The sequence below is a fragment of the Oncorhynchus kisutch genome, linkage group LG1 (assembly GCF_002021735.2).
Source record: "Oncorhynchus kisutch isolate 150728-3 linkage group LG1, Okis_V2, whole genome shotgun sequence".
NCBI classification, from domain to species: Eukaryota; Metazoa; Chordata; class Actinopteri; order Salmoniformes; family Salmonidae; genus Oncorhynchus; species Oncorhynchus kisutch.
The window spans coordinates 72,988,848-73,060,085 of NC_034174.2; the positions used below are offsets into that span (position 1 = coordinate 72,988,848).

General features: G+C 43.1%; 3 protein-coding genes across 10 annotated transcripts; all 3 read left to right on the forward strand.

Moving 5' to 3' along the window:
• The first annotated feature begins 2,071 nt into the window (after positions 1-2,071).
• On the forward strand, positions 2,072-24,536 carry slc44a2 (solute carrier family 44 member 2 (CTL2 blood group)). 4 transcript variants are annotated; one of them, XM_031832454.1, is made up of 20 exons: positions 2,072-2,289; positions 10,719-10,767; positions 10,909-10,982; positions 11,370-11,454; positions 12,221-12,422; positions 12,514-12,574; positions 12,701-12,827; positions 14,510-14,593; positions 15,446-15,558; positions 15,961-16,092; positions 16,670-16,862; positions 17,210-17,294; positions 17,501-17,763; positions 18,083-18,177; positions 18,373-18,476; positions 18,972-19,045; positions 19,244-19,314; positions 19,439-19,527; positions 19,773-19,857; positions 22,433-24,535. In XM_031832454.1, exons 1-20 carry the CDS (start codon positions 2,247-2,249, stop codon positions 22,543-22,545), a joined length of 2,142 nt encoding a protein of 713 aa, XP_031688314.1. In that variant the 5' UTR covers positions 2,072-2,246; the 3' UTR covers positions 22,546-24,535. The 4 variants fall into 4 exon arrangements, with proteins under 4 accessions (XP_031688314.1, XP_031688308.1, XP_031688315.1 ...); XM_031832448.1 differs by having other exon boundaries at positions 2,094-2,289; positions 20,107-24,535; XM_031832455.1 differs by lacking the exon at positions 2,072-2,289 and adding an exon at positions 9,107-9,297 and having other exon boundaries at positions 22,433-24,536.
• Positions 24,537-24,673: 137 nt separating this feature from the next.
• odad3 (outer dynein arm docking complex subunit 3) lies at positions 24,674-32,839 on the forward strand. Of its 2 annotated transcripts, none has more exons than XM_031832460.1 (14): positions 24,674-24,910; positions 25,449-25,570; positions 25,793-25,870; positions 25,998-26,177; positions 26,370-26,405; positions 26,548-26,649; positions 26,936-27,061; positions 27,675-27,797; positions 28,552-28,698; positions 29,084-29,244; positions 29,506-29,662; positions 29,810-29,959; positions 30,911-30,995; positions 31,093-32,839. In XM_031832460.1, the coding sequence occupies exons 1-14, from the start codon at positions 24,832-24,834 to the stop codon at positions 31,218-31,220; spliced, it is 1,674 nt and encodes a 557-aa protein (XP_031688320.1). In that variant the 5' UTR covers positions 24,674-24,831; the 3' UTR covers positions 31,221-32,839. The 2 variants fall into 2 exon arrangements, with proteins under 2 accessions (XP_031688320.1, XP_031688319.1); XM_031832459.1 differs by having other exon boundaries at positions 24,677-24,910; positions 31,090-32,839.
• A 7,192-nt stretch (positions 32,840-40,031) lies between these two features.
• On the forward strand, positions 40,032-58,841 carry rgl3a (ral guanine nucleotide dissociation stimulator-like 3a). Of its 4 annotated transcripts, none has more exons than XM_031832480.1 (19): positions 40,032-40,251; positions 40,698-40,844; positions 42,517-42,733; positions 47,720-47,890; positions 48,072-48,220; positions 49,478-49,522; positions 49,615-49,784; positions 49,997-50,166; positions 50,260-50,547; positions 50,712-50,815; positions 51,016-51,100; positions 52,490-52,558; positions 53,497-53,583; positions 53,785-53,817; positions 53,923-54,140; positions 54,763-54,868; positions 55,150-55,425; positions 55,619-55,733; positions 55,964-58,841. In XM_031832480.1, the coding sequence occupies exons 3-19, from the start codon at positions 42,548-42,550 to the stop codon at positions 56,116-56,118; spliced, it is 2,427 nt and encodes an 808-aa protein (XP_031688340.1). In that variant the 5' UTR covers positions 40,032-40,251; positions 40,698-40,844; positions 42,517-42,547; the 3' UTR covers positions 56,119-58,841. The 4 variants fall into 4 exon arrangements, with proteins under 4 accessions (XP_031688340.1, XP_031688323.1, XP_031688329.1 ...); XM_031832463.1 differs by having other exon boundaries at positions 40,075-40,251; positions 54,760-54,868; XM_031832469.1 differs by having other exon boundaries at positions 40,075-40,251; positions 40,755-40,844; positions 54,760-54,868.
• The last annotated feature ends 12,397 nt before the right edge of the window (positions 58,842-71,238 follow it).

Sequence of the window (71,238 nt, forward strand, 5' to 3'; positions counted from 1 at the left end):
CTCCCTGTACACCAAGTCAGAACCATAGAATAAATAAAGGGGCATATAAACACACAAAGAAAGCTCTTACAATATTCTCTAAAATCTTTCTCTAAAACAGGCTATAGGCTACATGTGCACCACCAAGTCAGAACAGTAGGCGAAATAAAGAGGGGTAAATAGACCAAATTATTAGGGTGAGGCACATGGGCCACTAACAGCAGCATACAATACATTTTTGGACTCACCTTGTTGTGCTGTGCTCACTTGAACAGGAAGGTGGTGTGACGGTCCTTCGTGGGCAAATTTTGCTATCAAAATTTGGCATTCTCTGGATTTATGGTGCTTTCAAAACATCTGGAAACTCTGAAAAAAACACAGTCTAAATATGATGACGTCATTGATCTTCAGGTCGTAGCTCTAGAAAGAGGCCAGATTTACAATTCCGAGTTGGATGACCATTCAAAACTTATTTTCCCAGTTGGAGCTTGCTTATTCCCGACTTCCCAGTTGTCTTGAACTCACTGAAGTCAAGTTTTCGCAGTTACGAGTTAACAGTTGTTTTGAGCATGGCACAAATCACACTTCATTGACAGCATTGACCATGTTGAACGTTTATCATTTTAAATTTGGAAAATCCCAGATTTGGGACCCCACAGCCAATGTCACTGATTCCTTCCAAACCACTCATTGTTCAATTTACGAATTCCAACTTGTTGTGTAATGTTTATGTCCAATGGCCGATGAGCACCGATACGTTTTATCTATACTTTTTCTTCATTATATATCTTTGTATGACAAGGACTAAAAGGGATTTGCTAGTAGATTGTCGACTTCATTCATGATGATGACTGCTAGCTAAGATTTTGAAAGTATGAAGTTGACATGAACAGTCCGATCAATGCTACTGTAGATATAACATGATTTGATGCCATTTTATCTGTGGCCAATGACCTTGAGCCTTCTTGGATGGGAACTTCTAATTTAACTCTATGGCAGCATCCAAAGTGCTAGAATTTTCGAGGTCTACCCTTAGACTTGGAGGTGAAGTGAGTGAGTGACAGAACACTGAGCCAATTGCGGCGTAAAGTTCTGTATGTCCTGTTGGCTTGATCCACCACCACAGAAAGCACTTAGCTAGGCTGAAACACTGTCATTATGGAGCTGCCTTACTCAAGAAAACAAAAATAGACCATGTTTGTATGTGGCTCTATTAACTCCATTATATATATGTATATATATATTTTACATTGTCTGCAAACTGATATGTGACACACATTAATTAAAAATTACATGCAAAACAGGCAAGACCCCCAAAAATGTGGGGATTAGCATACCCCCTGAGTCTCTTCCCTGTGTAACACCTAGAGGGCAACCAGTCGGTCCATCTCCTTTATACCATGTTTCTGGCAGGATGACAATGTCTATATTCCTGATTTCCTTGGTGAAGTCTGGGTTTCTGCTCTTTAGGTGAAAAGCCTCTCTCTCTGTCTCTCTCTGTCTCTCTCTGTCTCTCTCTCTCTCTCTCTCTCTCTCTCTCTCTCTCTCTCTCTCTCTCTCTCTCTCTCTGTCTGTCTGTCTCTCTCTCTCTCTCTCTCTCTCTCTCTCTCTCTCTCTCTCTCTCTCTCTGTCTCTCTCTCTCTCTCTCTCTCTCTCTCTCTCTCTCTCCCTCTCCCTCTCCCTCTCCCTCTCTCTCTCTCTCTCTCTCTCTCTCTCTCTGTTATTTTAACACAAGTGCTCTCTTTCTTCCTCTCTTCACTGCATGCACCTTTTTACTGTTTGCATTCTTTTCGATTTAGTTTGCTATCAAGTGAATTTTTCCACTCAAAGCTGTGAGAGATTTCCTTTAAGTTTTAACAACTTACAGTCTCTATATTTTATTTGCATGTTGTAAAGAATAATTTTGCCTAATGATTTTTACATTAAAATAGGCTATTCACAGTGTCTGACAGCACAACCCTTCTTCACATTCCTTTGAAGTGGCAGCAAGAAATAAATAGTTTTGGTCCGGCCTTCAAGGTTATTTAATTGGCCGAGCAAGCTGTCAGTTGTTAGTTTTTATAGCTGATTGGCCAATGTCTCTCTCTCTCGTGGTATGGAATGTATCATGATTTGGGATGGGTCTTGCCACACACAGTACGTTAGGTTTTGACGGCGAATAGGGAATCGCTCACTGTGTTATTGATGGTTTTTTTTTTCGACATTTCCATGGTAACTGTCCAAAATTTGATCAGCAGGCAGCAGCGAGAACACCCAAGTATTCAACCATGGAGCTAAACGAGAAGAACCCGACTCCGGACTCGAAATATGGTAAGAAATGTTCCCTTTCTTCGCATTCTCTTCGCACCGTTATTTTTTTTTAAAGGGGTGTGGGTGGAAAAAAATGGAAACAATGACTCGTGAATGATGGGTGGGGACCGGCCGCGTGTGTCCCACTCCCATACAGATTTACATCGCAACATCATCATAATCAGCGTGCAGAATAATAGTTTACGTTTCCCATTAAAAATACCCTTTACAAATAATCAATCCTGCATTTATCAAAGGCTTGCAGCTGTGCTGTTTCAGCCTACATCTATCAAGAGATGCACTGTTTATGTTCAATTTAAGGACTAAGTGATATTCATTGTTGCCCTATTATGTACACTGATCATATGGAAATGAATAACCCCCTATGGCCTAGGCCAATATGTCTCCCACATGGTCCATTGTTCCCACTAAATGGAATCAGAAGAATCAGAAAGCAAAGTCGGATAGTCTATTCTACAGCCTTTGTCCATTTGACTTGAACCAGTATATAGGACAAAGCTATTAGTCAAATGTTGCTTTGCGGGCAATGATTAATTAATTGCCAATTCATTTCTAGAACAGAATAATCAATAGAGTGAATGTGTATTGACAGCTTATAACGGTGAGGTTTGCTCAGTCTGCTCTCTCACAGAAGCAGAAGTTGTTTGTGTGACAACACCCATGTGGTGATATCTAGAATGCCATATGGTTATTACTCACACACACACACACACACACACACACACACACACACACACACACACACACACACACACACACACACACACACACACACACACACACACACACACACACACACACACACCACCGCAGCGGAAACAATTGGCCCTCAGCTGTAGTGCATCATTAACAGTGATTTATTTAAGTTTTGCCATAACGACTTTCTAAAATGTCACTCATTGCGTGGCATGTCACTCATTGCGTGGCATGTCACTCATTGCGTGGCATGTCACATATCTCTCAAGAGGTAGACAGATAGTCAGCCTGTCATTCGCTGCAGTTGCACTTCCAAATGGTGGTTGGACTTTGGGTTGAGTTGTTGTTCAGAAGATCTGTTGAGTCATCGAGGTCCTCCATCCTGTTTAGCCTTAATCCCTCCAGTCAATGTCATCACATGTTGGAATAGACCTGCACTTCAAACCTCAACTGATTACCAACATAGCAGGCTTACAATACGTTGTCGGTAATTCAGCATTTAGGCCCCGCCCTAGTCATATTATGATGAAGATAGAGGCCTAGGTTTGTAATAATATATATAATATATATATGCCATTTAACAGACACTTTTATCCAAAGCGACTTACAGTCATTAATTCCAATGTAATCTAAGTCATGTTAAATTGGATTCACTGATATCCATTCAGTATGACTAGTTTGTAAGAAAGGGAGTGAGAGACGGACAATAGTTGCCTTATAGGCACATTCTCTATGGCAGGGTTCCCCAACTGGCAGGTGATTTTATTTGGCCACCCAAGTTATCTGAGCCAAACAAAAATGTATTTGAATAATCATCATTTTTTGTTGGAATTTTCATTGGTGGACATAAGACTGTAAAAACACCAGAAAATCAGCTCCAAGTGATTTTAATTTTGGAAATCTGTTACAAAGTATTCCCACGCATAATAGAGAGACATGATCGTATACAAATGTAAGCAAGGTTTAAAATTATTATGTTATTATCTGTTTGGGCCTCTTGCAGTCAATTTGTAGTCTACAAAGGATTTGTAACTATGTTCCGGCCCACCGACCATCCGCTCAAGAAAACATTGTCTTGAATCTAGTTGATGATCCCTGCTCTATGGTTTATCTAAGGACCCACTGATGTCAGTACAGTATCCTTGTGACTTTCCTGTTGCCATGTAAACAGGCCTTGTCCTCAGTCAGCTCCCTGCCCCCACATCACACATCAGCCAGAAAGGTCATAAACTGAACAGAAGGCCTTTAAACCAATGTTTCAGGTACCTATAGAGAGTCAAAGCCTGGATCCCAGTTTTCTGCTAGCCATGGCCTGTATCCATAAAGTGTCTCAGAGTAGAAGTGCTGATCTAGGAGGTAGGAGTGCTGATCTAGGAGGTAGGAGTGCTGATCTAGGAGGTAGGAGTGCTGATCTAGGAGGAGGAGTGCTGATCTATAAGGTAGGAGTGCTGATCTAGGAGGAGGAGTGCTATATAGGAGGAGGAGTGCTGATCTAGGAGGTAGGAGTGCTGATCTTGGAGGAGGAGTGCTGATCTAGAAGGTAGGAGTGCTGATCTTGGAGGTAGGAGTGCTGATCTAGGAGGTAGGAATGCTGATCTAGGAGGAGGAGTGCTGATCTTGGAGGAGGAGTGCTGATCTAGGAGGAGGAGTGCTGATATAGGAGGAGGAGTGCTGATCTAGGAGGTAGGAGTGCTGATCTAGGAGGAGGGGTGCTGATCTAGGAGGTAGGAGTGCTGATCTATAAGGTAGGAGTGCTGATCTTGGAGGAGGAGTGCTGATCTATGAGGTAGGAGTGCTGATCTAGGAGGAGGGGTGCTGATCTAGGAGGTAGGAGTGCTGATCTAGGAGGTAGGAGTGCTGATCTAGGAGGTAGGAGTGCTGATCTAGGAGGTAGGAGTGCTGATCTAGGAGGTAGGAGTGCTGATCTAGGAGGAGAAGTGCTGATCTAGGAGGAGGAGTGCTGATCTAGGAGGTAGGAGTGCTGATCTAGGAGGTAGGAGTACTGATCTAGAAGGTAGGAGTGCTGATCTAGGAGGAGGAGCGCTGATCTAGAAGGTAGGAGTGCTGATCTATGAGGTAGCAGTGCTGATCCATGAGGTAGGAGTGCTGATCCAGGAGGTAGGAGTGCTGATCTAGGAGGTAGGAGTGCTGATCTAGGAAGTAGGAGTGCTGATCTAGGAGGTAGGAGTGCTGATCTAGGAGGTAGGAGTGCTGATCTAGGAGGTAGGAGTGCTGATCTAGGAGGTAGGAGTGCTGATCTATGAGGTAGCAGTGCTGATCCATGAGGTAGGAGTGCTGATCCAGGAGGTAGGAGTGCTGATCTAGGAGGTAGGAGTGCTGATCTAGGAAGTAGGAGTGCTGATCTAGGAGGTAGGAGTGCTGATCTAGGAGGTAGGAGTGCTGATCTAGGAGGTAGGAGTTTTGATCTAGGAGGTAGGATTGCTGATCTAGGAGGTAGAGTGCTGATCTAGGAGGTAGGAGTGCTGATCTAGGAGGTAGGAGTGCTGATCTAGGAGGTAGGAGTGCTGATCTAGGAGGTAGGAGTGCTGATCTATGAGGTAGCAGTGCTGATCCATGAGGTAGGAGTGCTGATCCAGGAGGTAGGAGTGCTGATCTAGGAGGTAGGAGTGCTGATCTAGGAGGTAGGAGTGCTGATCTAGGCGAAGGAGTGCTGATCTAGGAGGTAGGAGTGCTGATCTAGGAGGTAGGAGTGCTATCTAGGAGATAGGAGTGCTGATCTAGGAGGTAGGAGTGCTGATCTAAGAGGTAAGTGCTGATCTAGGAGGTAGGAGTGCTGATCTAGGGAAGGAGTGCTGATCTAGGGGAAGGAGTGCTGATCTATGAGGTAGGAGTGCTGATCTAGGCGAAGGAGTGCTGATCTAGGAGGTAGGAGTGCTGATCTAGGAGGTAGGAGTGCTGATCTAGGAGGTAGGAGTGCTGATCTAGGAGGTAGGAGTGCTGATCTAAGAGGTAAGTGCTGATCTAGGAGGTAGGAGTGCTGATCTAGGAGGTAGGAGTGCTGATCTAGGCGAAGGAGTGCTGATCTAGGAGGTAGGAGTGCTGATCTAGGAGGTAGGAGTGCTATCTAGGAGATAGGAGTGCTGATCTAGGAGGTAGGAGTGCTGATCTAAGAGGTAAGTGCTGATCTAGGAGGTAGGAGTGCTGATCTAGGGAAGGAGTGCTGATCTAGGGGAAGGAGTGCTGATCTATGAGGTAGGAGTGCTGATCTAGGCGAAGGAGTGCTGATCTAGGAGGTAGGAGTGCTGATCTAGGAGGTAGGAGTGCTGATCTAGGAGGTAGGAGTGCTGATCTAGGAGGTAGGAGTGCTGATCTAAGAGGTAAGTGCTGATCTAGGAGGTAGGAGTGCTGATCTAGGAGGTAGGAGTGCTGATCTAGGGGAAGGAGTGTTTATCTTGGAGTAGGAGTATTGAAACTGATCCTAGATCAGCATTACTCTGAGACACATACAGGCCCTGGTATCATGTCTCATTGTGCTGTTTTGCCACCAACCTGGAGACAGCAAAACAGACCAAACAGCCCAGGGACCAGGCTAGTTTCCTGCCATGTTGTCTGTCTATATGAATATCCTCTGACTGTGTATGAGTGGGCCAGTGTGCCGGCTGGATGTCTTGTCTAGTGTCTAGTCTAAAGCACCCGCCGGTAGCAGCATGCACAGGCCTGTTGCTGAGTGTCTGATGTACCCACTCATCACACTGAGTCTAGGGGCACTGAGTCAACTCATGAACTCAAGTGGCACACACACACACACACAGCATATGAGTGAGTGTGTTGTTTCACAATGATCCTTTGTCGTGCTGTCTCTGGCTGTCAGGTCACAGCAAAACTGTTAGACAGATTTGCTTAGTGTGATCGTAGTGAGCCATGTAGGGGAATGAGAGGGGAGCGGCAGGCAGGATTTGTGCTGGATTTATTTGGCAACCAGCGGCAAGTATAGACACTTCAGAAAAGGGAACTGGAACCCCCCCTTCAGTCTCAGGAATATCTGACATCTTCTCTCAGGCTACTGCCAAAGAAGAGTTTACTCTGGAAGCAGTTGAGTTGTGCAGTATAAACTACACCATGACCTATTCCATATACAAATCAATATGATGTACTGTTGTTGAATTGTCACCTACACCAGATAGGTGCAATGAAATGGGTTGTTTTACAGGGTCAGCCATAGTAGTACAGCACCCCTGGAGCAAGTTAGGTGTAAGTGCATTGCTCAAGGGCACATCAACATATTTTTCATCTTGTCTGCACAGGTATTAGAACCAGTGACCTTTTGATCCTGACCCAACAATTTAACCACTAGGCTACCTGCCACTATAGTAGCCTGTGTTATTAGCGAAGTCCTTCCAACCTATTCCTGTACAGACACATGGAATTAGTAATAACTCATCAATATACAAGATTCATATCGACACTCAAATGCCATGTTTTTGAGTAACATTGGAACGAGAGGCTTCTTTCTCCACCACCTATCTGCAGCTACTGTTATGTTGGCCATCCAGCCATGGCAGTAATGCCCTGTCTCTGTGTGCTAGACCACAATAGACCAGCAGACACTAAACCATTAGATCACTAGACCACAACAGACCAGCAGACACTAAACCATTAGATCACTAGACCACAACAGACCAGCAGACATTAGATCACTAGACCACAACAGACCAGCAGATACTAAACAATTAGATCACTAAGACCACAACCCCATTAAGAGTGTCTAGGTAGTGGACATTCAATAGTCCCACTGGGTCTGGAAGTGGAACATGTCCATCATGACGGCACTGTGTGGCTCAGCTGGTAAGGGCATTATGCCAGCAACGTCAGGGTCGTTGCGGTCACATAGTGAAAGGACTCACTGAACTGAGCGTTTTGGATAAAAGCTTCTTCTAGGCTGGCCCCAGATCTGTTTGAACTTTGATTGCTTATGTCATGTGACAATTGACAAGACAGCACAGATCTGCTTCCAGGCTACTCCCACTCTAGGTCCCATTGTCAGACTGAAGTCTGTCAATACACACTAGTCAGTATTGTCTACGCTGTGTGTCTATCATATGGCCTTGGAGGTTGGAAGGTGGGAAGGTGTCATGGCCAGACCAGGGAGAGCATGTAGGAGGGCATATGTCCTTCCAGAACAGACACAGATATGTATGGTGGTCTATGCAGGCTGCATTTTCATTTTTGATTGAACCTTTATATCGACTGGGAAGACATATTGAGAGCTCTCTTTTCCAAATGCGCCCTGTCTAATGCAATATAAAATACACATTCAAATACAAGACAGTACAAAAGAAAATGCTGGGTAGACTACAAACATTGCCAGTGTTTTGTTGAAAACTCATTTATAGACTATAGACTTATAGATCATATATTTGATAGTTAATCAATTGTTTGTAAATAATATGTAGTCTAGTTATAGATACTTTCAGCACGGTTGTGAAGGCAATCAGGAGTGAAACGTTTAAAAAATAAGTCTTAACTTTGAAACAAGAAGTTAGAAAGTTCAGAGAAGTCCCATCCTCGCTGGTTAGCGAGAGAACTGCCGACTCATATGAAGGATCCTCTTCCTGTAGGCTTTTTACAGATATATGGTTGCATGTGTTATTTGAAGGAACATTCTGGATGAACCACTAGACCTAACTAAGTCATGCACAGTGCACCACACACTGTGTGTTTGCAGTCGACCCAGTTAGGTGCATAGCCTGTTGCTATCCCCTGAATAGGAAGGGAACTGCAGTTGAGTTTTACGAATGATCATATTATATCAGTGTCTACATACTTGACCTACATGAGAGTGATAGATGTTTAGCTCCGTTTCTAGTCGCCCTGACTTTTGCATCCACACCCATCTATTTTAGGATAGATGCAAGTCCTGTAAAGCTTTTAAAATCCCCTCTATTAGGGTGAACTCACCAAAGTCATTATAGGAGTGAAAAAGGTTAAGTTATGCCGGTCGAGGGAAAAGAAAAACACTGTCACCTCTCTCTCTCTCTCCTCTCCAACCCTCCTGTGTGCCACCCTTTCCCATGACAACAGCCCAGTAAAATAGGCAAAGAGAGGGAGAAATGAAGAGAGCGTAATGGTAAAGGAAGGCAGAACAAGATTTGACTCGTTCTTTATTTTGCAATACACAGGAAGAAGGAAGTGAGGTCTGAGGTGGTGGTCTGGAGTCGAGACACACTTAACGCATTAAAAGTGTACTGAAAGAAATATAGGCAACACAGCACAACACATGAATACAGCCAACCTGTTGATGAAAAAGACAGAAAGGGAGTGACTGAGGAGTGAGAATGGCAAAGAATAAAGGTATTGTAAATATTCAGGACGGCGGTGTAACGGTTTTCGTTGTGCCTGTTGTTTCTTTCACTTCTCACTGATTGAGGGCATGATGGGAGTAGCCTTTGCAGTTGTTGTCTGTGACGTTGTTTATGTTTTGAACTGAACATTATGGACTGTAATTAAAGACAGTAAATGAATGAGATTGAGGCAACTCACTTTAGTTTATAAACCAATATGGTTTATTCTATGGGACACTGGGTGTTCGATGGTTGCAATGTGTGTGATCTGATGACACAGTGAAATAGTGTACACTCTTACAACCAAAAAGGGTTCTACCTGGAACCAAAAAGGGTTCTCCTATGGGGACAGCCGAATAACTATTTTGGAACCCTTTTTTCTAGGAGTGTAAGCTACAGTGTGTCATCACATTGCAGCCGTTGTGTACAATGGGATTTCCAACACTCATAATGTTCTTAAATACTGTACAGTCAAACTAATTGTTCTGCCATCTGAAGAAAAGGGGTGTTTCCTATTTGTTTGTTGAGCAGGATGGAAAGCCTGACTCACTGTTATATCTCACGTTGACAGAGCAGTATATCATGTCCACAAGAAGCTGCAACAATGTTCTCAGTCACACTGTGCTCTATGTTCAGAAAATAATGTGACACGTTCGTTGACAAGACACATGGCCATCTGTCATAACAGGATAAGGGTCAAGATCTTAGATGCAAAACAGGAAATACAATGTTGCCCCACATCATTTGCGTATTGTAGAACTGTGTAGCTCAGTTAGTGGAGCATGGCGTTGGCAGTGCCAGGGTTGTGGGTTTGATTCCCACGGGGGGGAACGACAATGTATGCACTCAGTACTGTAAGTCACTCTGGGTAAGAACTAAAAATGTTCTTGGGTGATTGAGCTTTTTGTGTTGGTTTCTAGATGTTATGTAGAATACATTGTATCAGGACCATTCAGACTGTATTACAACATTATAATTGTCTTGCTCTGCTACCAGACTATGGTGAATTGAGTAGATGCGCTGTCTGATGTGGTGCCTGCCGAGTCTCTGAGGTGTTACCATAGCGTTACTATGGCACCTAAGAATGTCCGCCGGGAGCTCTGAGTCACCAGGGAGCCATTTTGTGGGTTGCTAGGCATGTCGGTCTTGCGGGAGAATCCTTTTGTTATGGAAAATACGTCTCAGCGTTGTTAATGTGTACACACACTTACAGATATACTGATACACAGATATAAACACATACACCACACACACACACACACACACACACACACACACACACACACACACACACACACACACACACACACACACACACACACACACACACACACACACACACACACACACACACACACACACACACACACACACACACACATCTGTGTATAAATGTAAAGAAAAAAACTCTCTCTCTTTGCTTGTTCACAGGTGAAGCACGGAAGTTTGACCCTACCTTCAAAGGACCCATCCACAACAGGTAATCATCTCATTATCAGCTTTGACAGCCAAACCTCACTCTATCAATTACCCACATAGCAAAGCTTAATAAAGCTCAACGTCAAAAAATAGCAGTCGAACCATCTCTCTCTCCCTCCTTCTCTGCTCCTGTGGTTGCCAGGGGCTGCACAGATGTGTTCTGCTGTATTCTCTTCATCTTGGCCATACTGGGATACTTTGCTGTGGGGATCCTGGGTCAGTGTCTCCATAACTACACTAAGCCATTACATCAGTTCTAGGGCCCTGTGTTTTTGTTAATCATGTCACATGACCTGGATTTGAACTTTTATTGTAAGCCTTTTCCAGAAATGATAATTGGACCAAAAATGTAAGAAATGGTCTGAGGATGGTGCTGGGCCGTCGGACATAAAAAGAAAAGGGAGCAGTTTGATGAAAGAGCTTTAAATAAAGTTTAAATTCCAGGTCATGTGACATGATTAACCAAAACACAAGGCCCAAACAAGACACAGTAAAGTGATATTTTATTCTATTTGAAATGATTCTATTCGATTCCATCATGTGTCCTTATGATAACTGGACAGTATCTGAACTACAGTGTTGTTATACTTCCTCCTACTCCAGCCTGGTCTCAGGGGGACCCCAGGAAGGTTATCTACCCGACTGACAGCAGAGGACAGTTCTGTGGCCAGGCCGGGACCCCCCTGGAGTAAGCACCTTCCATTACCCCCCTATTTATTCTGCCTTTGAACATCTCTCTTCAATACTGATCCTTTAGAATTCCTCTTGTCCATTCACATGTCAAGATATTATCTGTCTCTTTGTGTTAATATGGCTTTTGTGGTATCATCCTGATGCTCTGTGGTGAGCCTGTAACCTGTTGTGTGAAGATAAAAAAGAACATCCTGAAGGATGTGTTATAACCGCTGTATATGTACTTCCTGTGAATATGAACTACTATATAACTGTCTCTACATATTCACTACTATATAACTGTCTCTACATATTCACTACTATATAACTGTCTCTACATATTCACTACTACTATTCACACATAGCCCTGACCTCAATCCCATAGAAAATGTGTGGGCAAAACTGAAAAAGCATGTGTGAGCAAGGAGGCCTGGAGGAATGGGCCACAATTCACCCAACTTATTGTGGGAAGCTTGTGGAAGGCTACCCGAAACGTTTGACCCAAGTTAAACAATTTAAAGGCAATTCTACCAAATACTAATTGAATGTATGTTCTTCTGTTCCACTGGGAATGTGATGAAAGAAATAAAAGCTGAAATTAATAATTCTTTCTACTACTATTCTGACATTTCACTTTCTTAGAATAAAGTGGTGATCCTAACTGACCTAAGACAGGGAATATTTACTAGGATAACATGTCAGGAATTGTGAAAACTGTGTTGAAATGTATTTGGCTAAGGTGTATGTAAACTTCCAACTGCAACCGTAACTGTCTCTAACAGGAAGAAACCTCTCCTGTTCTACTTCAACATCCTGAAGTGTGCCAGTCCCCTGACCCTGCTGGAGTTCCAGTGCCCCACCACTCAGTTATGTGTGGAAAGCTGTCCTACCAAACACATGACGTTGCTGAAAGCCTACCTGAACAAAGGAGAGCAGGAGTACTACAAGCAGTTCTGCAAGGAAGGAGTGGACTTCTCCAAAATGGTGGGTGACAGAGGAGATACATTTGCAGTGGCAAAGTATGTAGTTAGGGAAATAATGTGTAACTAAGGGTGACTTTAGTTTTGTTTCGCAGAGTGCTCCCGAGATCCTGAGGGATGGCCTGTGTCCTTCCATGCTCATGTCCAGCAAACCATGTAAGTCTTCTCAGGAGCCATAGCGTGCACTGTATGTGTGTGTGTGTTTTTATAAAGACTTAGTAAATGTATAGTGGCCACACAGTTAGTGATTCTTGATCTCTACTCTCTCTCCTCTCCCTCCAGTCACTCGTCGGTGCCTTCCAGCTCTCAGTACCATGAAAGGTGGTGTGGTTGTCGTTGGCAACGAGACTATTTTTGACAACGGGGAGGGAGAGAAGGTGAACGCCACTGATTTTCTGGACGCTTCAAAGTGAGTCCTCATGCCTCAACCTGAAACACCGTCAATATACAGTACCAGTCAAAAGTTTGGACACACCTACTCATTCAAGGGTTTTTCTTTATTTGGACTATTTTCTACATTGTAGAGTAGTAGTGAAGACATCAAAACTATGAAATATCACATATGGAATCATGTAGTAAACAAAAAATGTTGAAACAAATTAAATTCTTCAAAGTAGCCACCCTTTGCCTCGAGGGCAGCTTTGCGCATTCTTGGCATTCTCTTAACCAGCTTCACCTGCAATGCTTTTCCAACAGTCTTGAAGAAGTTCCCACATATGCTGAGCATTTGTTGGCTGCTTTTCCTTCACTCTGCGGTCCAACTCATCCCAAACCGTCTCAATTGGGTTGAGGTCGGGGGATTGTGGAGGCCAGGTCATCTAATGTATCACTCCATCACTCTCCTTGGTCAAATAGCCCTTACGCAGCCTGGAGGTGTATTGGGTCATTGTCCTATTGAAAAACAAACAATAGTCCCACTAAGCCCAAACCAGATGGGATGGTGAATCGCTGCAGAATCCTATGGTAGCCATGCTGGATAAGTGTGCCTTGAATTCTAAATAAATCACTGACAATGTCACCAGCAAAGCAACCCCACAACATCACACCTCCTCCTCCATGCTTCACGGTGGGAACCACACATGCAGAGATCATTCGTTCACCTACCCTGCGTCTCACAAAGACACGGAGGTTGGAACCAAAAACCTAAAAATTGGACTCATCAGACCAAAGGAGAGATTTCCACTGGTCTAATGTCCATTGCTTGTGTTTCCTGGCCTAAGCAAGTTTTTTCTTATTATTGGTGTATTTTAGTAGTGGTTTCTTTGCAGCAATTTGACCATGAAGGCCTGATTCACGCAGTCTCCTCTGAACAGTTGATGTTGAGACGTGTCTGTTACTTGAACTCTATGAAGCATTTATTTGGGCTGCATTCTGAGGTGCAGTTAACTCGAATGAATTTTTTCTCTGCAGCAGAGGTAACTCTGAGTCTTCCTTTCCTGTGGCGGTCTTCATGAGAGCCAGTTTCATCATAGCGCTTGATGGTTTTTGCAACTGCACTTGAAGAAAATTTCAAAGTTCTTGAAATGTTCCTGATTGACTGACCTTCATGTCTTAAAGTAATGATGGACTGTCGTTTCACTTTGCTTATTTAAGCTGTTCTTGCAATAATATGGATTTGGTCTTCAGTTTACCACCCCTATCTTGTCACAACACAACTGATTGGTTCAAATGCATTAAGAAGGAAAGAAATTCCACAAATGAACTTTTAACTAGGCACACCTGTTCATTGAAATACATTCCAGGTGACTACCTCATGAAGCTGGTTGAGAGAATGCCAAGAGTGTGCAATGCTGTCATCAAGGCAAAGTGTGGTTACTTTGAAAACACTTATTTGGGTACTACATGATTCCATATGTGTTATTTCATAGTTTTGATGTCTTCACTATTATTCTACAATATTCGAAAATAGTCAAAACAAAGAAAAACCCTTGAATGAGTAGGTGTGTCCAAACTTTTGACTGGTACTGTATGAATTAATCAATCAATCAACCTACCTACCAACCAACCTATCATCTGTCTGTCTGTCTGTCCGCCCGCTTGTCTGTCTGTCAATTGTTAGCGAAGTGTTAAGTGGACTTGTTGTTCTTACAGGAAGTCCAATGTGGTTGTTGAGGCTCGCCAGGTAGCCATGAGGATCTTTGAGGACTACACTGTGTCCTGGTACTGGATACTGATGTGAGTGTCTCTCTGTGGTAAACACACTCATGACACAAGACAATAAAGAAAGTTGCACACTCTATAGTTACCTGTATTATCCCAATAATGTATTGCTGAGCCAACATTTCCCCATAGAGATAAATGTTCCCTCACAGGAATAACAAAGTTCTGTGAATTTGAATATTATCTGTATTCCTCCAGTGGTCTGGTGACAGTGTGTGGGAGGGGGGTCAGTCTCATCTTAATAAGGTTCTGTGAATGTGATTTCCTGTCTCTCCTCCAGTGGTCTGGTGACAGTGTGTGGGAGGGGGGTCAGTCTCATCTTAATAAGGTTCTGTGAATGTGATTTCCTGTCTCTCCTCCAGCGGTCTGGTGACAGTGTGTGGGAGGGGGGTCAGTCTCATCTTAATAAGGTTCTGTGAATGTGATTTCCTGTCTCTCCTCCAGTGGTCTGGTGACAGTGTGTGGGAGGGGGGTCAGTCTCATCTTAATAAGGTTCTGTGAATGTGATTTCCTGTCTCTCCTCCAGTGGTCTGGTGACAGTGTGTGGGAGGGGGGTCAGTCTCATCTTAATAAGGTTCTGTGAATGTGATTTCCTGTCTCTCCTCCAGTGGTCTGGTGACAGTGTGTGGGAGGGGGGTCAGTCTCATCTTAATAAGGTTATGTGAATGTGAATGTGATTTCCTGTCTCTCCTCCAGCGGTCTGGTGACAGTGTGTGGGAGGGGGGGTCAGTCTCATCTTAATAAGGTTCTGTGAATGTGAATGTGATTTCCTGTCTCTCCTCCAGCGGTCTGGTGACAGTGTGTGGGAGGGGGGTCAGTCTCATCTTAATATGGTTCTGTGAATGTGATTTCCTGTCTCTCCTCCAGTGGTCTGGTGATAGCCATGGTGGTCAGTCTCATCTTCATCGTCCTCCTGCGCTACCTGGCCGGGATCATGATCTGGGTCATGATCGTCATGGTGATACTGGTCATCGGATATGGTATTATATTCCCCTTTCCCAAAACCTATCTAACTGAAAACATACTGTGGTTTTACCTATTTAAAGTACCATTAAAAATAATGAAATCAACATTGTGCTTTATCAAGTTAACCATTAAGAAATGTTAGAGGTAGGCTCAGTGATATGACGTAGGTGCACTAAGTAAACATCAGAGTGGGTCAATTTCCGCAACAACTAAGAGCGTTGAAGTGTAAGGCTAAACTTCTCAGCTGATTTGGTCCCATGGCTACCAGGCTGTAACGGTGTGAAGAAAACACCGTACACGTGTACAGATACTGTGTCACTGTGTGAGAGCCAAGTATTACATCTTGCTCATCGCAATATCTGCGGTGCTGCTCGTGCAACGTCATTTCGCTGACTCTTACAATTTAAAATGTTTAGGGATCTTCCATTGTGCCATGGAGTACCGCAGCCTGAAGGGAGAGCCGGGTTCTGACGTCACTATCCGTGATCTGGGACTGCAGACAGACTTCTCTGTTTACCTGCAGATCAGACAGACCTGGCTGGCTTTCAGTGAGTACATGCATTCATTCTCCCTCTTTCATCTCTCTCCCTCTCTATTTATTTTTCTCTCTCTTCTGCTCTCTCACTTTCTCTTTCTCTCTCAATTCATTTGAATTTGCTTCATTGGCATGATGTGACAATGTACATATTGCCAAAGCTTACTTTGGAGATTTACAATATTAACATAATTAAAATAATAATAATCAATATAGTCAACAGGACAACAGTAACAACAATAATCAAGAGTCAAAATAACTATACATTGAACAATAACAGTAAGCATAGAGGACATGTGCAGGTTGGTTGGTCTGTGAGACACTGTCCCTCATGTTATGGCAGGCAGCAATGTAGTGCACTGCCAACCCACAGCTCTCTGCGTCCTCCCCCAACAGGACAGGTAGCCTACTCTCATCAGAGAGGTCTTTGAAACCTTGAATAAGGATGTCAAATTTGGGGAAATGACACTCTCTCTCCCTATCTCTCCCTTTCTATACTCTTTCTCCCTCGCTCTCTCACATCAACTCATTCAACTCAAGTTGAGACACACACACACCAACACTCTAACTGCACTCCGCTCCTTCGTCAGTGATCATCCTGTCCATCGTGGAGGTGGTTGTCATCCTGCTGCTCATCTTCCTCAGGAAGAGAGTCCTCATCGCCATCGCCCTCATCAAGGAGGCCAGCAGGGCTGTTGGCCATGTGATGTCATCACTGTTCTACCCTCTGTTGACCTTTGCCCTGCTGGCCCTGGTCATAGCCTACTGGGCCATCACCGCTGTGTATCCTTCAGCTGTCAATCATGTTATTCATGTTTACATGTCTGTCAAGGGAAAGAAGTGTTCCTGTATCGGTCCTTGTAATGGTGTGAAATGTGCTAGATTACTTTTAGTTATAGGTTTTGTTGTAGCGCTAGCCTAGATAGCTGTAGATGGTGAAGGGAACCGTGCAGATTGAAATGTGGACAGACTGAGACCGTCAAGGAAAATAACTGGGACGACTCCTCCACAAGTCCTCGCTGCGGAAACTAAATGTATCCATAAAGTTTCCATGCAGATGGTCACGTCTGTATGACATGTCTCAGTATCTACTTCCTTAGTGATGGAACCTCCTTGACCACCTTTCCCAGCTTCCTGTCCACCTCCAATGAGCAGGTGTACAAAGTGTTCAACACCACTGAGTGTAATTACTCCAGAGACACCTGCAATCCCGAGGTGAGCCACAAGATGTCTCTGTTCTTCCATATCTGCCTGTTTACACATCAGACTTATTTTTTGTAAACTTTTATATGTTCCTTCTATTCTATTTGTATATAGTGTCAAAAACTGCCTTTTTTCTCATGTATTGAATATAAGTGGACTACTCCTTTAATACCAGCAGAAGTGCTAATATCACAGAGATTTCCCCTCTCTTTTCTCAGACGTTCAACACCACCAACATCACAGCCCGGTGCCCGGACGCCGAGTGCCTGTTTGCCTTCTACGGAGGCGAGACCTACTACCATAAATACCTCATCCTGTTCCAGTTCTACAACGTGTTCCTCTTCTTCTGGTGTGCTAACTTTGTGACGGCGCTGGGTCAGGTGACCCTGGCTGGGGCCTTCGCATCCTACTACTGGGCTTTCAAGAAGCCCGACGACATCCCAGCCAACCCCATCTGCTCCTCACTTGGTCGAGCCCTCAGGTAGGAGGGGTAGCGTGTGGGATGGGGGGTGGGGGTTTGGATGCATGTGTGTGTGTGTGTAAGCAGTGCACGTGGGTGGGTGGGTGGGGGGCGTGAGTGAGTGACTGAGTGAGTGTGTGAGTGAGTGAGTGATAGGGTGAAAGAAAGAAAGAAGAAAGAAAGAAAGAAAGAAAGAAAGAAAGAAAGAAAGAAAGAAAGAAAGAAAGAAAGAAAGAAAGAAAGAAAGAAAGAAAGAAAGAAAGAAAGAAAGAAGGAAGGGTTGCATGGAGAGTTAGTGAGAGACCAATCATTTGGACACAACCTTCTTCCCCCTGTCTAGATACCATACAGGCTCCCTTGCCTTCGGTTCCCTCATCCTGTCTCTGGTTCAGGTCATCAGGGTTCTACTGGAGTACCTGGACCAGAAGCTGAAAGGTGAGGTGGTGTTCTCACATATCCTGTTCCATTCTCAGACGTGAATGACTGGGATACTTCCTCATTGACATCATACAGTGGGAAATGGACCAAAAAAATGTCACTACTAATTATTACATTGTAATAGATGGTTGTTATCTAAATGAACAGGAACAGATGTCATTATCTCCTGTTTGTTGTTATGTACCCCACTAGCTGCCCAGAATCGCTTTGCCAAGTTCCTGCTCAGCTGCCTGAAGTGCTGCTTCTGGTGCCTGGAGAAATTCATCAAGTTCCTCAACAGAAATGCCTACATTATGGTGAGTTCATCAACCTAACTGTGTGAATGTACGTTATTTGTGTGTTAAAGACTGTGTGAACTGTGTGAATTGAAGACGGTGTGAACTGTGTGAATTGAAGACAGTGTGAACTGTGTGAATTGAAGACAGTGTGAACTGTGTGAATTGAAGGCAGTGTGAACTGTGTGAATTGAAGACAGTGTGAACTGTGTGAATTGAAGACAGTGTGAACTGTGTGAATTGAAGGCAGTGTGAACTGTGTGAATTGAAGACAGTGTGAACTGTGTGAATTGAAGACAGTGTGAACTGTGTGAATTGAAGACAGTGTGAACTGTGTGAATTGAAGACAGTGTGAACTGTGTGAATTGAAGACAGTGTGAACTGTGTGAATTGAAGACTGTGTGAACTGAGTGAATTGAAGGCAATGTGAACTGTGTGAATTGAAGACAGTGTGAACTGTATGAATTGAAGACTGTGTGAATTGACACTGTATGTAACACCACATGTTTCCCCTAGGTGGCAATATATGGTAAAAGCTTCTGTACCTCAGCCAGAGATGCCTTCTTCCTCCTCATGAGAAATATAATCAGGTGAGTGTTGTTGACTACTGAGACGCGCCCTTCATAAACCCTCCATGAACCCTTCACATCTCCTTCTCAAACCCAAGTCTCTGGGACCTTTTCTGAAGAGCAATAGCATCTTTAACAACTCCACATCTCCATTCATATAGACAGTATTCATGTATCTCTTTGGGTTTCTTTTGATTAATTTCTCTGTTGGCTTCTCAGGGTGGCTGTCTTGGACAAGGTGACTGACTTCCTATTGTTTTTGGGGAAGCTCCTCATCGTTGGAATTGTGGGTAAGTGATCCTCCGAAACACAAGCAGAGACTTGATTGACACCTTATACAGTTTCCCACCATCTGTGATACCTTTCAGTGAGCCCTCATATCCTAATAATATGCATCTCTTCTTCTCTTGCTAGGAATCTGTTCTTTCTTCTTCTTCTCTGGGAGGATTAAGGCTGTGGAGCAGACTGCCCCCTCTCTCAACTACTACTGGGTTCCCATTCTGGTGAGAGACAGGCCTGAATGAACTCTTAAACTGTTACTTCAATCCATGTTTCTCAATGTTTTTTGTGCTAGGGATTGGTAAGCTAAAGGTCATACTTATTTATAGGATCCTTACATTAAAACTGGTCAACATTATCCCAGGGCCGCTCTACTGACTCAAGGCTGAGAAATACTGCCTTCGAGTGTCTGTAAGTGTTGTTTGTATTGATTCCAACACTGTGTGTGTGCCTGTCTCTCTCTTCCTAGACGGTGGTGGTGGGATCCTACCTGATTGCCCATGGATTCTTCAGTGTGTACGCTATGTGTGTGGACACACTCTTCCTCTGCTTCTGTAAGTAATATCCTCTTTTATTGGTATACTCTTTAGTCACTCACACAACTTTCCAAATCTGAAATGCTCTTTTTACCTGAGATTCCTCTTTTGCCTGCCATGTTTCTGACTTTTCCTTCTCTTTGTCTCTTCCCTCCTTATTCCACACTTCACTATTTCTTATTCCACACGTTTTGCTTCTGTTCTTTTTTTCCACTAACCCGAACAAACATAACCCCATAATACTCATCAAACACACACACAACGAAGGCGAAGACCTGGAGAGAAACGACGGCTCTCCAGAAAGGCCGTACTTCATGTCTCCGGAGCTTCACGAGATTCTCTCCAAAACCAAAATGGCGGAGGAAGAGGACAACAAAGATGGTACGGAACAGCCAGACGCTGACCCAAGTGAACCTACACTGATGGACGAAGTTCGCCTGGAGGAGGAAGTACCGCTGAAAGAACAAGATGGAGAGATACAACTGAAACGCCAAGATGTGTTCATGCAGGCCAACGAAGAGGAGCAACCTCTGAAGGAGAAGAGCGAAGAGGCGGAAGTGGAAGAAACACAAGAGGAGAAATCTGAAGTGAAGGAGGAGGAGGAAGAGAAGGGACCAGAAAAGAAGAGACCAGAAGAGGAGGAAGATGTGGAAGACAAGGGATCAAAGGAGGACAAGCCTGGAGAGAAGGATCACCAGCCGACAGAACCTAAAAAGGAAGAAATAGAGGAAAAGAAACCTCAAGAGGCGGAGCCTAAAGACCATCCTTCTACACCCCAGGAGTAGTGGTTTACGTTGTCATGGAGACGTGAAGCTTGGTAAACCTCATAACTAGGTCAGGAAATGCTCCTGGCCCTCCTCATATAACATGTGCCGTATGGAGCCAGTATACACTACCTGTTACTAATGACGTAATATGTAATTCTATGCTAATATGTAATTCTATGCTAACGACTGTGTGATTTGAACCAGTTAAATGTATGACCAGCTTTTAAATGCAAGACTTTTCACAGTGCTAATGTATTGTATTCACACATAGGGTTGTTTTAACATAAAGATAGATGGTTTTAACAAGGTCCTGTGGTTGTAAAAGGCTGATCAAAAACCCAGTGCATCTCTGTAGCTTGAAAATATTATGTTTATTTATTGATTATTCATTTATTGTGTTGGTTTGGTTTTAGACAGTGATGTTTTTTTTATCGTGAGGATCTTTAGATCTGTGAGTGCTGAACCTGTGCCTGACTACTACAATTGTTATTATGAATATTTAATTGTCTTAATATCATGAAGTAATGAGTAATGAATGCACTATGAATTCACTATTACAATGTTTACAGTCAATCAAAACAAAACTTCAACTAACGGTGAAAACGAACAATGTTTACATTGATACCAGCTGACACCAAATGGTAAATCCTTTGATATCCTTTGATATGAAAATGTGATTTCCAATGGAATCAATGTGTATGTACAGTATGTATTTATTAATAGGTATGCTTATTATGTCTTATTACATCTGTGTGTAATTATTTAATTAGCTTATTAAGTTCTGTATCAATTATATAGATGATCCCTCCAGCCAAGAACACGTTTTTGGACTCAATGCATTGTAGGGAAATTCCACAAACTACTTGCCTTGGAATTTCAGACTGGCTTAACTGCTGTGATTGTGTTGCTGTGACGCAATCGTTTTAACCTCTCAGATCTAGGTCGTATTAACCACAGGAGGTTGGTGGCACCTTAATTGGGGAGGACAGGCTCTTGGTAATAGCTGGAGCGGAATCAGTGGAATGGTATCAAATACATCAAAAACATTGTTTCCATGTGTTTGATGCCATTCCATTCACTCCATTCCGGCCTCATTATGAGGCGTACCTGAACTTGTTTTTGTTTTCTGTTGCAAAATGTTTTTAAACGTTTTCCGCTGCATGGCCTAATGAATACGACCCTGCAAGCCCTGTTCAATGTTTACTGACCCTATTTGCCTTTGTTTTCTTCTTTCTCTCAATCTGTCTCTCTTTCTCTCTCGCTCTTTATCTGTCTCTCTTCTCTCTCTTCTTCCTATCTCTGTGCTGCATGGTGTTTCAGTAACATTGCCTTTGAGTGCTTTATCAAAACTAACCTTGCAACCTTCTGTCAATGTTTTCTATCTGTTTCTGTCAGTGTGTGTCACATTGTAACCATGTTAGCTGATGTAGTATTTCACTTATATATGATACATTCCACTCAGTTTGCTTCTGTTGGATGCAGCTGTTGATTAAAGTTTGTTGTATGGATCAATATATAGCTTTTTTTTTTGCATGTAAATGACAAATGTAATCATATTGAATGATGATAGGACAGTGGGAGAATGACACAATGGTGAGTTTCTATTCACTTTGGACAGTTTCCCAGATACAGACTTAATAAGTTTAGTCCTGGACTATACAAGCACTTTCATCAACGCATGCTTTTCAGTACAGGATTAAGCTTAGAAGGTGTCTGGGTAACCTTTATGTTGTTAGGAATAGGATGCTGTTTTACCTGAAGAGATGTTGGAGTTTGACAATGGTTGCTTCTCTTATTGTTGTCTCATCAATCCATTGATTTTCCAGTGGAAGACCTGGAACGCAATGACGGAACTGCAGAGAGACCCTACTTCATGTCTCAGAACCTTCTCACCATTCTGAAGAAGTCCAACGAGGATCAGGCCAAGACTGTAGACTAGCTGTGTGTGTGTGTGTGCCTGCGTACGTGTGAGGAGAACAGAGAAAGATACGGTCAAGCCGCCTTGCCTGCGCAGTGTGCTGTGTGTGTCGAATGTGCCTTAAGATCATGATACTGTATGGCTATAGAAGGATGCCATCGTCACAAACGGAGAGGTCTGAATGAGTAGCCAACATATTTCGTTGTGTTTCCCACAGAAGGTGTCTATGACAGAGCTTATGATATTTGTTTTTTTTAAAGATGTAAATCTGTTCTTGTTTTATTATCATTTTTGTTGTGCCTTTTGTTTGGCTAGGCCGTTTTACTTTGGCTAGGCCGTTTTATTTTGGCTAGGCCGTTTTACTTTGGCTAGGCCGTTTTACTTTGGCTAGCCTGTTTTACTTTGGCTAGGCTGTTTTACTTTGGCTAGGCTGTTTTACTTTGGCTAGGCCGTTTTACGTTGGCTAGGCCGTTTAACTTTGTCTAGGCCGTTTTACTTTGGCTAGGCCGTTTTACTTTGGCTAGGCTGTTTTACGTTGGCTAGGCCGTTTTACTTTGGCTAGGCCGTTTTACGTTGGCTAGGCCGTTTTACTTTGGCTAGGCCGTTTTACTTTGGCTAGGCCGTTTTACGTTGGCTAGGCCGTTTAACGTTGGCTAGGTCGTTTTACGTTGGCTAGGCCGTTTTACGTTGGCTAGGCCGTTTAACGTTGGCTAGGTCGTTTTACGTTGGCTAGGCCGTTTTACGTTGGCTAGGCCGTTTTACTTTCTGCAGTCCTCTTGAAACTCTTTGAACATACAAAACTTTGTTACCTTTTTGGGGTTTTGTGGCTGACTCTGTATAATGTGTTCAATTTGAACACATGTTTTACATGAGAAAGTTTTTGTCAGTTTTCTCAAATGTATAATGAATTACATAGATTTTCTCACATTTAATTTACAAAAATGTTTTGCTTTAAATGCAAAATAATTTTTGCATCAGGTTTGTTAATAATATTATTTTTCACTATTGCTGCTGTTGATCTTTGTATAATGGCTGCATATTGCAGTGTAGATTTACTGTAACTTACCAAAGTAAAGAAAACATGTTCTAATGCAGTATTAGTTTTGGGACTGAAGATTTGTTAAGTAGTCCATAGGCCAGTGAAAAATGTAGTCCACTTTGGGGTGGTAAAGTTTTAATAGTCTCATCTTATTCCCCCCATTCCTATGAACAAATAGATATGATGCCCACTCCAAAAGAGTAGCTTTCCAACCTTTTCACACCTGTATATGTCTTGTTGTTTGGGAATCTATGCAATAGAATGTTTGCAGGCTGATACATACATTTTAAGGCAAGTTGGAATGTTCACATGCTCATTGAAAATGACTGTATCAAACAACAATAGAACACTCCATTGGGTGGATCTCATCGTAAAAACATGGTATTTGGTACATTTTTGCCATCTCTTCGAAATGATTGACCTAGACTGACTCATTGTTGAAACAACACTGTTACAAATAGCGGAACTAGATATTTCTATACTTCCCATTCTGTCTTGATATACCCCAAAATGCATACATTTATGACATTTGACCCCCGAAAGATTGGACCATAGAGATGTCATTACCATTCCAGTTTTTTCATACCTTAATATGTTGTATTATGAAGTGAATAACATAGAAAATTCCCTTTGTTTGAAAAGATTGTTCCCAGATAATACAACATTATTTCATACCATCAAACCTGTGGCACCAACTAACCACATAGAGGTCAAAACATAAAATGCACACATTTACCTACCTCAGAATCATGGGTATCATACCAACATGTAACCTAAATGAAAATCCTCATTAGACTTTGCCACCCCAAAGTAGACAAATATGTGAAATTTGGCCTGCTGGCCCATGGACTATCTCCTTAACCTCAAATGCAAGCTTTTGTATATTTCATTTTCAAGAGAAGGATTGTGTAAACGTGTGTTTTTGGAGCAGGATGTGTTGTAAATAATAAAGTTCTTTTTTTTACTGCTACATACTAAATTATTATTTAAAGTTATTGTATCAAGAAAAATACATAATTAAAGTGAGCTGAAGTCAAGTGCTGCTTTGTGGTTTGCTCTCCAGGTTCGTGTTCGGTCTCCAGCCTCGACTTGATAGGGAAGTCAGTGTATATGTTGCTAGGCAACGAGAGGCCACCCGAACGACGGTGTTTTCACGCGAATTCCGCTCATACAAGGACAAAACTACCTAAAAGTGCGTCAGTTTGCATCTAATGCTAGCTAGCTACTTCTAAAGTCGAGTATTAGTTTGTGATTAGTGCACACTGACAATGCCGTTCAGCGCCGAGGCCATTAAGCCGCCCCTTCATGACCAAATAACAGAACTGCAGAGGAAAATTCAACTTCTTGGTAGGTTAAGACTTGCAGCAGGCTAGCTAGGACCGGTAACTTATGCTTGTTAACTAGCTAGGCCTAGTTGTGTGTGTAAACGCCATGTTGAATCGCAAATTCAGACTTTGCATTAGCGCTATCTTGCTAACATTATACTAAAGATTCTTCGCCAACGTTACCTCCATCTGTGAGGTTACTTACAGGTTAATTTACTCTCACTGAGAAATGTATGGCCACATGAAGCTATGAAATATAGAACGTTAACTACTAGCTACTTTGTTGCAATCATTTTGCAAGGACAGGTGATGTGTAGGCTATGTTGCCAGCAAAATGGGCTTAGCTAGAAATAGTCAAATGCCTGTTGAGATATTTAGCCTACCTTTCTAGCCATTGACACCCCCTGAGTAATGGAGAACAGTTTGGGACACAAAAATATAAATGGCATTCAACTTGTTATGTAACAGCTAGTTCCCTGTTTCTTTGAATAAGACTTAAGAGAAGGCCAAAAGTCAGTCAGAGGATGCTGAAATAACGAATTTGTGAATTCGCCCAACAGAGGGCGACAGAAGTGCATACTATGAAATGTCTCAGTCAAGCATCAAGAAAAACAGGAATTCTATCCTTCAGCTGAGGCAGGAGAACAAGAGACTACACAAGAAGTTGGCTAACGCTCTTGCTGTAAGTAAAACCGGTTATTCTATCAAAAATGTTTTGGTTTCAATGCTCAGCTTGTACTTCCCAGGTTGTTTTTCCCTGTTAGAATTTTGGAGTGCAGGGTCATATTCAATAGTGCACATCGTAACAAAACATTTTGGAACTGAAAATGAAAAGGAGCCTTTATTATTGGAATAGTTGAGGTAGTCCTTCCCTGTTACAGACCGCTTTCTTTCTCTCTTCCAGGGGGACGAGCAGGTGATAAAGGAGGCCTTCCAAAGCCGAGGCATGGAGAAAGCTGCCTTCAGAAACATGTCAGGGAAGGTGGGGACATCGCAAACACATAGCTATGTTAGTTTGATGTATGTGTATTTTTGATGTATTATTGACTATCATCTGTAATGCAAATTGGGGATAATCAAGATGATCTACTTTGCATCCTGGTGAGCAGGCTGCTCTCAAGGTGCTGGACCAGAAGGTGTGTGACAAGATGAAGAAGCTGAACGCTCTAAAGCACACCACCCAGACGTACCGTCGTCGCCTGGAGGACCTACAGACACTGTACCAGAGTATGAAGCTAGAGAACAGGGGACCAGAGAGATACACGGAGAGACACAGCGAGGAGGCCAAGGTACTATATAGAGACAAACAGTGCAGCAGAGGATGCGACTGGAATGGAACCCTATTCTCTATGTAGTGCAGGACCGACTGACTGACTGATTGATTGACTGACAGACTGACTGACAGACACACACACAGAAAATAGTGAATATAGTGGTATGAATATAGTGGAGGTGACTGATGTGTTGCCCTTGGTCCACAGAGTGAAGGAGAGGCGGCTGAGGATCATCCCCAAAAGGTTACGCTCTTTCCTTCAACGCTGCCTCACCCTCTCTGATTCTAGCCAGTCTTATCTACAATCAGAAACTTTTCAAATACTTAGCATGCCCAGCTCAGGATCAATCAACCGTCTATAAGTGTGTGTGTGTGTCGTTTTCCAGAACTTGCGGGTGCTGGAGAATCGTCTGGAGAAAGCCCAGCTGAAGTGCCAGGAAGCTGAACACATCATGAGAGGCTATCTGAAACTAAAGGCCCACCTACAGGTTAGTCCTAGCCTGGTTCCAGATCTCTTTGTGCTGTTTCGCCAGCTCGCCCCACATTTAACTTTATGCAACCAAGCCATGCCTACACACCCTCTCCAATGTGCTCTTTGGGTAGTTGAATCCTTTTCCACGACCTACTCTAATTTCTCATTTTTGTCCTGTGTGGCTCAGTGGCTAAGTTGTGGGTTCAATTCCTGCTGGGGCTACCCATATGGAAACGTATGCACTCACTGACGTAAGTAGCTTTGGAGAAAGGCGTGTGCTAATTGGCATATATTATAATTAGGAGGAGAGCCTGACCTTCCAGTCCCAGCTGGATAAACTAGAGGCTGAGATCCTGAGACAGAGACAGGAGCTGAAGGACCTGCAGGTCCTGAACAGTGACGCACTCCTCTCCAAAGACACTGCCAAGGTGACCAGCACACATACACACTCCTCTCCAAAGACACTGCCAAGGTGACCAGCACACATATACACTCCTGTCCAAAGACACTGCCAAGGTGACCAGCACACATACACACTCCTCTCCAAAGACACTGCCAAGGTGACCAGCACACATGCACACTCCTCTCCAAAGACACTGCCAAGGTGACCAGCACACATGCACACGCCTCTCCAAAGACACTGCCAAGGTGACCAGCACACATACACACTCCTCTCCAAAGACACTGCCAAGGTGACCAGCACACATACACACTCCTCTCCAAAGACACTGCCAAGGTGACCAGCACACATACACACTCCTCTCCAAAGACACTGCCAAGGTGACCAGCACACATACACACTCCTCTCCAAAGACACTGCCAAGGTAACCAGCATGGGTATTATTATTGTAACTGAGGACTGTCCCGTACCTCTCCCCCTCATGCATCACCTTACAGTCATCGATGTGTCCATCGTGTAAAGTCCAGCTGTCTGAGTTTACGGCTATTTGTTGTGAGTTGCATGCTTTTCTTTACTGTTTGTACGATAGACAGTAGTTAATTGACTCTATCGGTCTCTCTCTTTCTCTCTCTCTCTCTCAGGCAGAGCTGCAGCGTCAAGAAGAACAGATGTATAGGGAGAGGAAGGACAGAGAGTGTATCCTCACCCGTTACAAGAAAGAAGCAGAGGACCGTAAGGCTCAGGCTGAGAGAGTGGAGAGAAGGGTTGGTCCCCACCACTTTACACTTACATCCATAGAATAACAATGACAAGAAGGGATTTTCCTATTCAAGTCAACGTTCCATGATGGCTGGACCGGCTGCCATATTGGGTGTACCCAGGGCCGTTTCTAGCATTTCGGGGGCCCTATGCGAGATTTGGTTGGGGGCTTCCCCCACCTAGCGGGCAAAACATTTCAGTGGCCACCCTCTTGGAAAATTGTCAAGTTAATGACCTGCAATTCTACATGTTTTTCCATGGGGCAGAGAGAACATTTAGCCGTTTTAAAACATATGTGATTCTACTAATTTTGGCCCTTGGGCAGGTGCCTTGCGTGCCCGGTCAGTAATTCAGCCAGGAATACTACAAGGTTTAGATAGCAACTGAACTAACAATCTTTAACATGTCAGCTGACATGGATAATTGAGTGACTGTCAGTGACTGACATAACAAGAGAAAAACTGCTGATACACAACCACATATCAAAATCGCACCTTGTGTGTTCAACTATTGTAACTAACAGTAAGTTAAGACCCCGACTGACTTCCTAAAACAAATCGAAATAAATGTTGTTTTCATGGGGGGGGGGCCTAAGAGTCCGCTTATATCGCTTATGCCTAGAGATGGCACTGGGTGTACCCATATCAAGGAATATAACATGAGGTGCTGTGTCCATTCTATTTAGCTATATATCTACACTTCTTACATATCACTTAGTCTACAGAGTAAATGTCCTGACGTCTGCCCCCTTCCCTCCAGGCCCAGCGGGCAGCCATGCAGCCTGACGAGCTGAGTAGCGACGCCCAGCGCAGTGCCACCGGGCTGGGGGAGGAGGAGAGGGCCATCTCCACCTTCGAAGAGGCCTTCAGACGCATCAAGGAGGCCACGGGGGTCACTGACACACGGGTACGGAGAGGAGGTCATTTTATATGAGTCTTTGTATGCAAGTGTGTGCGTGGTACATGTGTGTTAGTTTGTCTATGCACCTACTGTATCCATGTGTGTGTATGCAAGTGTTGTGTGTTTTTCAGTTATTTGTGTGTGTGTGTATTAATCTATATCAGTGTGTGTGTATTAATCTGTATGTGTGTGTGTGTGTTTTAATCTATATCTGTATGTATGTATGTTTGTGTGTGTGTGTGTGTGTATTAATCTTTATCTGTGTGTATGTGTGTGTGTGTGTGTGTGTGTGTGTGTGTGTGTGTGTGTGTGTGTGTGTGTGTGTGTGTGTGTGTGTGTGTGTGTGTGTGTGTGTGTGTGTGTGTTGATCCATCTCCGTGTCCCTATGCAGGAGGTGGTGGAGAGGTTCATCTCCCAGGGAGACACCCAGCAGCACCTGGAGGATCTGAAGAAGGAGAACCAGAGAACCCTGGTACAGCTGAAGGAGGACAGGGACCGTCTGCAGGAACACTTCCAGAACATCAAGTACTCCGGGGAGACCAAGCTCTCCAGGTCAGTGGCCAGGGGTTAGAGGTCAAGGGTTAGGGATTACACAGCAAATGTAGCAGACCAGAGAAGTTGTAAGCGGATGCGGTATTATTTATTAAAACAGTGACCCTCAGAACAGATCCTTGAAGATTGTAAATTGTGGGAGAACTTGTGGGAGAAGACTTGTGGTGGTACCGAAGTTGGTCTGAAAGGTTCCCTTCTTAGTGTTGAGTTGAGTGTGTCTTTAAAGTCATTCTGATGGATATTTCTTACTGTCTTCTACAGTGGCCAGCAGATGCTGGAGGACTGTAAGCGCCACCTGCAGGCGGAGCAGGGGAGCCGCGACGCCGCCAAGGAGCGTCTGGACTGGCTGACCCGTACCCTGAACACGGTCCGGGCCGGGGTGGAACACCTATCTGACAAACTGCAGCACATCAAGCTGGTACAGAGAAGACCCCATTAACAATATAATGTACACTGACCTGAGACCTGTCAGATTCTTTAGATCAAGTTGAAACCTCGTAAATAAATGTGAAGGTGCTCAGAAACATTACGTCAATTGTGTCCTCAAACACCTCCCCTCCTCCAGGGTGAGCGACTGGAGCCCCAGCTGCCCCCCGGCTCAGAGGAGTACGTGGTGGAACTGCTGTCCCAGTCAGAGCAGAAGCTGCTGTTATTGCAGGAGGAGCTCCAGGGGAAGGACCTGGCCGCCGTCATGAAGGAGATGGAGGAAGAGGAGGTGAGGAGGAGGGGGAGGAGGAGAGGTGGGGGTAAGGGGAGGGAGAGGGGAAGGACATGGCTGTCATCATGAAGGGGATGGAGGAGAGGATCAGAGATACGACTCTTCCTTATTCGTTAAACATTGACTGTTGTTGCCATAGAAATTGAATGAATGGAAAAGCCCCTTAGACCAGGGCATTTTGACAGTACACAGTACAGTACAAATGTGTAAACTCATTTTTTCGGTGGATGCTGCTCCCAACAGTGAATGTGGTATTGTAGAGACAGACAGGTGTTTCAGACAGTACATGGAGCATCTACTCAAATAGGTCCTGCCAGGGTAAAGCTTTGTGACCTGAAACCATCTTCTTATTTTCCGTCCATTCGCTACTGTACTCCAAGGTTTTTGCCAGCCACGCCAGGCAGACTAGATGCTACATACAGACCATGTTCTTTAATCTGTGCACTGGTGCTTGAATAGCTTATCTGTTCCTGGATGGAAATACGGCCATTAGGTGTTTGATCTTGATTATTAACGAGTCACAGCCAGCCGGCCACCTTAAAGTCACCCCCTGGTGTGTGTTTGAGAACACTGTGTTCAGGAGTCAGAGGGTACGGGTTGTTCAGGAGTCAAGAGGGTACGGGTTGTTCAGGAGTCAGAGGGTATGTGTTGTTCAGGAGTCAGAGGGTACGGGTTGTTCAGGAGTCAGAGGGTGCGGGTAGTGGTACACCGTTAGCTCTTGTGATGTAGCAATGTCTGTCTGGGATTCTCTAATGACGTTGGCTTTGACTGGTCTCAAGTTGTATGCCTTTACATTTTTAAGGCATAAGCCCTGGTCCCAGATCTTTGTGCTTTATAGCCAACTCCTATGGTTGAATAAACAGATCTTCTTGACTAACATGTTCCCTTTGACATCTTATTATGATGAGAACAACTGTCTCTCTGTGTCTGTGGTTTTGTGTCTGTCAGTTCCATGCCAGCATCGAGGGGAAGCTGCCCCATTGCAACACCCGCATCAAGCTGCCTGAGGCTCAGAGACAGGACCCATATGATGGTGAGATGGGATCAGACGCATAATTGCATACACACCCACAGACACACAGACACACTCTATCTCGCGATCCTTCTCCCTTTTCCCTCTCTTTCAGAAGAGGAGGAGAGCGGGGACGATGAGGGTGACATTATCACCAGGGCGATACTGAAGCACCAGTCTCAGCTCATCATCGACTCCAAGACTAAGAGGAAGACCAGGACCAAGAAGAAAAAGGGCAAGCTCTGATCCTAGATCAGTTAGGCTGGCTAGAGGTCACAAGAGCCATAGAAATATAATTGCTAGAATGGGGAGTTTGTGTTTAGTGTGAGGTCATAGGTCATATTTGTGCCCTGGATTGAGTGAAAATACTTTTGCTTAGATGGCATCGGGGACTTGAGTGAAATCTTACTCCTCACATATAATTATTCAGTTAGCTAAATAATTATATTCCTTATTAACTAATGGAATGCACAGTAAATGTATATTGTATATTTGGGATGATACTGTAGCTAGGGGAACGTTGTGGTGGCAGATCATATAGTACCTTGCAGTCATCACATTAGCTACTTTATGAATGCAAGACTTGATTTTATCACAAAACAGTTCAACACAAAATAATTTCCCACTTGCACCACTGATTTGTAGATTATAAAATTGTAATCAAAATAGGAATGAAAATCAATAAAAAGCTTGATTTGAAGAATTACTCAAGGTAAGATTGCTCTAATGCAGGGGTGTCAAACACACAGCCCGTGGGATGTTTTTTGTTGTTGTAAAATATATATATTTTTTAATCTGCATTGAAATGACTTAAATATTGAAACTGTGTAGGAATCAGGGCTTGACATGAACCTTTTTAGCCTTTGGACAAGTAGGACAGATGTTTTACTTGTTTACTAAAGTCACTTGTCCCCCCCAAAAAAGGTCTGTATCACAGGCCAAAAGGTTGAGTGAAAATGAGTGAAGTACACATATCCGTGGGAATTAGGGGTGTTAAGGGTGCAGCATCACCCCCTAATAAATCACTTTATTAATAAATGAGTGATTAAATTAGTGTACTAGGCCTTTATTACTCCTCTTTGATTACTCCTGTATGATTACTGTTGTATGATAACTGCTGTATGATTACTCCTCTTTGATTACTCCTGTATGATTACTGCTGTATGATTACTGTTGTATGATAACTGCTGTATGATTACTGCTGTATGATTACTGTTGTATGATTACTGCTGTATGATTACTGTTGTATGATTACTCCTGTATGATTACCGCTGTATGATTACTCCTGTATGATTACTTCTGTATGATTACTGCTGTATGATTACTGCTGTATGATTACTCCTGTGTGATTACTCCTGTATGATTACTCCTGTATGATTACTCCTCTTTGATTACTGCTGTATGATTACTGCTGTATGATTACTCCTCTTTGATTACTGCTGTATGATTACTGCTGTATGATCACTCCTGTATGATTACTGCTGTATGATTACTGCTGTATGACCCTGTGTGTGGGGAAGTGTGCAGATGGAGCAGTGACACAGTCAAGGATCGCTGGCTGTGGGTCTTGTGATGGGTTGTAAATCATCATGGACTGCAGAGCAACTCTGCTCTCCTCACAACTGGATAACTATACACTGATTCACATCTAGGCTACTTACTATATGCCAGTATGTGTTGTAGGTAGGTTTCACATTGCTAGGATAACATGGAAATAGGTCTAGGCCAACTATGCATCATTTCTTTCATAAGCTTTCCTCAGCTGAAGCCTACGTTTTCTTTTGACTCATTATATTTGTCCATCTTGGTATTGCTCAATTTCCTAAAATATATGTAATTCAAAATAAATCTAAGAATGAAAATAGCATAGACTCCGACTTTCATAATTATTTCCATTTGAAAGCTGCAACTTTAGAACATTAAACACTTCATTAGAATCGTTTGGAAAATACTCTTCATAACTTTAATTGGTCCATGCTTTTATGATATTTCAGTTAGGATTAGGCTTTTGGTCGTTCGGTTCGCATTCCTAGAATGCATGCATCATTTCTGTCTTATAATGCGTTGGTCAACTGTCAAGGTTTATTCGAAATTCTCATTAGATTTTTATGTCTTTCTATTGTATCTTATATATCTCTCATTATTACCTTAGGCCTTCCACGTGTTTGGGTTATTCAAAACAACTTCAAACTTTCTGAGATAGCCTAGAACTCCTGTTTGATCATGAAATTGCGCGGCAGGAGAAACCTAGCATGCATTTAGCTGAAAGAATGGTGTACTAGGCCAAGTCATATATAAAATGGAGAGGAAATAGAACATTTGGGATTCTGTAACAATAAGACACCGGAGTGTCCGCTATAAAAACAGACTTTGACTATTGGCCCAGATCATCCGATATTCAAGAAAGATAAAAAAAATAAAGATTCGGATCGGATATTTTGCGCTGCTTTGGTGAGACTCTTAGCTTTCCACATTGTCCTCTTGCTTTTTGTAAATATAATTTATTGAAATAGGCTATAGCAAATAGGAATATAGACAATTTACTACCCTGCTGTCTGATCCAATTCTGATCGGAGTAATTGTTTGATATTGTGATTTTTTTTACTGAAATCTACATATTCTGGTTGTTCGATTTTTAAAAACTTGCACCAGGCAAGTGGACAAACCTTAAGGTTGAGCCTTGGAAATGATAATGGCCCTACATCTACAGTCTCTTCACTCTGCCCAGATTCATAACCGTCATCGGAACGAAAGCTAGACAGTCAGGCAGGGAGCATGGGGAAATTCCAAAAGCAATGGATAGAGATTTTTGCAAATTTTGACAGCGAGGAAACATCAATCTAAAGTGAGGCCCTATTGACCTCGGGGAAGACTGAATGCGGCACTCCTGCAGGGTTTCCCAACTGCCGGCCCGCGGGTCCTCAATTTATTTGTAATTATGTTCCGATCCCCTGACCATCCACTCAAGAAAAAATCGTCCTGCGGCTGAATCTAGTTGATGATCTCTGATTTAGTAGAATATACAATCGAAAAAACGGTTGAATTAGTCATGCTATGCTTCATTTCCCTATTTCTCCGTAAAGCTGGTAAAAGAAACTCAATTTATAACAGGCCATGTTATTACAACAGAAATGTTATACGGCATCTTCTTGTTGGCACAACAGATATTCTCTCTATTTTGTACGGCTTGTGTTTACTTCCTCTGTTTTAGCAAGAAAAGCTGGGCTGTTCTCAGATCTGTTTGTACTGTCTTGCCAAATCATATGGTCATTGTCATGCCAAACATGGTAGCCTACCCACGAAAACATTTCCTTCACTATTACTCACACTTGTGTCTCTGGAGAGGCCCAGCGGTCTAAGAGAATGCATCTCAGTGCAAGAGGCGTCACAGCAAGTCCCTCGTTCAAATCCAGGCTGCATCACATCCGGCCGTGATAGGGAGTCCCATAGCGTGGCGTCCGATTTTGGGCGGGGTAGGCTGTCATTGTAAATAATAATTTGTTCTTAACTGACTTGCCTGGTTAATAATAAACATATAAATAATATTCTGGCTTCATTAGAATTTTGGACCCACTGTCTTTACACATCAATCACGCCATTCTGTACTGTATGTCTTTACAATATGAAACCAAACACCAACTTTAATTAGTGTACTGTACACACTCTGAAACGGAAAATAATTGAATAAGTGTTTACCCTGACAATATAGTGTATTTGAATGAAACTACCGGTACCAAGTATATTGACACGTCCACTATATTACTTAAGGTATTGTGAATAGCATGAAAGCATCACTTGGTTTCATAAGAACGGGTCACCTGTTTCTGTTCTTGACTTTTTCTCTCTTTATGGTCTAAACCCATCTATTGTAATAAAGGGGTCACCTTACGATCCAATGCACTACACTACTTAACAAACGAGTGCCATTGTCCATGTTTGACATGAGATCCTGTGTAACATCAGTGGGCTTACGGGAAAGACACACACCTCACCTCTCGAGGAACTACAGGGAACCTCACGCTACTGATCTAAAGTGGGTCGTTCCACCAATCCGTTGCCTTTTGAGAAGTGTAACTTGGTCACCTAATTTGAACATTTTCAACTTCATAAAAACACATTTTCCCATCTGAAGAGGTTAAATACATAAGAATACTATACTAAATGCCTATTAAGTGCCAAATAAAGTAACAGGGTTGACAATTTCATCTTAAATCAGCCATAAATGCCCTTGTGGCAGGGGGAATGGAAGCTTGTTGTGAACCACAGGGAGGTGCAATTGAATACAAGTTGGGTAAGAGGGTTGATGTGTTATTGCTTGAGCCACTCAGTTTTCCACCACAAAACACCCAAAAATTGGCCAAGAAGAGTATAACAGTATCTTAAAAAGCTTCTTAGATTGATGGCACCTGACACATAAGTTCGTTTTAGTATTTAATTGTAACTTAGAATAACATTCCCTAATGCACCTGGCGTAAGCTACCTGAGGCTTTCTCAAGAACGGTTATACATAGCAGACATAGAAAAACAATCTTTTGGTAAACATAAATATACCAGGTTACTACATTCTCCCATTTAAAGCTAATAACCCAACTTAAACATTTGATGATTTTCTCATAACAACCACATGCTATTTAAAAAAAAATCGACCATGATCTCCCTTAGGATCTAAAATAGTCTGGCGGACGTATCTCTAAGAGAGCGTCTCAGAGTACTTCACCCCCTGATGGTGAAACAAAGTCCTTTTATGGAGACTTCACAGGAAGGGGTCATCCTGGAATGGTGCTCAGGAAGTTGAGACTTGTTGATTTCAGGTTGTTTGTCCAACTACAACTCTGGGGAACGTTCCAATGTCCTGTCCTGGTCGTTTAAGCATTGATCCATGTCCACGGATGGAACTGGAATTCGAGCTCGGATCTGATCCACGTCTCCTTAGTCTTTGTCCACTTCTGATGATCACAGTATAGGATACTGGTCCTGAGCAATCCTCAATTGTAGCTGGAATCCATTTAGGACCAAACCCATAGTTTCTTGTGTAGACATCTCCAGGTGAGAAACTTCTGAGTGTGGCTCTGTTGTCATGATTCTGTTTTTGATTCCATTGCTTTTGTTTGTATTTTCACTTTCAGGTCTGGTCTGATGAGATCCAAGGTTGACCTTAACCTCCTTGACGTCAGCATTTCTTCAGGTGACAACCCAGTTGTAGCTTTAGGAGTGATCCTGTAGCTAAACAATAATCTGGGCACCTTTGTTTCAATGCTGTCCCCTTGTATCTTCCTCATCCCCTCCTTTGTGGTCTGAACCACATGTTCTGCTAATCTGTTTGAAGATGGGTGAAAAGGGGCCAACATTATATGCTGAATTTCATTTTGTTTCATGAAACTTGTGAATTCAGTGCTTGTAAAACAAGTAGCATTGTCGCTAACCAACATCTGAGGCAATCTCATGACACTGAACTTCTCAATCGTAGCGTACGACGTGGACGTGGACGTGTTCACAGGGTTAACATCCATCCACTTTGAATGAGAATCAATCAGCACAAGGAACATTTTCCCGAGGAAGGTTTCAGAATAGTCCACATGTAGCCCTGTCCATGGTTTTTCTTGCCATTCCCATGGATGTAATGGCGCGGTGGGGGGTGACTTCCTGTTACTCTGACAATCTGTACACCGGCTAACCTCATTTTCTACATCCTGGTCCATCTTTGGCCACCAGACCTATGACCTTGCTAGGCCTTTCATTCCCGACATACCTGGATGTGATTGGTGCAACAACTTCCGTAGCATACCCCGCCCTTGTGGTGGGATAACTACTCTTGAACCCCACAGAACACACCCATCTCCAACACTCAAGGCCAAGCGACGAGCGTAGTAAGGCATGATCGGAGGCTCTGTCTGTCACTGTAGGCCATCCTTTCAGGATAAATTCATGCACTTGTGATAACGTCACATCCTTAGAAGTCCATTGCCTGATTTGTGCTGTGTTCATCGGTGTGTCATCCAACTCATCGATCATCAAGACTTGGTCATTTTCTCCTTCCTGAGCGATGATTTGTGGAACGGGCAGCCTACTCAGAGCATCGGCATTCCCATGGTATCTACCTGGTTTGTAAATTATTCTGTACTCGTAGGCCCTGAGCCACACAGCCCAACGTTGAACTCTTGGAGAGACCATTTGTGGAACTGGCTTTTGTTCATGGAACAGAGAGATCAGATGCTTATGGTCCATTATTTCACATTCCTGATTTTTATGACCAAATGGTGGTATCGAGCCCATTGTTGCCTATAAGCCATCTTTTCCGATTCTCTCTCCCCTCACACAGTCAATAATTTGTCCTATCCGTATCCAGGGAATCAATCCTTCCGAATCTTCCACCGCTCACCTGAGTCTCACATCCAGCGCCACACGCCAAACACTCCGTTGAATTCGTGGCAAACAAATATGTAAAATATCGACAAATATGTAGTAGCTTAAAATGCTTCTTAGATTGATGACACCGAACACAAAAGTACATTTTAGTATTTAATTATAACTTAGAATAACATTCCCTAATGCACCTGGCGTAAGCTACCTGAGGCTTTCTCAAGAATGGTTATACATGGCAGACAGAAAACGGCTACTGATGCGGAAAGAAACCTGTCTTGAGTCAATACTGCCATCTATTGGTAAACATTAATATACCAGGTTACTACAAAGCTCTTCTACTTTTGTTTATTTTTTACCCCTTTTTCGTGGTATCCAATTGGTAGTTACAGTCTCGTCCCATCGCTGCAACTCCCGTACAGACTTGGGAGAGGTGTGTGTCCTCAGAAACACAACCCAGCCAAGCCACATTGCTTCTTGACACAATACCCGCTTAACCCGGAAGCCAGCCGCACCAATGTGTCAGAGGAAACACTGTACACCTGGCAACCATGTCAGCGTGCATTGCACCCAGCCTGCCACAGGAGTCTCTAGTGCACAATGGGACAAGAGCATCCCTGCAGGACAGACCATCCCCTAACCCAGATGACGCTGGGCCAATTGTGTACAGCCCATAGGTCTCCCGGTTGCGGATGGCTGTGACAGCGCCTGGACTCAAACCAGGATCTCTAGTGGCACTAGAGTGCTCCACTCGGGAGGCCTCCACTTTTACACTATGATTTGACTATTAGATGTTCAATGTTTCTTTTGAGAATTGTATTTATATATATTTTTATTTAAAGTTTCACCATATTAAAACAAGAGAAACTTGTAGAAATGTTGGGGTTAAGTGAGTTAAAATCTTCCTAGATGTCACAGAGGATGCACAGAGAGACATTTTGGCACTAGTTTGTCAGATTTATTGAATTCTCCATGTGGTCTATACTAAAGGGCACTTCATTTAATATAACAGGCTTTTCAAATTCAATATTGATGCACAATGTCTACTTAAAGTATCAAAGGGATATAAAGGCACTCATTTGGTGTAACAACCCAGTTGTTTGTGCTTGAGTTGAACTATGACTAATGACACTGTCATCTCCTCCCAACACGTTGTTGATGGGACAACCTTTCCTCATATCGTAGAATCAGAGATGCAAGTCCAATAACTCTCACTCTCTCCTCTCCCTCCCTCCCGTCCTCCTTCTCCGTCTCACTCTCCCCCCCTCTCTGTCTCTCTCTTCCCCTCCTTCTCGCTCCCTCTCTTCCCATCCTTTCCTCTCTCTGTCTCTATCTCTCTTCCCCTCCTTTCCTCTCTCTCTCTCTCTCTCTCTCTCTCTCTCTTCCCCTCCTTCCCTATCTCTTCCCCTCCTTCCCTCTCTCTCTTCCCCTCCGTCCCTCTCTCTCTTCCTTCTTCTCTCCATGCTCGCTCACATGATGCTAGCTGTGTGACTTATGTAACGAGACAGACAGATAGACAGCTGAGGGTGAGGGACATGCAGAGGGACAAAAGCTTTTTCAAACCAGCACAATGAGTCATTGGGATTAAGCATTCTTTGTTGTGTGTGTGTTTGTGTGAGTTTGACAGTATGACAGTATGAGTGCCTGGCATGCATGGTGCACAACATGTTTCAGACAGTGTACTGTAATTGTACAGAGGAGAAACGTACTTGGAAATCGCTTTAGTCCTGCTTGGTTAATGAGAACAGGCTTCAATTAGTAGTTTTGTAGCACCTGCAAATCTATCTGATATTTCATTATTGATACTCAAAGGGCTGTAACAGGCCTTAGCAACCAATGTTTAAGCGGTACATTTTTTCCACAGACGCAACAAGAAAGAAGGATGTGCTAGCTTTAGATTGGGCGTTTGACGTTTCTGAAGTTATGACGCAGTTACAGAGGGTAAGAGGTAAATGTCAAGCAGAGAGACAGAACAAAGGCCAGGGCATAATGGGTGTGTATATTTGTTATTCTTGATATTTTTTCTCCTAACAGGAAACAATATTGACTTCATTTCAAAGGGCCTAATAAAGAGCTCGGGCTAGATTTCCATTGGTTGCTCTCACACCATACACACAGACACACCCATTAGCCTACACATGAAATGTATAGATCGAATGTGACATACATTTTTGCAGTTTTATTGAATTCTCCATGTGGTCTATATTAAAGGGCACTTCATCTAATACAACAGGCTTTTCATTCTTAAAAGTGTAACTGTATAAAAAAATATATTGAATTTGGCCTTTACTGCTATAGCCAATATAAACTCATTGAATGACATTCATAAATGGCAACAACAAAATACCTGTAAACAAATACATCATAAGGAATAAGATTTGGAAGCATTTTCACTTTTCATGTATAGGCTTATACCGTTAATCTAAGCTTTAAAATATTCATGATTTGTGTGCTTTGAATCTTAGTTTTGGATATAAAACTCATAGGTTCACACAGGCAGCCTAATTCAGATCTTTTGTGAATTAGGCTGCCTGTGTGAACGTAGCCAATGAGACACACCTCCCAAATTTCTTCATTCTCTTGAAGACTACGTTCTAACAACCTGTCTGAACATCATTCAAGGCACGCTACCTCATGCCCTTATTCAACCTGATGACTTGAGCGAAAGGGAGACCAACAGGTACCCTCCCTCTTTAAGATAATTAGCTAGGCAATCAATTAGTCATTGTACACCTGTGTTTTCCTAAATTGAACTACCCTTCCACTCCACACACTCTGTCAGTTAGGCCAGTGTGTATGGATGGACTTCTAATCAAAACAATGTTTATGAAATGACCATCATGTGAAATGATAATGAAACATGCTATCAGCCCTGGTTAGAAATCAATGCAAATGTGTAATGTGGGGAAATTCTCAGGTAAGAAACAAACTATTGTCTATATAGTTGACGGTCAAAAAATGGTTTAATCTTAATAGTTGTAGGCCTTAGGCCTAGAATTTCCTTATATATTAATTGTCAGAAATACAGGCCGGATGCACACAGAGAGCCAGTAGCATGGCTCATCTCTCCAGTGTTGATGGTTTGCCAACAAGAAAACAAAAGAGAGTTGGGGACTCGCTCACTTTTAATGAAGAGACCTGTTAAGCGGAAAGATATTGGACCTGACAGATCTGTAATCAACAGATTACTTATACAGGACCGTATTACACAACGGAGAACAGGGGAGCAGGGAAAGAGAAAAAAGGGGCCCACCCGCCCTTCTTTCCCTCTTTCCCTCTCTCTCTCTCCATAGTTCAGCTGTTAAAGCTCCAACCAGTACAAGCAACAATCACTGAGTGACCATTCAATGCCACTCTCTACAGCTCCAAGCTCCTCATCAACACAGTTTCCCTGTATGGAATGCTCTTGTCATCACTCAGAGAGAAATTGTACAACCATCATGGCTTCAGAGATGAATCTGGGCTGATCTGTCAAACTGCGGTTTAGGAGACACTCACCAATCGAACGCGGTAAGTTACTGTACTTTCTATTTGTGTTTCCTAGCCTGGGAAGCTTGTCTGTTTTTGCTTTAGCCAACTCCTCTCTTGTGTTCATTCATTGCCATAAGAGTTCCTTAGCCAACTCTTCAAACAAAGTCCTAGGTCCAGGCGATGTGTTGTCTAGACCTTTTGGGGGAAGGGACAAGTTGAGATGCATGTGAAATATTATAGTCAATCAGATTGGTATGACCAATAGTGTCATTCATGTTCATACATTATTGGAAAGCATTATTTAATTCAACCCAAGTGGCAACCAAAATGTAACCATAAGTTGTTCAAGCATCAATCAGTACAATCACTGAGTGACCATTCCATTTTGTCTTATAAATATTTGATTGTGTTTATTTTTGGCACCACTTATGTTAATGACTCAAAGATGGAGGCGTGGAGTCAAAGGATTATATGGGTAAAAATGGCTGTGTTGTTATTATTGTTATAGGTAGCCTAAGTCATGCTATGCCTCCTGTCCCTATTTCTCCGTAAAGCTGGTAAAAGAAGCCCCATTTATAAATGGGCATGTTGTGACAACACATGTTGTCTGGCATCTTCTTGTTGGCACAACATATATCTTCTGTACTGTTTGTATTTACTTCATCTGTCTTAGCAAGAAAAGGTTGGGTGGTTCTCAGATCTGTTTGTAGTCTTGCCAAATCATATAGCATCTCAACACAGTTTCCCTGTATGGAATGTTATTTTCATGACTCAGAGAGAAACTGTACAGCCATTATGGCTCCAAAGAGGAATCTGGGCTGATCTGTTAAACTGTGGTTAAGGAAAAGCTCACCAATCAAATGCATTAAGTTACTGTACTTCATATTTCTCTTTCTTAGCCTGGTAATATAGTCTGTTTGTTCTTCAGTCAACTCCTGTGTGTGTTCATTGCCATGTTGTTGGCTACAGAACATAGTCTAGCACCAGGCTATGTGTTGTATACACGTTTGGGTGAAGGGACGGGTTGAGATGCATGTGAAAGACTATAGTGAATCAGATTGGTGTGTATGACCAGCCTCACTCATTTTCACACAGTACACTATTGTGGACCGTTATTTAGATCAACTTAAGTGACGACAAAACTGTAACCATAATATTTTGTCACTTATGTTAATGCCTCAAAGGTGTGGAGTCAACAAAGGATTATATGGGTTTAGAATGAACAAAGCCTGTCGGTCCTGGAAAGAGCAGCGATTGCGTAGACAGACGGTGACTTCTTGACTGACTTGGTCATGGTTTCATAGATTAACTGGAGGAGTTTTCAAAAATAATTTTTGGTATTTTTCCTGTTCTTAAAAGTAGACAACATTCCCTTTTCATGGAATTGGGTCAGAAAATGGATGTCATTGTGCTTCTATGAACCAATTAATATGTTAGGGTAATGTACAGGAATTGCTATTCAGCCCTCTAAATACCACTAAGAAATTCCCATGTTGAATGACTCTTTTGTCTTCTTTATTGAACCTCTTCCTTGCAACATAATATTACTGAATTTCCTAGACAATTGGCAATAAAGTATCGGAATGTAACATATAACAAAGGAGGACTTTCATTCTGTCCTGTAGACCTATCATTCATTCCTTGTCACTTGTCCTACATAGTTGTACTATAGTGTGGTGGTTAAGGGCTCTCTCTACTCTCCCCATGTCAGGTGAGAACCTTGGTGACTCTACTACCTGTGGATGAGGATGCGTTCTACACTATCTCTCTGTGGAGGAGAAGGGGAGGGCAGGGGCCTGAGAGCCCGGGTAGGCAGGATGAAGAGACTGCTGTGCCTTCGACACACCCACCGTGTGGATGTCCTGACGGACATGGAGCCGGGGCTCTGGCTGAGGCGCTTCCAGCTGCTGGACACAGACGTCACTGAGGTGAGTTGGTGGAAAGGGGATGTTTGCCCTTTTGTTATAGCTAAGGGCCAAAGAGAGTGGAGTGGGTTGCATTGCGTGTCAATGCGTAGAGGATTAAAGGTCTGTCTGACTCAGTATTGTGTAAAGTACCTATCAAATGGTAATGTATTAATTTAGGATTAGATTTGGTGGCATGGTGTTTTCCCCCTTCCAGTTAGGTAAAGAGTTGCTTGAGTCTGAATGTGTAGAGGCTGAAGGGTTTTGTCTGACTGATACCCTATATAGTTATTGTGCATACACATTTGAGCAGTCAGTTAGCTTGGTAGCTCCATTAAAACCATATCAATGTCAGGTATTAGACCTACAGGGAATTAGCAAGTGAAACCAGCCTCCTGAATATGACATGAAAACACTTTTCTTGTGTCAGAATATCCAGTTGCCTTTTACTTTTGGAAGCTTCCGCTTACTAGGATTGATTTATAAGAGCCTGACATCTCCAGTGACGTCAGTTGCAGAGCTAGGGTTGAGATTTATAGGGGCCAGCTTTACTGTCTAGGTTCTGTTACTGCGTAAATGGTAAGAGGGAGGGGTCATCACTGTGCTGTATTACAGCTGTCATGTTGTACCTCGGTGTGAGGTGGTTTTACGTCAGAGCAGATGTGGTTCTCATGTAGGTTGCTGCTTCAGTTTCCTTTTTCTTCAGTAGTTTGTGTTGTTGAACACAGTAGCTATTTTGACACTGAGGAGGAAGGAAGTCCACCAGGAAGTGTGTCTGTCACTTCTGAAGCGTGTTGGTTTTATCACGCCTCTTCTGATAAGGGCTATCATGTGTCCCACAGTTGTAAACCGTATTTCATACCAACAAAAATATTGTTCCAAAAAGACAGTTTACTCATGTCGTCTATTATACAAAATTTGTATAATAGACGACATTTGTTTTGAAGTTTGTTTTGAAGTCATCTAATCTGACAATTGTTGTGCGTTGCTGGGAATTCACTGTGTCTCATTAACGTTAATTATTCACCCTGCCCCCTCTGCTACCCCCTCTCATTCTCTTTGTGCCTCTGGACTGGCAGTGTGGCATTGGATGGCCATGGTTCAGATATTCAGAGGAGAGGGGGGGGGGGGGAACTCATTAAGCAATAGTACCCATTCTCCCCTTTTGAAACCCAATGTTTGCTAATGAGGGGGGTTTATAATAGAAACCGCCATTGATCAAACGCCATCTGCTGCGCTAGAGATGGTTGACACTTTATCATTGGGCGGTCAAGGCGTCATTGGGACAATTTAGGGATAAAAGTAGATTAAACTACAGTGACAATTTTATAATCAAATGTGAGTCGTGAAAGGTTGGCAAGTCGATCCCTGGCTGAGTCATACTAAAGACTGTAAAAATGGGACCCGATGCGTCTCGAGTGGTACTCAGAATTAAGGAGATATGTTTGGGGTAAGGCCCTGCGATAGACTAGCGTCCTGTCCGGGGGGGGGGGGGGTGTATTCTTGTACATTAAGCTGCCTCACGCTACAGAAACGGGCAATAGAATCCTGCTATATGAGCTGTTCGCTCTGGCTCGCACAAGCCAAGGCTACAAGAACATTGGGACTAAAGAGCTACTGTTCAGCTCAAAAGAAACCCTACATGTTTCTCTTCACCAAATTATAAATATGGTCTGCTTCTAAGTCATTTTGGAACTTTCAGCCAGCCAGTAGAAAAGGACAGCAACAGGTGACACTGGCTTGGAACACTCAATAGGAACAAAACAGACTAGTTTTCCTGTGGAATTTCCAACCATGCCATACCTTTTACAGACACCATGGGTTGAGAGCAGTCCTGAGAACTGTCCCGACTGGATTTTAGAATAGTGGCAGTAAGGTATGAAGGAGATACCAGGAGCAGTCACCTGAGAAGCACATTACAGGCCCATGGTTCTTGCATGAAGAATTTTCTCAGACTTGTGATGGTTTAAGAATTCCCAAAACACTAATAGCAAAAAGCTCATACTGTACCTAGAGAATAGAACGTGGATTAATGCATTTAAGGAAAACATTCAAATGTTCCCTTTATGGCGATAGTAGGCCTACAGTAATCAGACGTCATCTATATCTACTAAGATGGTGCAAATGTTTGTTTATTACATTGTTTTAAATTATTTTTATTGACCTAAATAATCAGAAAAAAACATTACAAGTGTGAAAGTTGTGAAGGACATGGCCTGTTACCGTCAGTTTGTGACACTGCTATCACCAAATATGTTCACGTAAAAGCGCGTGGTATCGAGATTCCCGCACTGCCCTCACCTGCTAGTACAGCCTCTGCTCACGCGCTCAGGTGCAGTTAGTCACTGCGACTTTGAACAGAAACCGGCTGTCGCACAGCTCACAGCGAAGCTCACACAGACAGGCTGTGTAGCGGTTAGGCTATCGAGTTTGAAGCTTGCTTAGAAGTATATTAATATATTAATGTCGTTTGAGTTGATACAGTATATAAAATATACTCTATTATTATACGCAATTCAGAATAGATATTTTGGTCGGATCAGCGACATCTCAGGTAATTTGCGGAACTGGGCTACTGGCCATCCAATACTTATTTCGGTTACTCACGGATTACTTCATTGGAATATCAGTATCTACCAGCAGCAAACAGAAGAAATGGCTCCCTAAACTACTGGAAACTTTAACTTCTTTCATCAACTAAAACGACTGGGAATATGGGGAAATGGCGTTTGTCAATGGTATTAGTTTTACCTTTATTCATTGCTTATTGTACTTTTGAAATGTGTCTGTTCTTTTAAGCTACTTGGTCTACTTTTGTCGCATGCAATCAATTAATTACACAGCCTTTTATCCTGTGAGATATTAATATTAAAAAAAAAATAATTGCCAAAAATAATGAAACTATAATATTTCAAATAATTAATACATTTACTGACAAAGCAAAGAGTAAAAAGTATTATTATAGGACCATATTGTGATTTTTCCTGCTAATATTATTTTGTTGTCCATATAGTGTAATCACAACTTTAACTCAATATTGTCTTCAAGATTTAATATTTTGGTCATGTCATTTTTTGATTCTTTTGAAGGTGCATTTGTGTGTATGTGTTCACACACCAGACAGGGGCAGAACATTGAGGGTGCCTATTGGTCCAGACCAGTGTACCATGGAGAGTTATCAACAAAACTTGCATGTCTGGCATATGGAGGACATAGATATGGAGGGCACAGTAAATAGTGGCTCTTGTTCTCATTCCCTCTGCAGCCAGCCAGACTCCATTAGGTGTTGTATAATGACAACAAACAGTCATTTGGAACCTGTCAATGTTCAGACAGACTATAGATATCGACAGGCTTTTAGTGGCTGTGAATAGCATCAACCAGAGACCGATATAGGGAGAGTTTGGACGTTGCCGTCTATATGACTCAGATCCAATATGTCTGACCGTGTGGAAACTTCCTTGTTTCCTCATCCTCTATTTATGGCTTGATTCTCCATTGTGGGATACTAGCTAGAATCTTCACCCTAGAAGTTATTATATGGAATTCATGGGATCTCCAGGGACTGAGAACTGCTAGATGTTACTGAAATGTGTTACTGCGATTTTGTTACCGACGTGAACAGAACACAGTGATACTGAGAGGTACTGTAGTGCTCTCCAGTGTATGGGTAGGCAGGCCCCATGGATACAGTGAGTTCTGCTTTGCCTAAAAGCTACAGGTCTAGGTAGGGTCTTCTGTCTACCCACCCAGTCGGGTCAAAGTCTAGGGGCTACAGAGCTGGTAGCGCCACACCCTACCCACTCTACACTCTGCCCTATCAGTGAAACTGAAACTTCATCCTCTGGTTACATTGTGAGGGTATAACCTTTGTCTAGTCTATGGGATGTTGGGCTAATATGGGCTATGTGGGTCTCCTTCTGTATGTCAGGAAGTGTCTGGCTGTGTGTCAAGTGGCACCCTATTCACTATATAGTACACTACTTTTGACCAAGGCCCATAGGGAATAGGCTGCCATTTGGGATGTACCCTCTGTGTGAAATGGTGTTTGGTTGGTTTTAACACCATACTTTGGCGTCTTCTTCAAAAGAGAAGGAAATGCCATAGTTATTTTTTTTAACCATTTTAATAGCACAATTGAACAACACATGGATGCAATGCATTTAAAAAACGTTGAACTTAAACGTATTTCCATTGTGGTTCTCTTTGATGGAGATTGAATATTATCTTTACTTTGCTCTGGGTGATGGAATGGGAGTTGATGTGGAGGGAGCAAAGATGTTGCATGTCTTGCTTAAAACGTTCCACATTTTAGACATGCAGGTCTATAACTAGCAATTATACATTTCAAAATGTATAATGTGCTCTCATACCAGTCAGATGGATATAATCATACAGTATAGTAAAAACATTTCTAGCTGAAACATGCCACACGTTGACATTTAGGTCCCTATACATTGTGAATGTATAATATCTATTTAATGATGTCACATACCTGTTGCTGTACAGGCATTCAGTCTAAAAGCAGGTACCTCTGCAGCATTTGCATAGATGGATGTCTAGCTAAAAATATGCCACACGTTTTACATTTGGTCCCTTAACATTGAGATGTGCAATCAATGTTTAAAAAGCTCTCATACCAGCTGCTAGACAGACTCATTGATGCCTCTGCAGTGCCTGCCTAGATTGAACTGAGAATTCTATGTTGTTTGAAAGCAGCGTCTGTGGAACGGTGCTATTGACGTAGCTGTGCTTAACCTTCTCACTTAAACTGCCCATTTCCTGAATGCTTTGAATGTGGCTAGTGGTGTGTGTGTCACAAAGCATGAGGTTGTGTGTGTGAATGTGTGAATTTAGTAGAACCGGCAAACCCATTTTGTTAATTAATCAAACCCATTTTGATTAATTCTGTGTGTTATGGCACTTTTGGCTAATGCCAACAACCCTTAATGTGCAATTACTATTCTAGTCTATTGAAGTCTCTCCTCCACTTCCTTTGTCTCCCACCAGGACCCAGTGCAGGAGTGGGGGGAGGAGGTGGAAGAGGGGGCCGTGTTCGGCATAACGCTATGTAGGGAGCCTGTGCTCCCCAGCCCCACCACCCAGGTCCCCTCAGAGCCTCTCACTATGTCCCCGTCGACTCCATCGGCTTTCAACTTCATCCAGTATCACACAGTGAAGGTAAAAGCACTTTGAGAGAATGAATGATCAGAGAGAGATGTGGCGAAGGAAAGACTGGGGATAGACAAAGGACAAGAGGCAGAGAAAGGGAAATATGTAGGGAGAGGGAGACGAGCACTTTTCGACAACTGCTAATGTAAAAAGTTCATTATGAATAAAGTGTATTTGTATTTGATTGAAGGTGCGTCGGTTGAAAGCGGGGACCCTGGAGCGCCTGGTAACCCACCTGCTGGACTCAGAACACCAGGAATCTGACTACGTCAGAGTGTTTCTGTCCACCTACAGAACCTTCACCACCTCCAACACACTCATAGAACTGCTCTTCCAGAGGTAAGACACAATAGGATTTCATGGTGGTTGTTGTTCTTTGTTATTCAGAGCAACATACATTTAACACACATGTAATTCAGTATGTGGCACTGTGCTGTTGCTCTTCCAGAGGTGAGATGGTTAGAGATTATATGATGCTATGTTACTTCTGAATGTTTTGTGATATGATAATGTATTTAGCAGACAATTATTGTTAAGAGAACTTTTAAATGCATGTGTTTTTTGTAAATGGGAAAAGTCATTGAAAACAGTTGACTAAAGACATCTTGTGAAGTAAACCCTTGAGTCTTGCCTGGAGTCCTTGGCCTAGATAGGACCCATACAAAATGACCTGAATTCTTATCAGACTAATAACCTCTGACTAATCTCTGAGGCTGCACTTTGGTTGCACCTCTTTCAACAATATTTGGAAGGCATCTGGCATGATGTAGGACTACCAGTCTAATGTTGTAAGTCTTTCCTAGTTTGAATAATTCAGTTTCACCCCATACATATTTGTGTGACGTCGTGGGAGGCGACAGTCACTCAGTTATGAGTTTGCCAAACCGGTTCCTAATTACCTACCACACGACGGGTCTAACAAGAATGTCTAAAGACTACTTTTTAAAAATGCTGCCTCATAGGTTATTAATAATATTTTATGCAAAATAAAAATCAAATTAAACAGAGGTTTTCCAGATATCATAGTTTGAGGATTCCTGGATCTCCTGCTTATTCCCTCACGATATCCAGGAAATCTCTAACTGGAATTTCTGGAAAATCTGGGAACCTTATTCTGTGATAACATTGTATTTAACTTTTCTGAGCTATCCACTAGTAAGACCCTTTACCAGTACAGTAGTTAGCATTAAACTCCAGTAAAAAGCTATCTGCTTTGACCTATGACATTTAGAACCCGAGAAATAATGATTAATGGGTTGTTAAGCTGTCATCATAATTTCTGCAGCACTGGTAGCAACAGGCTACCTTATGAAACTGATGTCACCATATGCTAGCCCCAGGGCACATGGATTGTAATTGACAGCAATGGGCTTTCCGCCGAAGGTCAGGTCTCTGTTGTTTATATGTTAGTAAAGGGCTACTCTTGCTTGTCAGATTCATGGTGTGGCAGGAGAGTAGCAGAGGGCCAACTATTTCTTTGACAAAGACCATGTTGGTCAAAACATTGCTTTGTACCCCTAAATCCCTTGTAGGAGCAGTAACCATTGAGCAAACATTCAGGTTTTTTCTAAGTACTGCATGTCTCTCTTTCCATAGGGATGATATGATTGCCAACCTGGACAACACAGTCTGCCCAAGGAGGTATGAGGAACTTCACTCTCTCAACTACTTCTACAATGTCTTCTTACCATAAAACACCCTTGATATTAATCACCCCCCCCCCCCTCCTCCAGCACCCTGGTGCCCCTGATCAGAACCTGGCTAGAGGAACACAGGGAGGACTTCAGGGAACCCCCTCGGCACCCCTCCCTGAGGCTGCTCTGTTTCCACCTCCGCCACCGCCTCGCCTTCCGTCGCCTCGCACAAACAGCTGAGATGCTGCTCAAGAAGCTCCAGGAAGAAGGTTGGTAGCATTCAGTAAGGCAAACCGTAGAAAAATGTTTTTCAACAGAAATCAAACTCTTTGTTTTTATTGGACAAATGTAGGTAGTACCTCGCTGTTTCAAGTTTTTATCCTTGCCCCTTTCTCTCACAAGCAAAAAACTGCATCCTACCTATCCAGCAGAGGTCTTACAAGTTGTGATTATGCTTATTTTTTGCTTATTTTCTTCCTAGATCGCATTAGTCTGCATCAGTCTGCACCAATAGATAATAGTGATTGTCAGCAGAAAGAGGAGGGGTCAGGAGAGGAGGGATCAGGAGAGGAAGTACCGAAGGAGGCGACTGGAGACTTTATGGACTTCCCTGTCATTGAAGTGGCAGAGCAGCTGACACGATTGGACGCTGTAAGTGTTAATCATCTTTATGACCCAACCCTTTCTGTTCAATCACTCTGCATGAATGACAAATCTTAAAGTGTATTTCCCTCCTTTCTATAGGACCTCTTCATCAAGGTGGTCCCGTTCCAGTGCCTGGGCTGTGTCTGGTCTCAGCGGGACAAGAAGGAGAGCCGCAACGTGGTGCCCACCGTCCGTGCCACCATCGCCCAGTTCAACGCTGTCACCAACCGGGTCATCACCTCCCTGCTGTGCTCCTCATCAACGTCTCCGATCTCTGTCTCCTCCTCAACCCTGAGTCCATCTACGGCCCCTAGCTCCCCTCTCCTCCCCGACACCAGCCCCACCCTCAGGGCCAGGGTGCTAGAGTGGTGGATCGCCATAGCACAGGTCAGCAAGCCCAGATGGTATACATAGAACATATACATATCTACATTTTAAGATCTTTAGAGACATGTTTAGCTTTAAAAAATGTAGATATTTAGGAAAGCAACAGGAAAACTGTTTCTTAAGTGTCTAAATGTAGGCATTGTGTTCGGTCCTGTCCTCTGTAGGAGTGCAGAACGCTGAAGAACTTCTCGTCTCTGAGAGCCATCCTGTCAGCCCTGCAGTCCAACGCTGTGTATCGCCTCAAGAAGACCTGGGGTGCCGTCAACAGGTAAGATATGCAGAGGCACGGTAGCAGGTTTACATTTTGTCAGCCAGTGATTCTGCGGGTAAGTTCTCAGACCCAGATTTACTCTGCTTCTGACCTGAAAACCATTTGGATATTCTTCTTTGAGCGGAAAGCAACCCTGAATATGGTGGCTGAGATGCATACTGCACATTTCTGAAAACTGACAATACATTTTATTTTAGGGATTGTATGGCCTGTTTTGACCAGCTGTGTGAGACGTTCCCAGATGAGAACTGTTTTCTGACCAGCAGAGAGATCCTGGTGGAGGTAAGAACCACAGAATAGAACCAAAGAATGGTAGTGGTTAGAGCGTTGGGCCAGTTACCGAAAGGTCACTGGATCGAATCCCCGAGCTGACAAGGTAAAAAAAAAAATCTGTCGTACTGAACATGGCAGTTAATCCACTGTTCCCGGGTAGGCCGTCATTGTAAATAAAAATGTGTTGTTAACTGACTTGCCTAGTTAAATAAAGGTTCAATTAAAAAATAAATAAACACAGAATGGCACCACAACCGTAGAGTTCAACAGTAAGAACACCACTTAAAAATACATTTTCCACCTGAGTAGCAACATTTACTGTTCTGTTCCATAAGCATTTTTTTTTCATTTACATTTTAGTAATTTAGCAGATGCATTTATCCGGAGCAATTAGGGTTAAGTGCCAGCCTCAAGGGCATTTGGCAGATTTTTCACCTAGTCAGCTCAGGGATCCGAACCAGCGACCTTCCAGTTATTGGCCCAACCTTCTTAACTTCTAGGCTACTTGTCGCCAACTAAAAGGCTGATATGGGTGTTAATACAGTATAATGATAGGGCTGTTATCATATCGGAAGTGTACACTTCAGCACAAAAGAGCCATTGTACTTTATATGTACTTTGGCCACACAATCAAATAGGGTCAGTCATATCCGATAGCACTGTCTATCATATTATATTCACTTTTACTTGTTGGCTTTGTAAATGGCCCACATCTAAGGTGGCGTATTCAATATGACTGCCAGTTTCGGGCTGGGCACATTGAGTCACACTGCTTTGACTGAACCCACACACGCCTCCGGGTAAAGCTAGCAACACCTATTACCAGGCGGAGGTGACTTGGTATGTGTTGATTCCAGAGGAAGCTGGTGAGGGGAGGATGGCTCATAATGGATGGAATAGAGTTAATGGAATGGTATTAACACATGGAAAACCAGGTGTTTGATACAATTCCATTAATTCCGTTCCAGCCATTACTATGAGCCCGTCCTCTCATTTAAAGTACCACCAGCCACCACTGGCTGCTTGTCTAAAGAATCAATCTCAGCCTTATCATGACGGGGGACAACCAATCAGACACCACACCCAATAATAACAAGAACTAAGTAGTTCTAATTTAATTAATTAACTTAACTATGTACTGTACAAGGAAGTATGATAGAACAGCTATTTGGCTTGCTATGATTTCCCCACCCATCTCAAACTCTATGTACTTGTTTAAGCCCAAAACAAGTAGATGCAGGTAGTGTGACCGTGAATAATGCACACTATTTCAAGCACTCTCATGTGTAGGAACCTTTAGAGGACTTTATTGATTCTTGGCTAATGGTTGGCGAATGAATGATTTTCCGTGCCCATTTTATACCAAGCCTAATGTGACTTGTTTTTGCTGTTCTTTAGGATGGTAGCCAGCCGGATGACAACGTCACCCCCAAGTCACCCCAGCTGTGCCCCATGTCTAAACAGATGGTAAGACTACTTCCTGCCCGTGCTTTAGGTGTTCTAACATGATTTGTACTAAAATGCTAGAACTTTTGTCTGAGCACCTACAGTATATTGTATGAACAGCTAGCATGCTGATAATATTCAGTTACTGTCCACAACAATCGTGCAAATCCATTCAAATCTGCCGACATTATGTAGCTTCCTTATTCTTTGACTTTGGACCACAGAGCACGAGATACGTGGAGAAGACTAAAATAATACTGTTAGCTCAGCAAACAAGTCTCTTCCTAATGCTTTAGAGTGAAAAGAGGAAGTGTGGTAGGAATACCCCTTAATGGTCCTGACCCGTCCTAGTTTCGACTTCTCTGAAACAAGTTACATGCAGCCTCTGTCTGTGATACTGGATGCTTCCTGAATGGCACCCTATTTTATATATAGTGCAATACTTTCTGGTCAAAAGTAGTGCACTATTTAGGGAATAGGGTGCCATTTGGGTTACACAGTAATTCCCTAATATAGATCTCTCTCCGTTCCAACCTTCCTCCTTTTAATTTCCATCCTCTCGTCCAGTGGAAACTCTTAGTCAGCTCAAATCACAACACTTGCCTTTTGCACACTTTAATGACACTTGAATTTACGTTGTACAAAGTTAACTTAGACCCTTTTTAGTCATTGTGGATCATCATCAGGTCAATGTTATATAAAGGTTAGGTGATGCTTTCTGTATAAACACAATCGCTGTGAACTGTTTTATGACGTACCATCCCATTGTCCTTCACACAATATAAACTGTTGACATTGTTTAGAACGTGCCCCAATGGCTCCTTATTTAGTGTACTTCTTTTGACCAAGGCTCTGGTGAAAAATGAGTGCACTAGGCAGGAATAGGGTGCCATTTGGGACAAATGTATAATACAGGATAGGCTGCTGTATGACGTAGTGTCTTATCGTCCCTCAAACAGAGCCCTACCAGTGGTGTAGTCCCCTACCTGGGCACCTACCTGACAGTCCTCACCATGCTGGATACTGCACTCACAGACACAGTAGAGGTGAGATCACAATTCTAATATCTAACCCAATGTATTCAATACGTGTGTGGCTTTGTGATGTGGCCTTCCTAGACCTTTTGGTGATCAGAACATCCCAACTACTCACTCCTATTTATGACCCACTTTCCTTATTATTTGTCTGCATTTACAATGGTCTGACATGTGAGCTCATTTCAATCATATTTGTATTTTAATTCACAGGGTAGCCTCATTAACTTTGAGAAACGTAGACGGGTAAGTGTCACCCCCTAGTGGTTTTTAAAATAAATGCAACCAATCTCAGTAACCATACAGTGCTGTGTGTGTGGGCTGTATCATGACATTCTCTCCCTCTATCAGGAGTTTGAGATCCTGTCTCAGATTGGCCAGCTGCAGGCGTTCTGCTCCTGCTACAGCCTCCCGGTAGACCAGACCATCTCAGCCTGGCTGCAGAACCACACCATGCTCAATGACCAGGAGAGTTATGAGCTGTCCCGTGCTCTGGAGCATCCGGTCGACCCTTGTCCAAACTCGCCCTCTTCCTGGAGCCAGCGCCTGCTCAACAAGAAGCTCCCCTCGTAAGTCTGGCCTTCCTATGGCCAAAATGTCAAGAATCCTTTCTGACACAATTTATTATTTACCCTGTGCCACTCTCTACCCAAATACAATACTCCACTGTGTTGTAGCTAGGCTGGGTACCAGTCTTTTTCTAGCTAACATTCCACTCCTGTCATCTCTTTGTCTTCAGCCAATGACAGGAGTATATTTAGTGATTTAATGGGGATCCTAATAAATACAGAATACACTCCTGTCATTGGCCAAAGACTATGTTAGGAATATACTTTATCTATTGAGGGAAAAGAAGTAGCAAGAGTCCTGCAGGTATTCCCAAACAACAGCAGGTGCTCTTGGAGGGGAATAGTCATTTCAAAAGCTAAAGGAAAAATTATATCCAAGTGTTGGTAAAAAAAAATCAAAGTCCAGGCACTCGTGTGGGTTTGAAAGTTAAAAAGCCTTTGTGTGTGCTACAGCATTATTAAAACACACCAGCGTGTCTTGGCTAATGCCTTCAGGCTGTCTGTCTATACCTCATCTCTATTGAACATGTGAGTGTTTTTGAGGTATTTGTGAGCACTTTAATTAACTCTTTCCTTTTTCATGTGTGTGTCGGTTGCTGTCGGGCACTGATGTCTCCAGCAGAAAGACCCATTCAGACCAGCTCAGTGTGTCGTCATCAGGCTCCAGTGGTTCTGAGATGGAGGATCTGTCCTCACCACAGCCCTCGCCCCTCAGAGTCAAACTCAAGGTAGATAACCATGTCCAGGATTCAATCAGATCTGGGTTCAAATATTTGATTTCTTTCAAATATTTTTTTGCGTTTTGATTGAGCCTGCCTGGAGAGCCTTTTGGGTGGGGTTTGCACTTTGGGGAGTATTCCAATGTGGTTCCAATGTGCCAGGAAAGCTCAATAAAGCACAGCTAAAGTACTCTTTGAATCCAGGTCTGAAGTTCTATGTTGACCTTGTTTATGTATAACAGCTATTAGCCAGTTAGCATGGAGCATTTATTATGCCTCCTCTCTCCCAGTCTCTGTCAGGCTCCCTCCACAACGTGTCTGAAGGCCTCTCCTCCAACACCACCTCCCCCACTCCCTCCAACGCCTCCTGCAGCTCCTCCCAGCCCGACCTCTCCTACTCCTCTATGGCCATGAGCCCTGAATGCTCCTCCTCCTCTTCCTCCTGTTGCTCCTCCTCCTCTCCTCCGTGCTCTAAGCCCGTCTATAACAAGCAGGTAGCCGACTCCTGCATCGTGAGGGTGAGCGTGGAGTGCGGCAACAACGGCAATGTCTATAAGAGCATTCTGGTGAGTAAACTCTAACAAATACTCCCTTACAGTGCCCCAATGTAGATCTCTCACTTCACTGGTTAGGGATGGTAGTTGATTTTCTAGATTGTAATAATAATTGGGATTTCCACCTCCATAAGAGTGTACACTTGAAGCAGCTTATATGTCCAGTGTGTTCTGCTAACCTTGTCTCTCTGTTCCTCTTGTCCAGCTGACCAGTCAGGACCACACTCCTCAGGTGATCCAGAGGGCCCTGGACAAACACAACCTGGAGAACATGAGCTGTACAGACTTCAGCCTCACACAGCTGCTGTCCCAGGACAAAGGTGAGCGCAGTCAGAGTAGGAAAGAAGCTTACTCTCCCTTGTCTCCTTTCTTCCTCTGCACTTTTAAACTACATTTTGTATTGTGTTCACCTCTGTTGTTGATCAGTACAGATAAAGGAGAGGAGACAAGGAAAAGAAGCCACCATAGACAATGGAGATACACCCCAAATGTGTATGGCACTCAATATAATCCCCATACTGATCTATATATTCCCTTCCTCTCCCACCAGAACTCCAGATCCCTGACAAGGCCAACGTGTTCTACGCCATGGCCACCTCGGCCAACTATGACTTTGTCCTCCGCCAGCGCTGGAGGAGCCACAGCAGACGCCTAGTCACTTCTTCTAGCCCCGGGGCCCAGGCCAGGGGATGCCATGCCAAGTAGACGGCACCACAGCTCCACCTCCTAGTCTGGAGGGAGAACTACAGCAATAGAAAAGGGTGGAAGTGGAATTGTGCCCCACTGGAACCATGGCGTAGTCACTGTAACTGAGCTAGCTGCTGATGCTTGGTAGAAATGTGCATTTAACCTGCATTGTGAACACCATTATGAAGCTTCTGCACCAGGACGTGGTTGACTCATCATTGGAAGGGAGATTATTTTGATACTCATGGATTCAAGGATGGGAATAGATGCATTCCAGGAGGTTCCATATTGAAGGATGGAAAACCAAGAGATAAATATGCCAAGAGGTGCTGTTTTGAGGGGATAGGTATGTGGAAGATGGAGTACTCAGAGATTGAAACTGAACAGGTGAATTGAAGTGACGCAAGCAGACATTTTGTGGCCTCATATCCACTTCGGTGGATTGAAGCCATCTGGATGTCAATGGAAGAAATGAGAAATCAACCACAACCATTTTTATTTTCTACACAAGACTAACACCAGCTAATGTCAACAAATATGCTATGGCACTTTAGAATGTTGACCAGTGTATCGAACCAGCACTGCATGTCATAAATTTAGCTCCGAACAGCAAAGACTATTATCAACACAAGTGACTATGCATCTACTTATTTGTGGAGAAAAGGAACCTGGAGGCAGGAAATCTCCCTTTCTACTCTAAATAGGTGTGTTATCTTCCAACATAAAGGGCATGCAGGTCATTGACCCTGGGTCGATGGAAGTGTCCAACATGATTGAGTGGGGTGTGTAGGTCTCACATAATGATGGAGTCCTTATGGGCTGAGGGGATGACCATTCACATGGTACACCCCTGGGTACGCGGTTCTAACATTTCAGAAAGGTACATTTAAGTGTTGAAGCAGGATGTGTTCCATAGGCTTTAGATAGATAGATATATATATACATACACACACACACACAGACCGAGACAGAAATAATTAACAACGGTAGATATGAGTGTTATTAGCAATATGAATATAGACCAGATCGTTTCAGAAATTATTCTCAATGCAATGTTGCATTTCAGTGTTTCAGCTTTGAGCGAGGGGATTTTTTTTTTACAAATTATAAAGTGATGTTTGTAATTTGAATTGTTCAATGGAGGGAGGGGCAGTGCCTGGTAAATGTACAGTATGTTTAATGTCTTAACTATAATGGGATGATGGCACTTTAAGTCTCTTATCAGACAGTTTGTTTTGAATGTCAAATGAAGGATATAAACAGTGTACAGAACATTAATGACTCACACTGACCAGGTGAAAGATATAATCCCTGATGTCACCTGTTAAATCCACTTCAATCAATGTAGATGAAGGTTCATGGATTTTTAAGCCTTGGATTTTCTGTGTCACAGGGTGAATGGCAAGACAAGATTTAAATGCCTTTCAACAGGATATGGTAGTAGATTGCAGGCACACCGCTTTGTGTGTGTCAAGAACTGCAACACTGCTGGGTTTTTCACGCTCAACAGTTTCTTGTGTGTATCAAGAATTGTCCACCAACCAACTTGACATAACTGTGGGAAGCATTGGAGTCACATGGGCCAGCATCCCTGTGGAACGCTATTGGCACATGCCCCAATAAATTTAGGCTGTTTTGAGGGGAAAGGAGGTGGTGCAATTCAATATTAGGAGGGTGTTCTTACTGTTTTGTACACTGTGTTTTTCTATACGTGACTACAGGCTTTTCTGAAGAAATGCAGAAAAAGAGAGCGGAGGAGGGAGAGGGTTTCCCCTAAACAATGTCTGATAACAAACCCCCCCGGTGGTTAAAAAAAGGCCCATTTGATTTCAGTGGGGATGAGAATGACTATTGAATGTGGATGTTGAAAGACACAGAATGTGATGGTGTTATTTATGGTGAATTCATTAGCCGGTGTGAGGGCAGTGGGTGGTTGGTGAATGTGGGTATTGCTGATAGTGTTGTGAGGTGTAGAACTGTTTACAAGTCAGATGGGGAGACAACAGAGAACAAGCATGAATTGACCTTTTGTGCTGCTTAAGATTTAGCTGAAACCCCTATCAGTGTTTTATTCGGAGAGTCATTTGTGTACATTTTACTAAACTTGTGAGGACCAGAAGTCCTTACTAGAATAGTAAACCAACAACTTCAGAGAAGTGAGGACGTTTGGCCGGTCCTCACTTATAAAAAGGCTATTTTAGGGTTGTGGTTGGGGTTAGGGAAAATAGGATTTTGAATGGGAATCATTGTTGGTCCCCAAAACGTCCTCACGAGTTTAGTAAGACATAGTTGTGTGTTTTAATTCAAGCACTTTTCTTTCAATGTCACTCTGTTTTAAACTATGGGATATTCATTAATAAAGATTTGATATACTCAACTCATGTTGACTTTGCATTATATCTTACGCACTAGTCACCTAGTCCATGCAAAAAATATAGCTTTATTTTTCATGATTGAGGTCTGTATTGCCCCTGTTCTGGAACTATAAATAGGGAGGGACTGGTTAAAAAGTAAACAAAAGCGTCCCTTCAACCTATGCAGGTGAGCATTTTTGTACCTGAAGTTTGTAGAGACTGTGTGGTGTCGTTGCTATGCTGTGTCTGAGAACCATTTGGAGAACCATGCTGTTTGAAGAAATGTCTTGGGTGTGGAAAGGTAATTCCACTGTTTACTTTGATTGTTTGAGTTTGACAGACTATTGCATTATTTATTGCTTTATCAATTAAAATACCTTACTGTCACTGCAGTAGTATCTTTGTTTTTGAAGTTTATTCTGTTTTATAGAGATGTGATTTTTGAACCTGTCCTCCATTTGAAATGTGGTGGCTGACTTTGAGCATTGAATAAATAATGTATGACATTTAATATGGGCTATGCTCTCTCGCCACATGGTGGCACTACAGTCTGAATGGAACTATGAAACCGATAGAGCCGGCCGGGGTGAAGTATTTGACAGAGATCCAAATAGATATAGAAAAGTATCGGTGTAGTAAAACATCCACCCCTTGCAAACCATGCTATCCAAACACGTTTACTCACCTTTTGTTGGCAATTCCACACTGTTGTCCATGTCTTATGTATGTTCATATGATACTAGGGGTCGAAGCCCGACTGAGTTCGCCCACATTTTTGTATTTTTAGTCTTGAATCGCGGCCAGTATTTCCCCCGTTCTGGGTCCGGTTGTTGAGTAGGGAGGGGTGATAGGAGACGATCTGCTGACTCCAGTCTGTATTTCAACCACTAGTGGGCAGAAGCGCTTTATGAAGTCTATTGGAGACAAAGAACAATGAAGAGAATGTAAGACTGTTCCAAATCCATTTCAACACCTCTGGAATGTACATACACGGAGTTCACAAAACATTAAGAACCTGCTCTCAGAACAGCCGCAGTTCATTGGGGCATGGACTCTACAAGGTGTTGAAAGCATTGTCAAGTTTGCTGGATGTCCTTTGGGTGGTGGACCATTCTTAATACACACAGGAAACTGTTGAGTGTGAAATCCATCAGCGTTGCAGTTCTTGACACAAACCAGTGCGCCTGGCACCTGCTACCATACCCCGTTCAAAGGCACGTCGATCTTTTGTCTTGCTCTTTCTCTTTCTGAATGGCACACACACACAATCAATTTCTCAACTGTCTCGAGGCTTAAAAATCCTTCTTTAACCTGTATCCTCCCCTTCACCTACACTGATTTGAAGTGGATCTAACAAGTGACATCAATATGGGATCTTAGCTTTTACCTGGTCTGTCTGTCATGGAAAGAGCAGGTGTTTTTAATGTTTTGTACACAAACTATAAATCTTGAAATGTGCACCATTCACAGCCTTATTGTGCTGCCTAAACAAACATCAACAGACAGGCACACCACAACCCCATGAGGGAATGTGAAGTGCACTGTGATCTAACCACTTTGTTCAGCACTGGCTGTTCTTTTTAATTGTAGGACAGAGGACAGACTGAAACAGGGCGAGTCTGGATTTAACTAATGTTTTCTAAAATGGCCTACGGCAAGCACAGCCTTAGCATTAAAATGACCAATACACAATGTGAAAGTGATATTTTCCTACCACATCATCCTTCCGGTTGCTGTCCCCTAATCTTTTGAATGGCTTTGATGATTATATCAAATTCAGGAAAAATCTGTAATTTAATCAAAAACATATTTGTGTCTGGATGAATTTACATCTGCCAGATGCCTTTTATGAAGTTTTGCCACCGAAGTCTATTGCGCAACATTTTTGCACATTGAATACAATTCAAAAAGCATAGAAAAGTTCAAAAACGACAAGGCTACTAACTCGAAAAAACGATGCGTCTCTTTCATACCGTATTCACAAAGAAGCCAAAAGCCTAGTCAGTCAGTTGACGTCAATGTTCCATAATTGAAATAACATCATAACACATCCTCAACGATAAGCTGAAGGCCATGGGGGAAGGAGAAAGAACGACACCCGTCTCAGCCACTCTCCCTCCTCCTCCTCCACTCTGACCTTCTCATCAAGGATACCAAACAGAGGTCAGAGGTCAAAGTGACAGATGCTCATGTGAGCCCCTTATAGATAGAAACAAACCAAATGACCGTCCGTCAGGGCCGAGACATCACACGCCTCTTCTAAGTATCCACCCCAAATAAGGAAATAAGGGCCTCCCTTCCACCCTGTGACCGCTGTCTGGCGACCGCAGCATTCCAAAGGTCATGACCCTGTCTAGCACATTCCTTTTGTGGAGGGGGGTGGTGGTCCTTCTCGGTGGTGGTCGATGTTGTGGTCTTCACAGGTCCTCATTACCATGAACCAGGCCTCCATTTTAACCTCTGAATGCTCATCGTGTGTGTGTGGATGTAAAACATGGGTTTAGGTTAGCTAGGTTTAGGGTTAGGGTTGTGTATGGATGTTGTGTATGGATGTAAAACATTGGTTTAGGTCAGGGTTAGGGTTGGGTTGTGTATGAATGTAAAACATGGGTTTAGGTCAGGGTTAGGGTTGGGTTGTGTATGAATGTAAAACATGGGTTTAGGTCAGTTTTCGGGTTAGGGTTGCTGATGAGTGTGAAGAATGCTGTTTGATTTTGAAGTTGTAAAAAGAAAAATGTAATTGAATTCACTTTTTGGAGTGTTGAATGGAGGGAGGCAGTATGTTTGCAGTTTGTGAGGGTGAGTGTGAGGGTTTACGCAACCCTGATGCAAAGTACTTCCCTCTTTACTGTAAACACTTGCCTCACACTCACCCTCGGCACATTGGCGCCCACTTAAAACAGACTTTGACCTCGTGTCTTCTCCCCCCTCTAACCTTTCCCCTATCCCTCTAACATTTCCCCTATCCCTCTCTCTATCCCCCTCAAACCTTTCACTCTCTCTATCCCTCTCCAACCTTTCCCCTATCCCTCTCTCTATCCCCCTCTAACCCAGCCCGCTCTCTGTCTCCATCTAACCTTTCCCCTATCCCTCTCTCTACCCCCCTCTAACCCAGCCCGCTCTCTGTCTCCCTCTAACCTTTCCCCTATACCTCTCTCTACCCCCCTCTAACCCAGCCCGCTCTCTGTCTCCCTCTAACCTTTCCCCTATCCCTCTCTCTACCCCCCTCTAACCCAGCCCGCTCTCTGTCTCCATCTAACCTTTCCCCTTTCCCTCTCTCTATCCCTCTCCAACCTTTCCCCTATACCTCTCTCTACCCCCCTCTAACCCAGCCCGCTCTCTGTCTCCATCTAACCTTTCCCCTATCCCCCTCTCTACCCCCCTCTAACCCAGCCCGCTCTCTGTCTCCCTCTAACCTTTCCCCTATACCTCTCTCTACCCCCCTCTAACCCAGCCCACTCTCTGTCTCCCTCTAACCTTTCCCCCATCCCCACTCCCCTTCTACCTTCATCTTTCTATTTAAACTAGGTGTGTGGGCTTATGAACAGTCTGAGTAGTAGGTAGGTGTTCAAGCTTGTTTGGGTAAGATTAGGAAAAAAGGGAAAATGACACTGGAAGATAATTGATAGGATAATATTCTGTATGTGGTTTGTATTTGTGTTGTGCTTTTGTATTGTGTATTTCTGTGAGGTTTGAACGTGTGTGTTAGAGAGAGTTTGTGGGTCATATGTAGCCTCTATGGAGAGTGTGACTTTACATGACTACCTGTGGATCGGTGTGAAGCTGCCCTACTGACACTGAGCCACTGACTGACTGACTACCTGTGGATCGGTGTGAAGCTGCCCTATTGACACTGAGCCACTGACTGACTGACTACATGTGGATCGGTGTGAAGCTGCCCTACTGACACTGAGCCACTGACTGACTGACTACCTGTGGATCGGTGTGAAGCTGCCCTACTGACACTGAGCCACTGACTGACTGACTACCTGTGGATCGGTGTGAAGCTGCCCTACTGACACTGAGCCACTGACTGACTGACTACCTGTGGATCGGTGTGAAGCTGCCCTACTGACACTGAGCCACTGACTGACTGATTACCTGTGGATCGGTGTGAAGCTGCCCTACTGACACTGAGCCACTGACTGACTGACTACCTGTGGATCGGTGTGAAGCTGCCCTACTGACACTGAGCCACTGACTGACTGACTTACCTGTGGATCGGTGTGAAGCTGCCCTACTGACACTGAGCCACTGACTGACTGACTACCTGTGGATCGGTGTGAAGCTGCCCTACTGACACTGAGCCACTGACTGACTGACTTACCTGTGGATCGGTGTGAAGCTGCCCTACTGACACTGAGCCACTGACTGACTACCTGGGCCTTTGAAGGAGTAGTTCTGTTCCGTCTGATTGTGTGAGAGTCTATGTGTGTTTATGTAGCCTATTTTAGAGCTCCCAGTGTGTCATTTTACAGATCAGTATCAGGCTGCCCCACTGACTGACTTTTAGTGTGTGTGTGTGTGGTCGTGAGTGTGTGTGTATATCAGTAAAAAAAAAAAAATAGGTGGGTAAAGGCTTATGGTCGTTTGCGGTTTTCATGGTGAATAAAGTAACCGTCCTTCTGTTTTCATAGCATTTTTCCACGGTTGGAGGGTAAACGGTGATGCTCAATACAAAAAGGTGCGTAAGAGGCATATACGTGCATTTACCCTCCGCTACACCACTGGTGTGTGTAATCTGTGTATGTAACCTCCTTTATCCTTCCCACTGTGTAACTTTACCTTATTACCTGTACGTGGATCCGTGTCAGGCTGCCCCACTGACATAATGACTGACTGGCCTCCTCCTCGCTCCACGTGAACATGCCTGCTCTAACCCAGTTAGGCTGCTTCCATTACAGGGAGAGAGAGTGTGTGTGTCCATCACACACACACACGCGCCTGCCTTTGTGCCCCAGTGCTCTATTTCCGTCCATAGAGACAGACTGACAGCTGTGGTCCAGAGTCGTGCGTCACCTATTCCAGCCAGTTGGACCCTAACACACTGATCATGCTTGTGTCCCAAATGGCACCCTATTCCCAATATAGTGCAGAACTTTTTTTTTTTACCAGGGCCAATGTCAAAAGTATACCAAACATTAGGAACACTTTCCTAATATTGAGTTGCACCCCCTTTTGCCCTCAAAACAGCCTCAATTCGTCGGGGCGTGGACTCTACAAGGTGTCGAAAGCGTTCCACGGGGATGCTGGCCCATGTTGACTCCAGTCCTTCGCACAGTTGTGTCAAGTTGGCTGGATGTCCTTTGGCTGGTGGATCATTCTTGATACACACAGGAAACTGTTGAGTGTGAAAAACCCAGCAGTGTTGCAGTTGTTGAAACAAACCGGTGTGCCTGGCACCTACTACCATACAGTACCCCATTCAAGAGCACTTAAATCTCTTGTCTTGCCCATTGACCCTCTGAATGGCACACAGACACAATCCATGTCTCAAGGGTTAAAAATCCTTCTCTAATTTGTCTCCTCCCCTTCATCTACACTGATTGAAGTGGATTTAACAAGTGACGTCAATAAGGGATCATAGCTTTCACCTGGTCAGTCTACAGTGCATTTGTAAAATATGCAGACCCATTGAATGTCTCTACATTTTGTTACGTTACCGGCCTTATTTTAAAATGTATAACATGTTTTTTTCCCCCTCATCAATCTACACACAGTACCTCATAATGACAAAGGAAAGGTTTTTAGAAATGTTTGCACGTTCATTACAAGTAAAAAAGTTGTCAGACCTTTTACTTATTTTGTTGAAGCAGCTTTGGCAGCGATTACAGCCTCTTGGGTATGACACTACAAGCTGTAACGTAACAAAATGTGGAAAAAGGGAAGGGTTCTGAATGCACTGTATGTCATGGAAAGAGCAGGTGTCCTAAATGTTTTGTATACTCAGTGTATAGGGAATAGAGTGGAATTTGGGACGCTGACCTTTATTTAAAGTAGACCTGTATTTATAATGTCTCTAATTTATTCAACCATGATTGAAAACTCAGGACCAGTCTTAATCAGAGATCAGTCTATGTGCATGCGTGTGTGTGTTTCTGTCTATGTGTCTGTCCATGCGTGTGTGTGTTTCTGTCTATGTGTCTGTCCATGTGTGTTTGTAGGCCTGTGTGTGTGTGAGTGGGTGGTGTGTTTACGTGTGTGTGTGTGTGTCCCTTGCATGTACATCTGTGTATGCCTGGGTGCATGTGTGGCTGGATACATGTGTCTGATGGTGTGTGTGTGTGTGTGTGTGTATGTGTGTGTGTGTGTGTGTGTGTGTGTGTGTGTGTGTGTGTGTGTGTGTGTGTGTGTGTGTGTGTGTGTGTGTGTGTGTGTGTGTGTGTGTGTGTGTGCTTGTTTAGTTGCATGATGCAGATATGGGGCGAGAGCAAAACGCATGTTATGTACCGTAACAGCGGGTGGTTGGGGCCTGTGGATGTGTCTTTTCATGACGTGTGTGTGTGTAACAGCCAGATGGAATAGAAGGCTGAGACTAATCTAAACAGCTAATCTGGTTGGTTATAGACCCACCATGGTGTCCATCACTGACTGTCCAACACACTGTTTACTACTTCAACACATAACACATAAGCTACCGCTGGCTATTAAGTTAACTTGTACTGTGCATACAAATATAGTCCATTACTGACTGTGTTCAGGCTGGCTACTACTTAACCATGGAATATACTGTGTACTGCTGGCAAATAGGTTGAGACATATACTGTACATACAAATGTACTGTAGGCCTACTTAGGCTTATAGAGAATTCAGCGAACATCACTGACTGTCAACACGCTGGCTGGTTACTACCAGCGCCGGATTACCGAAAGGCCAAGCAGGGTTTTTAGTTGATGGTTGGGGAACATCCAGATAGCATATGAACACATCATAAGCAATGGCAAAATGTGTAGAATTGTAGGAAATTAGCTTAAAACGGCAACTTTTTCTCTCTGCCTCCTGACAAAATGTGTAGATTTGCAGGAAATTGGCTGTAAAACAGCACCATTTTCTCTCAGCTTCATGGAAAAATGGAAAAATGTGTAGAATAGCATTTTATAACTGCAAATTTCTCACTCTGCCCAATGGCAAAATGTGTTGAAATGCAGGAAGTTTTGGGAGTTGGGGGGCCCTCTGGCGGTAGATGCCCCGGGGCCCCAAATGCATTAGTCCAGCCCTGGTTACTACTAGAACTTCAACACATAAGACATAAGCTTCTGCTGGCTAATAGGCTGACTTATACTGAAGGCCTACATGTACTTAGGCTTTTGGAGATAACATTGCATAACCTCATGGAGTCCATCACTGTCAACAGGCTGACACTACTTAGATACATGACTAGTAGCACCCACTTACACTTACTGGTCTCACTGTAGGTTACTGTTGGCTAATAGATGGAGCCAAATCTAATTTGATTTGCCGCTTAAACATATTTTGCAGATGTTATCCCCAGTGCAGCGAAATGCTTATGTTTCTAGCTCCAACAGTGAAGTAAATACCAAACAATACAATACACACAAATTCCCAAAATAAAAATGAAGAAATATCAGAATGAGCAATATCAGAGTCCAGAATATATGATGGTGTGTATATACTGTATGGACAGTATATGAATAGAAAATGTGTGTACAGCATTAGTTATATAGGATGAGCCTTCACTAGAATACAGTATATAAATCAGTGTGTAAACCAGTGGGTAAACCTTATTAAAGTGACCAGTGTTAATGACTGCAGTGCCTTCAGAAAGTATTCACACTCTTTATCCACATTTTGTTGTGTTACAAAGTGGGATTAAAATGGATTTAATTGACATTTTTCGTCAACGATTTACACAAAATACTCTGTCAAAGTCAAAGTAAAATTCTAACATTTGTAAAATAAAAGGTGAAAAATAAAACACTGATATACTGTGTCTTGGTTAGACAAGTATTCAACCCCCTGAGTCAATACATGTTAAAATCACCTTCGGCAGTGATTACAACTGTGAGTCTTTCTGGGTAAGTCTCTAAGATCTTTACACTCCTGGATTGTGCCACATTTGCCTTTTTATTATTTTCTAAATTCTTCAAACTCTGTCAAAGTGGTGGTTGGTCAATGCGAGACAACCATTTTCAGGTCTTGCCATAGATTTTCATTACAGATTTAGGTCAAAACTGTATCTCGGCCATTCACTGTCTTCTTGGTAAGCAACTCCAGTCAAGATTTGGTCTTGTGTTTTAGGCTATTGTCCTGCTGTAAGGTGAATTATTCTCCCAGTGTCTGGTGGAAAGCAGACTGATCCAGGTTTATGCCTGTGCTTACCTACATTCTGTTAAAAAAAAATATCCAGAAAAACTCCTCAGTCCTTAACGATTACAAGCATACTCATAACATGATGCAGCCAACACTATGCTTGAAACTACAGTAAATCACCAAAATTATGTGGACGCCTCGTCAAATTAGTGGATTTGGCTATTTCAGCCACTCCCATTTCTGACAGGTGTATAAAATCAAGCACACAGCCATGCAATCTCCAAAGACAAACATTGGTAGTAGAATGGCCGTACTGAAGAGTTCAGCGAATTTCAATGTGGCACTGCCATAGGATGCCACCTTTTCCAACAAGTCCGTTCGTCACATTTCTGCCCTGCTAGAGCTTCCCCGGTCAACTGTAAGTGCTGTTAATGTGAAGTGGAAATGTCTAGGAGCAACAACAGCTCAGCCGCAACATGGTAGGCCACACAAGCTTGCAGAATGGGCCCGCTGAGTGCTGAAGCGTGTAGCATGTAGCGTCTAGAAATTTTCCTCGCTTGCAACACTAACTACCGAGTTCCAAACAGCCCTGGAAGCAACATCGGCATAATAACTGTTCATCGGGAGCTTCATGAAATGGGTTTCCATGGCCGAGTAGTCGCACACAAACCTAAGATCGCAATGCGCAATGTTAAGCATGAGGCAGCAGTCTCTAAGGTGCAGGGTGGAGTACTGGGTGGTTGCTGAGTAAGTTCAGGGCAGGTTACTGGGTGGAGGCTGGCTAGTGGTGACTATTTAACAGGCCTGGAGATAGAAGCTGTTTTTCAGTCTCTCTCTCCCAGCTTTGATGCACCTGTACTGTCTCCGCCTTCTAGGTTGTGCAGGGTGAACAGTCAGTAGTTTGGGTGGCTGAGGTCCTTGATGATCTTCTTGGCCTACCTGTGACAACAGGTGCTGTAGATTGGGGTTTGCCAAACTTTTACTCAGGTCCCCCTTCCAGCATTGGGGAACATCCCACCTCTGTGCACATGCATTTCTATCGGCACAAGCACTGTTCATGACACAAACTGTTCACAACCCTCTTATTGGTAGAAATAACATTCTGCAGGTTTATAGATTATTTCCTGCAATTCTACACATTTTGCCGTTTTAAAAGCAATCTTTTTTGCAATTCTATACATTTCGCCATGTTTGTGTGACTCAAACATTACAACAAAATTTGTGGGGTAAAAAATCTAGCTAAAACATGATAGCTGACTTGGGCTAGTTGATCTGGACATTTCTGATAAGTTATAAATAGCTCTCTTTGGTCTGCAATGGCTGACAGTTTGGGAACCACTGCTGTAGATATCCTGAAGCTAGTGTTCCCCTGGTTCCCCTGGAGAGCCCTGCGGTTGTGGACTGCCAAATTGGCATACCAGGCGGTGCTACAGCCCGACAGGATGCTCTCAATGGTGCATCTGTAGAAGTTTGTGAGTTTCCTAGGGGGTCCTAGACAGTGTGGTAAAGAAGGCGCAACAGCTCCTCTTACAACACTGTCTGTGTGGATGGACAATTTCAGGTTGTCAGTGATGTGCACACTGAGGAATTGAAGCTTTTCACCCTCCACTGCGGCCCTATCAATGTGGATAGGGTGTACTTTCTCTGCTGTCTCATGTAATCCATGTTCAGCTCTTTTAGTTTTGTTTACGTTTAGGGATAGGTTATTTTCCTGGCCCTCACCTCCTCCCTGTAGGCTTTCTTGTCGTTGTGGTAATCAGACGTACCACTGTAATGTCATCTGCAAACTTGATGATTGAGTTGGAGACGTGCATGGCCACGCAGTCATGGGTGAACAGGGAGTACAGGAGGGGGCTGAGCACACACCCTTGTGGGGCCCCCGTGTTGAGGATCAGCATAGCGGAGGTGTTGTTTCCTACCTTCACCACCTCGAAGTCCAGGTCCCAGTGAGATAGGGCGGAGTTCAGACCCAGGGCCCTGAGCTTAGGGATGAGCTTGAAGGGGACTATGGTGTTGAACGCTGAGCTATAGTCATTGAACAGCATTCTTGCATATTGTAGGTATTCCTCTTGTCCAGATTGAATAGGGCAGTGCGATGGCATCATCCTTGGGATCTGTTTGGGCGGCATGAAAATTGTAGTAGGTCTAGGGTGTAGGGTAATGTGGAGGTGATATGATCCTTAACTAGCCTCTTAAAGTACTTCATGATGACCGAAGTGAGTGCTACGGGATGATAGTCATTTAGTTCAGTTACCTTTGCTTTCTTGGATACAGGAGCAATGGTGGACATCTTGAAGCAGGTGGGGACAACTGATTGGGATAGGGAGAGATTGAATATGTCCGTAACACTCCAGCGAGCTGGTCTGCACATGCTCTGAGGATGCGGCTTGGGACGCCATCTGGGCCGGCGACGTTGTGAGGGTTAACACGCTTCAGTTTCATATGTTACAGTACGTTCCTGTCTTCACACTAGCATGCCACTTAAAATGCATGCAGCGGCATGCCCAATACATTGCTTCATTCAAATGAATATGCTAGTGTAGATATTGGAATGGGGTCGTACTGTTACTGTACATACAAATATACTGTATAGAGGCCAATGGAAATGCAATACATTACAGACCTAAATACATATTAATATCTACACATTACAATTGTGTAATACATAACTACAGCAGAGATGTGGGTTACTATTGACAATATACAGCAGATTGAGTCATATAGGCATATAGAGTGACTGTACAAAACATTAAGAGCATGACATAGACTGACCAGGTGAATCCAGGAGAAAGCTCATTGATGTCACTTGTTAAATCCAAGAGGGCAATATTTTATTAAAGAATTAGTGTCCCCTCCCTGGCTTTCAACTGGGATTGTTTGTCTCAGAAAAAAACACTTTTCAACCCATATGATCTAGTACACAATAAAAGTACCATAAAGCATACAAATATGATGACATGATATTAGAAAAACATTGTGAATGAATAAGCCTTTTCATCCTTTATAATATGTCCATATATAGTTCTAATCTGTTTTAAAACATCTACATCTACCTTGTTTATTACTCTACCAAATATATATCACATTAGTGATAGTCAAAATCTATCAAATTTGTGAAAGTCTAAATCAACATTTGGGCCATATAAACAGCGTTCTTTCCTCCTATAGACAAGAGGAGAAGGGCTATGTAAATGGCTCGATCTTGTCGTTCTGCCGCCAACATAAAACAATTGTTTGACTTCCACACAAAATATCTCATTTACTTATTTTAGGTTTAAGGAAGTTCGTAGGTGGCATTGTTTCTCATAGAGCTATGAAAGATTGCTTTGCCATGTCTGTGCTGTCAAGCTGGATAAATGTTTATCTAAGGGCCACCCCTTTGAAGTAACATTGCAGTGAAGTGATAGAAATGGATGTAATGATGTAGCCGGCCACCAGAGGGAGGCAAATACAAGTGTATTAGACGGGACGTTTACATGGTCCTTGGAAGGTATGGATTGCTGTGTTCTGACTTATAAAATGGTGGGAAATCAATAAAATAAGTAATGTCAACATATACACTACCGTTCAAAAGTTTGGCGTCACTTAGAAATGTCCTTGTTTTTTTATAGAAAAGCACATTAATGGAATATCTACATCGGCGTACATACGGCAATTATCAGCAACCATCACTCCTGTGTTCTAATGACACGTTGTGTTAGCTGATCCAAGTTTATCATTTTAAAGGGCTAATTGATCATTAGAAAACCCTTTTGCAATTATGTTAGCACAGCTGAAAATTGTTGTTCTGATTAAAGAAGCAATAAAACTGGCCTTCGTTAGACTAGTTGAGTATCTGGAGCATTAGCATTTGTGGGTTCGATAACAGGCTCAAAATGGCCAGAAACAGAACTTTCTTCTAAAACTCGTCAGTCTCTTCTTGTTCTATGAAATGAAGGCTATTCCATGCGAGAATTTGCCAAGAAACTGAAGATCTCGTACAACACTGTATACTACTCCCTTCACTGAACAGCACAAACAGGCTCTAACCAGAATAGAAAGGGGAGTGGGAGGCCCCGGTGCACAACTGAGCAAGAGGACAAGTACAATAGAATGTCTAGTTTGAGAAACAGACGCTTCACAAGTCCTCAACTGGCAGCTTCATTAAATAGTACCCGCAGAACACCAATCTCAACGTCAACAGTGAAGAGGTGACTCCGGGATACTGGCCCTCTAGGCAGATGCAAAGAAAAAGCCATATCTCAGACTGGCCAATAAAAAGAAAAGACTTAGATGGGCAAAAGAACACAGACACTGGACAGAGGAACTCTGCCTAGAAGGCCAGCATCCCGGAGTCGCCTCTTCACTGTTGACGTTTAGACTGGTGTTCTTAATGTTTTGTACACTCAGTGTATATGCCAGGGCTCTCCAACCCTGTTCCTGGAGAGCTACCATCCTGTAGGTTTTCACTCCAACCCTAATCTAGCACACATGATTCTAATAATTAGCTGGTTGAAAAGCTGAATCAGGTTAG

Coding starts and splice junctions, on each gene's coding strand:
- odad3 (XM_031832459.1), top strand. CDS start 24,832: ATGCCGTTCAGCGCCGAGGCCATTAAGCCGCCCCTTCATGACCAAATA. Junction 27,062..27,674: donor TCTCCAAAGACACTGCCAAG/GTGACCAGCACA, acceptor TCTCTCTCTCAG/GCAGAGCTGCAGCGTCAAGA. Junction 30,996..31,089: donor GAGACAGGACCCATATGATG/GTGAGATGGGAT, acceptor CCTCTCTTTCAG/AAGAGGAGGAGAGCGGGGAC.
- slc44a2 (XM_031832448.1), top strand. CDS start 2,247: ATGGAGCTAAACGAGAAGAACCCGACTCCGGACTCGAAATATG. Junction 11,455..12,220: donor CAGGCCGGGACCCCCCTGGA/GTAAGCACCTTC, acceptor TGTCTCTAACAG/GAAGAAACCTCTCCTGTTCT. Junction 16,093..16,669: donor ACAGACCTGGCTGGCTTTCA/GTGAGTACATGC, acceptor CTCCTTCGTCAG/TGATCATCCTGTCCATCGTG.
- rgl3a (XM_031832463.1), top strand. CDS start 42,548: ATGAGGATGCGTTCTACACTATCTCTCTGTGGAGGAGAAGGGGAGGGC. Junction 47,891..48,071: donor TCCAGTATCACACAGTGAAG/GTAAAAGCACTT, acceptor ATTTGATTGAAG/GTGCGTCGGTTGAAAGCGGG. Junction 50,167..50,259: donor AGCTGACACGATTGGACGCT/GTAAGTGTTAAT, acceptor TCCTTTCTATAG/GACCTCTTCATCAAGGTGGT.